The sequence below is a fragment of the Rhyacophila brunnea genome, unplaced genomic scaffold (genome assembly GCF_057557595.1).
Source record: "Rhyacophila brunnea isolate RB1 unplaced genomic scaffold, BYU_Rbru_1.0 scaffold_24, whole genome shotgun sequence".
Lineage (NCBI taxonomy): Eukaryota > Metazoa > Arthropoda > Insecta > Trichoptera > Rhyacophilidae > Rhyacophila > Rhyacophila brunnea.
The window spans coordinates 8639284-8708956 of NW_028232904.1; the positions used below are offsets into that span (position 1 = coordinate 8639284).

At 35.1% G+C, this 69673-nt stretch overlaps 1 protein-coding gene across 1 annotated transcript; it reads left to right on the forward strand.

Moving 5' to 3' along the window:
- The first annotated feature begins 31375 nt into the window (after nt 1-31375).
- On the forward strand, nt 31376-60087 carry Uxs (UDP-xylose synthase). Its single transcript, XM_085951226.1, has 9 exons — nt 31376-31501; nt 47724-48226; nt 50966-51145; nt 53035-53140; nt 54237-54350; nt 55391-55578; nt 56732-56864; nt 57197-57333; nt 58701-60087. Exons 1-9 carry the CDS (start codon nt 31441-31443, stop codon nt 58812-58814), a joined length of 1536 nt encoding a protein of 511 aa, XP_085807352.1. The 5' UTR covers nt 31376-31440; the 3' UTR covers nt 58815-60087.
- The last annotated feature ends 9586 nt before the right edge of the window (nt 60088-69673 follow it).

Consider the following 69673-nt stretch of genomic DNA (forward strand, 5'->3'; position numbering starts at 1 on the left):
TATTTTAATAAAATACACAGGCTGTCGCGAGGAATATGGCTGCTTACAGTGACGTTCCGTGGCGTTAGGCAGATGATGCGTTGTATAGGGGTTGCACCATGACCCTTACAAGGGGGGGCTGACAGGGCTCTTACCTGGGGGCCTGGGCTCAGAAGGGGCCCGACGTGGTGAGTCGACCAGATATGTGAGATAAACACACATCACAAATTTGCTTTAATAGTGAAAAAAGTCGCCTGCGGCGCTATTTTACTTCAATAGTGTTATTATATTAAAATATAATATGGTTGTGTGATACAATTTTTCATTGTGTGTCGATACTCGGCAACTCCATATTTCAAATGGATGTATTAAAAATACATCTTAATTTTACTGAATACACTATTTAGAAAACACTACTGTAAAGCGTCACACCGACTTTACTCTTATCGATAAATAGGGGGGCCCGTCAAAGATCCTAGCCTGGGGGCCCACTTCAGAATGTGGGGGCCATGGGTTGCACACTTGATCGTATTCGAGACGTTTTTCTTCCCTAGATTTTATTGCCAAAAAAAATCCACCAGCGAATTTAGGAAAATCCTCTCCTGTTAAAGTCAAGTACCTACTTTTTTCTTCATCAGTTTATATTTCAGGTGAAAACGGAGTTTTTCTTTTCCCGTTTCGAATTTTCTTTTATTTTTTTCCTAATAACAATTTCTCGAATTCTCGAGATTCTCATTAATAATTTTTCGAGAAATGAGAATTCTTGAAATTTTGGACTATTGATTTCTCGATCACAACCTCTAGTCACTTTACTAGCATGGTCCCGCCTGTGTGCACGAAAGAGAGTTACAAGAGTACCTACTTGAGGTTTGATTTGTGACCATGGCCAGTCGAGACGATTTTCTATGTGCGACCGGGCTTACCAAACATTATCATTGTATGATACATGTTGGTCATAACTAGGGAATCCAATCCCGGGATCCCGAATCCCGGGATCCCGGGATCCCGAGCTATTTTCGATACCTATGAATCCCGGGATTGATAAACATAATCCCGGGATTTCGGGATTGATTTTTTTATCAATTTTTATGGAAAATATAACAGAAAAAATACTTTTAATACAAAATAACTACATTAGAAATAAACTGAGTTTGAATGAAGTTTGATGTGTAGGTTGCCGATTCATTTTATTTTTTTACATAGATTATTAAAAATGAGAAAAATTGGTAAAAAAACAATGCTTCGCACTTTTAACAAAGTAATTCCACCATGATATCATACGTTCTACGGCAGTTTCATATTTGGCTGACTAATTAGATTTATGAAGCGGAAAGGCCATAAGTACGCCATGATTATTTGCTTTACTATTTTAAATCTCGCTGATCTATTCATTATGTCTTTACTAACAAAAATAGCAATCTCATATTGAATTCACATTATTATTTATATTACAATATTATTTACTCCATTAAACTTGTGTATTTCCAAGATTTAACGTATACAATATTAACAATAAATGTCTTAAATAGTATAAATTATACTAGATTTATTTTTGACCGATTTTATCAATGTTATTTGTAAATATAAAAATTTTATATTAACAATGGAAAAAAATCCCAATCCCGGGACCAGTCCCGGGATCCCGGGATTGTCAAATTGTAATCCCGAAATCCCGGGATCAGAATTTTGGCTCGGGATTGGATTCCCTAGTCATAACGCGGACAGACTTAATAAACCAATAAAATTGATAAAGACGCAGAAGAGTAGGTACACGATCTCAAAAAAGTTGATAAGCTGATGAAATGGTTACCTATGAACCGAATAAAAATTTGTCCAACTGATGAAAAAAGTCAACCCAGTCGAATTAACCAGCACAAAGTAACTAAATATAGGTACAAAGATCTACCGAGAGACAAGGATGGATTCATATTGCAAAAAAGAAGGCCGTCGTATCTACAAATCCTCGGAAGACAGCATTCATCACAAACACGCTACTTTACTGCTAAAACATTTTTTTTCCAGTAGGATAAACTAGTAGTGGTACTTTAGAATCTGATTGTAAAAAATAATCTTCACAAAACACATTGATCATTTATCGCGTAATTCAATTTATAGAAGGGGGCCTCCGAGCCTGTCATCCACTCGGGATAAAATCGGTTAGTTGCCAGATACTATGGTATTGTTATGTTTAAAAAAAAATGTGCAATACGAAAATAAGGATGTAAGCTTTAACATTTGTTTCTTAATTTGAAAAACACATTATTTTTTGCCCAGTAATGCCAACCACGAAATTTTAATTATCGATCCATTGTCAGTGAATTTCTTCGAATCATATGACCGCTAAAATTGCACTTTCATCGTGACCAACATTACGGATCAAAACCAAAAAGATTGATATCTCAAGAATCAAAATCTAGCCTATTTCTTTACCTGGTAGATAAAATGAGACCTCCCATAATGAAGTAGATACAATAAAACCTGCAATAGTTTAATTTTTAATAGCATGCTTAACCTAACTTTCCTAGCGTGTCTGGAAAATTATACGTATGCAGTTCGCCGTATCACACTTCAGCATGAAATGTTGTATCGGAAATGTATGGTCGTATACACATTCACTGCTGACCAGTTAATTACTAATTAATTACAACATTTAATTATCATGCTAATAGTATCTAATGGCAATGCCCCAGTCGCGTTGTCAGCGCTAAATGAGTTAATACACATTCACTGCTGACCAGTTGATTACTAATTAATTTTGACATTTAATTAGCATGCTAATAGTATCTAATGGCCATCTAATGGCAACGCCCCAGTGGCGTTGTCAGCGCTAAATGAGTTAAAGACCATCCAACATCTTTGGGTCGTATAGTACCTACTGACATAATCATGTCTAAATAAAACACGGTTGTTGTCGGTTTACAGAAATCCAACGACAAACAAATTTTGAAAATAGACGATATACTGGATTAGGTTTTCATTTTTTCACAGGTTTTCAAACCGTGCTACGGTGAAATGTAATACGTAAAATTGACATCGCTGTAACCATCGCTGACAGCTGGAGTTTACGGAGGAAAATGAAGACGTCTTCTGGAGGCATCCAAAACCCACACTGCGTTGTAATCCCAGTGATAACAGTGGGTTCAAGAGACTGCAATGTTCATATCTTCTTATTCGCTGTCAGGAATATATTAATGAGTGCTGCAAGATGTTCTTCGAATACCTTTTTTTGTTTTGATAAATTAGTTTTCCAGTGTTTATTCACACGCCGCCATACAGTCTGCCTTGTGCGGGACTAAATAAAAAAATAATAATTCATCACAAACACCTTTTTTCGCTAACAATTCCGAAATATAATATTATTAATAACAAGCGCACAAAGGGAGGTTTTAAAAAAATAAAAGAGCATAGACAATGATCTTGGGATAAGGACCATAGATCATTATTTTATATCGCTGGAATGTTGGCTGCAATGGCTGTCATATTATATTGTGAGAAACCGATTCGAATTTCAAATAAAAAAATACATACGATATTGAGAAAGTGTGACGGAATTCGTTGTTGTTGCACATTTTTTACGCATCTGTTTTCGGCAACATAATAATATCTCATCTGGCATAAGGAATGATCTACATAATCTACCTACCTAAAAATATATATAGGTACCTACTACATACCCTCTTGAGACCCGAGATAGAACCAGTCATGAGAAAAAATATTTGTGCATTTTACTGTTCAATAAATATTATTAAGATCACAAAAAAAAAATTTAAATATTTTTTTTACTATATATTAACTAAAATCCACTACGTGCACGTGAGTGCATCTCAGGTCACAATAGAGTACAATATTGGATACAGTACAAACAATGAAATGAAACAAAAACAATGTGATATCCATATAATGATACAATTTTATTAGAAAAATAATACAATAATCATAATAATATAATGGTGATTGGAAAATTATATTTATTTAAATTAAAAATATAGTACATTAACGGTCAAAACCCTAAAATACTACACATTAATTAGCGCACTTCAGGGAATAGGTTTAGGGACAACCATTCTTCGCTGTAGAAGTAGATCTGTGTTTACTCAGTGTGTTATTGAAGCTAATGGTGAAGAGTTTCTTGGATGACCTTGTATCGATGATGATACTGATGGCTAAGTGACTTTCATACCAAATCGTAGGGTTTGCAAGTCTGATTTTCCATGACTATGAAGTATTCCAATCACAGTGAATATTTTCTTTCCTATAAGTTTGCATGTACAATGAGCAAACAATTTCATGTCCATGTCCAACAAGTCCATGTCCACAGTGGTCAAAGATCCTCACAGTTTACATGCTTGATGTCCTGTGAAGGCAAACACACCACTGTGAAGATTAATGCGGCTCATCGACTTGTAATCAGTATTTTACAACAGCTGACTGAGTGATGCATATCGTTCTTCGTCTTCTTTGAATCATAACACGTATTGGCCTGAAATAACGAATCGGTGAGGTTGAAGCTGGTAAAAAAGTCATATGTGTAGACGTACAAGGGCAGTTGTTGTGAAGCCAAAGTAACATCACAGCGTTGCATTGAGATTGTATCGTATCTTCATCAGATAGGTAGGATTCACTTCCCCACATGGAGAATAATTTATAGAGCAATTGGAGTCCAGCACCCAATAAACCATATATGGCCATGAACTGAACTCTTCAGCTCAACATCATTCGTCTTATTAGGCTCAGCGTACTGAAACAATAGAAAATACAATACTATGAATTAATCGATACATTTATTCCTATTTATTAAGTATTCAACACCAGGAATATAAATACTAATGGCCAATAGTATTAATCACTAGGTATATTAAGTATATTAATTATTCTGTCCATCGAATCCTCAATATGGAGATCACAAAGCCCTTTCATCACAAACTGTATCAATTTAATTGGTACTTAATTGATTTTTTAGCAGTGCATGCACTTGCCTAATAAAATGATAAGTTTGATATTTATGACTAAATGATAAAGTAATATAATATGAGCATTGATACCTTATGGTTTCATAAGCCAGGATAGGATCCTGGATTGTGATTTTGAAGGATGTATCTCAGCCTCTAGCAGTGAGTAAAGTTCACTGGTTCTCCAGAATAAAGTCATCATCTGGGCCCAGGAGATGAATGTGAACATCATTACTGTCGTCAGGGTTATATCCTCCACCAACTTCGACATCATTATCATTCAAAATATCACCAATATGCTGGCTATTCAAGGATTCGTCTAAATGTAAACAAAAAACATAACCTCAATAAATCAGATATACTAATGTCAAAATATATCACTCTAGACCTGAGTTACTCATGTGTGTACCGAATTTTGAAACTATGATTATAATATTTTACAAAAGTGTAAAGATAATTTAAAGTATACGGAATATTACTATGATTCATTGTGAAACTAAATACATCATTGGTTTTTAATATAAATAAATATTAATATTTAATTAAAAGCACTTACTTGTCAGAGTTGACTTTTTAGCCGCCATTTTTGTCTTGTGCAAATATCCATAACTTCAAAGTCAAAATAACAATTTATTTTAAAACTACATAGGCTAGTGTTTTGCTCTAGTGGTAGAAAAATATACTATCTATACCACTGTAGTCAAATGCGGTTCAAGTATCCATTCAAATCGTTACTAAAAAATATTTAAATAACGTCCACATATGTGTACCTCAGGACGCAAGAGGCTATATAATACTAAGGAACTTGAAACAATGGGACATGGCTTATCCTCTGGGGGAGATTTTTAAATAGTACCCACAGAAATATTAGATATACTATTATATTTTTAATAGTTACGTATTTATCACAATATACCAGGCGCGCACACAGAAATAATATTTGGGGGGTTGTTTAATTGATTTTTAATGTGGCGGGAGGGGGCAGGTTTAACAAAATCTAGTAGGTGCCACTGACTTCCACATTTACCCCACCCACGGGATACCGCACGATTTGAATCCTGGCAATACACATGTAGCAATCAGCATTACATGGGTGACACACTTATCAAAACAAAACAATGAAGCGAAATAAAATATTATCAGCATTTCCTCAATGATAACTAGATCACTAGAGTAAGTATATTATTATGATTTGTTAATTGCGACAATGTCTCTTGTAATATATGGACTACATTTATATAAATAAGAAGGACAATCCATAAATCCTCACTCACTCATCGAGTCCGTCACGCGGCGCACCACTCTCAAATTGAGTCCGGGCACTCGACATGGTCAACCGTCATTCCACTCAGTCCAGTTTCTCAATTCATTAATATAATCAATCTCTCGATCTCATCAATTTCACCAGTACATCCGTACCCGCGATTATAACGTCACACTATCATCTTTATTATTGTATTTATTTATTCTTGTAACAATAAATAAACTCTCCCCTCACAACATCCAAGCAACAACTACTTTATCTTCACACACCTCATCATTACCAAAGTGGTGACCCCGACGTGATGTATTTGAACACGCAACGAACCGGATGTGAATACAATATGTGTTTGGAGTCAAATTATGGACCTAATAGATTAGGCAAGTGGCTAACATCCATTTCTCGTAAAAATAAAAATTTATTAAAACACAAACCGCCACTCTGTGGAAGCCCATATTATTATGATATTCTTATGATCGGACATGGTTAAATGAAATAATCAAATATTATAAATGAAAAAGACATTAACAAATTTACTAAAAATGCTAAATGGCTTGTGGTAATTATTGTGGAGATAAGAAAACCCAATAACTCCATTCACCACGCCAAAAAACAGCTCAATTTCAAAATAATGTCGGATCGCAATAGCTGCTAAAATGTCATAAAAATAATCCCTTTTTGCTAAAACGCGTCCCTACAATTGAAAGGGGTTGTAAAGAAACAAGGAGGGGGTGGATTTCCACGACGCGCATCATAGATGAACAGTTTTTCCAACAGATTTGATCCCATCGCAGTGAAAGTAAAAACCGTGTCTGGAAAATTGTACGTGTGCAGTTCGCCGTATTCGTTCTCTGCGAACTGTTTGACAGATGGCCGTATAGCATTGAGATTAAATTCATGTTTAAATAAAACATTTAAAAATTCGTAATAAAAACTACCGGGATTCAAGGGAAAGACAGAAAAAATGGGTAGATAAAATATATTCATACCGTACCTATATATAACATCATGAGCATCGGCAGCTTCGAATACCTGGGAGTAGGTACACATCACGGGAGATGAGATTTTACAAAGACAGTTCGCTGTCCGAATGGGAACGGCTTGAGAAAAATTCAACTCGATGCGACTATCGAGGATCTGGAACTAATGATTGTACTCAGTCAAAACCAAATGCCGCCTATACGACGGTTGCATTCTGACGGTTTCTACTTTACGGTAGCAAATCATGAGATTTTACGAAGGCTCAGAGCAGTGACTTTTGTTTGCAACTGATTACTGGGTGTGCGGTTGGTATGACTTTAGGAGTGACGAGGAGATATTAAAACGAACCAAGCAATCACGCTGAGAGTGAAGAGGCGATGTTTTTTTTTCTAGATACCTTTATGGATACCTCGCATTTACTATCGAGGTTTCTTAAGGACTTTGGCATGCAAACTACTTGATGCTAGTGAAGAGGCGACGTTGGACCTGGCTCGGTCACATGCTGCGGATACCAGAAGAGAACCTCAACCTGGCTTGCCTGTTCTTCAAGTCAACCGGATTACGGTATCTGGTATCCTGGAAGGCCGCTAAATACGATCTATAGAGTATATACAGTGGAGCTACGGGTTGCTAGAATGACCTGGAATGACGCGAGAAGACTGGCGAGCGATAGGAATTATTGGAGGCGTCGTGTGGTGTTCATATGGCCCAGCTAAGGAGCGGACATGGCCGAAGAAGAAGAACATATTGAATATATTTTTATAAAATTCTGAATTATTTAAAATTAGGTCAGCAAGTAGGTGTTCGTACCTATAAATGTCAAATTAATGTTCTTATTGAATCTAATAAAATTGAAGAATTATTGTCATCATTGTATTTTTTTGATCTCAATGGTTATCTCTTTCAGATACAACCCCTCACGGTAACCTGTGCTACGATGATCGGCATACCTACAATTTTCATGTAATTTGGCGCAATTTCATTTATAAGCAGAGCGTTGGAGCGGAGCTCGGAGCAGGAGTACGGAGCAGTGGAGCAATGGGGCAATTACCCGGAGCACCGAAAATTTGTAGTGCTCCACTGCCCCGGATGTTTTTTATTATTATTAAATTTTCGTCCTAAAATCCGATGAAAATATTATAGTTGACACTTTGCAACACTGTATTATTTTAAATACGGCAACACTAACAAGTGATAGATAACCTCACATTTTTTTACAGAAGAGACAGTGATAATGAATGAAGATTAATTGTTGTCGACAATTTTGTTTAATCGAATTAATAATGAAAAGGGCGAATAATAAACGTTATTTAAAAACTATAATACCTATTAAAACTTTTTTTTCCCGGAGCGGAGCAGACCCTGGATCGGAGCTGCAGCGGAGCAACTCAAAAAAGGTTCCGCTCCAACCCTCTGTTTATCAGTGTTAGTGTCTATTCGATATTTGCCGTAACGTGTGAAAAAAACTTGATTCAATTTTGGTTAATCAACATTAATTTATCAAATATACTAAGATATAATCTTCAGATCCGCTGTACCGAAACCCATCACAGGCAGGTCGGTGTATGCCGAGGGATTATTATGTATTGTGTTTAACTTTGGGCTATGCGTCTGAATTAAAAGTTTATTAGAATGTAAACCACCCGTTGGATGACGCAAGAGGCCTGCCCAGTGTCACCCCCATCTCCCCTTCTTTAATCAGGGTTGACACAACGGTGATAATCACTAGGTATTATTTTTTTCAGGTGGTGTCATAGTGAACAAAGGCAGAGCAAATCGATGTCAATAATTTAATACGAGATAATCTGTTCGAATAACATATTTTGACTTTCATTGAAGCTTCAAATGTACCAATATGTTCATCATGGGCATTAAATTTATAAAATAAAACAGTACAAAAGTGCACACAAAAGAAAAATACAATTATATTACATTCGGATATATTGTAATATACGTACATATATAATACCTATAACGAAATATAAATTAAGTAGATACCTACATACTTACTTCAATTATAATATAAAAAATGAAAAGTACCTACAATAAAATAAAATCACCATTAGAGTCTGAACAGAGGTATTGAACATGTCAATAGATAAAATAGAAAAATGATTTCGGGAGAATTCACGTGGCCTAGCGCAGGGTACTTCAACCTTTTAACACCCGCGGCCCGGTGAACATATGAGAAATATTTCGCGGACCGGTATTAGCCAGAAATAACAACCATTATAGATAGAATTTTATCTTATGTTTTAAAATTACAACTTTTGGTTAGTGCCACATCTGCTGCTGCTTATTTGTAAGCAAATTTGATATGCATACCTACGTGGTTGCAGTATTGTTTCTGAGAGACGAAGCGCTGCATTAACATCCATTCGATTTCTCTGTTTGGTTTTTATTACTGACGCAGATGAAAAATTCTTTTCACATGAATAGGAAGTCGAAAAAATTACCAATAATCTGATCTTTATAATTCAGAGATGGACATTCTTTATTGAGGGATATCCAAAATTGTATTTTATGTCTGAACACCAGAGTGACATCAGAAGATAGCTCGATCAGCTTTTCGTTCTCACGAGGATCAAGTGCACATGATTTAATATCTTCCAAAAAGGGATTATCAATTCAGAGGTTAGAGATCCGCCTTTACGTAGATCTTAATTAATTTTCGGAGAAATACCTGTTTATTAAAGTTTTCAGCGAACGCTTTTAAATGTTACCAAATGATGTTGAATATGACTTATGCATTACCTGTGTATTTTGTTTTTAAAACTCTATTTTATTGTTTAATTTATACTTTTCTTGTAATATTGTTTTTTTATTTTATTTCTTTTGTTATGAAATTATTTTTTGCTTTGTATTTTCTTCACTAAGTTGATTTACCTGTATTTTTTATTCTAAATGCCATGTTGACAACGTCTTGAATTAATAATTTGGGTACTGTTCGGTTATCAGGAATACAGCGGAAAACACATTTTGAAAATACCCGATATACTGGATTATTTGTTAGTTAGGTTAGGTTAGGTTGGGTTAGGTTAGGTTAGGTTAGGTTTGGTTAGGTTAACCTAACAAATAATTCAGTTTATCGGCTATATTCAAAATGTGTTTTCCGCTGTATTCCTGATAACCGAACAGTACCATAATTTGTTATGTGCTCAATGTGTCTTTTTGAAATAGATAAATTAATTAATTAAAATTAAATAAATTTCTTGCAAGTGGCATCCCTGAAGCCGGCGGCAAGGGACGAATTAATAATGCGTGCTTAATCCAATTTCGGGCAGACGAAATCAAATCAAATGGTGTTAGCTTTGATTAAAATTTGTAAATCGTTTATACAGACGTTAAATAAATATTTATTGTGTTCAAATATAATATATTATATCCACGGGCAAGATCCATATAAGGTATATTGAGGCATACTGACATCGAATAGCTTCACAAGTCTTTTTTTTTTTTTTAAATATTCGATGCATGGCAGAGTTCTTTCGCGAATACCATCTGTAGCGGATCTTGGCATTACGTTTGACAGTAATCTGATCTTTAGTGGCCATATTAAGACATATCATTTGTAAAAAGGCGCTACAAATGTTGGACTTCATCCTACGTACTTTCTGGATGTCTTTTTGGATGTTACTGTATTAAAAAAAACTTTATAATAATTATTACATAGTTCGAAGCCGGCTTGAGAGTTGGGCCATTATTTGGGCTCCTCATCATTTGAAGTACCTACGCCCTTATGGTGGAGCGAGTTTGAAAGAAATGAGACTGTTTTACTTGAGGTTATGTTATATGGAGACTATCTGTGGCTATATCCAACTGGCTTTCTCTTAGGTATGCCTACATACTGTAGTTTAAATGCTAGAAGATATCAATATTTGGCCACGTATTTTTTTCGACGTGGTGTAAATGAGAACTTGGTAGTTTTGACTTGTTTTTACCTGATAACTATCTTAGAAATCGGGAGCATCAGTTGTTTCTTCTCCCAAGGTGCAGAACTAACCTGCCACTGGTGATGCCAATCGGGAGGCCAATAACTTTGTTCAACCAAGTCGCTTCGGATGTTGATATATTCCACCTACGTGAGGATGAGTATAATAGGCGGGCGTTGTTTAATACATTTTTAAAATAGGGTCCATGTTTTATAATTTTTGTACCTATTAACTTTTTATACTGTTTTTGTGATACTGCATAGGAATTATATTTCATTCTTCTTTACACTGTTTTAATCAAGGCCTGAACAAAAACGATGCATGAGTGCGAGTGAGAAAGTATTCGGCACCCTTACAATCTCTGCGACACGTGCTAGAGTAAGATAAAAGGTCTACTAGCTACAAGCCAGTTTCCAAAAGTATCGCCATTAAATCGGGGCGAAACGCTTCACATAGCGTCGACAACTTGCGAGCTCGTGTTGCTAAAATTGATATTTTTTGTGTTAAACATAAAGTCAGTGGTAAATATTTTTGGTTGATTAAGTAGAAAAGATGGTTCTGTGTGTTGTCTTAAAATGTGGTAGCCGTACTGATAAGCAAGAAGATGGTATTACGTTTCATAAGTAAGTTGATACATGTTCGTGATAATTTATTTGTATGTTATTATATATTTTAATACCAGTGACCTAGTGTTTCTTTAAAATAACTTAAATTATAAATATCTTTATCTAATGGTTGCATTTTGACCGCTTAAAAATACTGTATAACGTAAAAAAATAGAAAATTATATTTTAATTCTGAGCGTCTAGTGCGAGCACTTTGGGCGAGCACTAGCGAAGTGGTCTATGGTCTCGAACATTTTTAGACGAATGCGTTCGCTCGCTCACAAACCAAACGCAAGGCACGCGGCTTCATTTAGCAATGCAACGGGTGGCGTCTAGATGTATCTATAGTCTAAGGTTTTAATACTATTTCTTTGTTTTGTTTTTTTTAAATTAATGTCATGTTGTGAACGTCTTAAATTAATAATTTGTATGTTAAAATAAATAAATTTGAATCAGTAGAAGTACACCCTTATCCAGAAAATAGTCTTTTGAAACTGTCTTACTTGGGACTACATGTATAGGTAGAGGAAGGAAAGATTCTTCTGGCATTGGGGCCACGACGAAATCACTTTTGAACGGTGTTAGTGACATTTGAAAGTAATGATACCAACACCTAAATAAGTCGCCTGTAATGCCACAAGAATCTGACACTATTTTACTAGCCGTTATTATTTCTTTTAATATCGCAGGTAGTAGGTAATATATTTTTTAAGCTTTTGAAACTATTTGCATGTGCCCTTGTGTAGGTGAGAATTTTATGTAACATTATTTTCGCCACAGTGTTTCTGTTTCTATTATCATTTTTTTTAATATACCTACGTCAAGGATAATAATATTTTCTTGAAATACGGAAGAGCGGCATTTTTAGTATATTTAAGGGGCAGCATAATATTATGTCCTAGAGACGCCCCTGATTGTGTTTTTACCAAATCAACATATTAAATCAAATCAATCAAAATAAATACATTATTAATTATAAGTAAAAATACAGTGACGTCCCGTGGGGGTAGATGGTACATATGCAGAAAATAGAGACAAAAAATAAAATAAATATATATTTTTAGAGTATATTTTGTAAAAATGCGTTGTGTTTTCGCCTACGGCGCTAATAAACGTTGCCTGTCCATATCTTCAGTCGATGTGGATTTTTAATGGCTATTTGCATTTTATCCTTCCATTGTAGGTAGTTTATGTACCTATAGTTATAATAAAAATTCTGGCAGACATAACTTTTTGGAAAATTATCGAGCGCTCCGGTTAGTAATATTTTATATTTCGAGCACTGATTATCTATCAATGGCATACTATAGTAATACGAATAAATACATAAAGTAATTTAATGTATGGGGTTGATAATATTTTAATAATAAAAATATAAACCTTGCACCCCTCCGTCAGATTGTGGCTGAGAAATTCATTATTACATTTTCCCTTTCATTGTATTATCATGGTTTTAAAACCTTCGTTTGTTTTGTGTTTAAGGGATCATTCTAATCGTATTAAAAAAACTAATAAACGATTTTTCTACTTTCCGGCGTTTGGGGGTGTTACTAGCCGCCAAAATCAACAATTCAGTGGTTGCCAACCGTTGACAATCGGCACAGAACAGATTGCGTGAGAATCTCACTAAACTCGTGTCCGTTAATTAGATTTGTACGCATTCATTTGGCGGTATCACAGTTGGCCGTGAGATGTTGTATCGGAAATAGATGACACGGTTTTTGTCGATTTACGGGAAGCCAGCGGCAAACAAATTTTGAAATATCCGATAATATACTCGATTATTTTTTAGGTTAAGTTTTCATTCTCGAATTCAAGAATTTTGCCAAAATCGGATATGATAATTAGCGTGGTTCCCGCCTGGCTTGCCGTAAACTTGACAACAAGACTTGTTCCGATGACACTATAGCAGTGACGTACCGTGGGGGAGGCAGGTCGTGTGTTGCATAGGGGCGGCACATTATAAAGAGTGGTAAACGAATGAACGGGTACTATTAATATAACAACTTTTGAGAGCAGTAGCTGTTTTATATGAAATAGAGTGTAGAGCATGGTTTCTCAAACTATGGGTCGCGACCCACCAGTGGGTCGCGAGCGAATATTGAGTGGGCCCTCGCCACTGTATACATGAATTAAAAAAAATAGGAAGTGATAAATTTGATTTCATTCAGCTATTTATAATTCCTTAAAATTGAAATAAACTTAAGTTACGGAAAATATTGTGGGGGGGCAGGGGAAAAGTATTGACACGATTAGTGGAATTGCGTAATGAAGTTACAATTTACTTGGAAGGAAAAACTGAATATATTAAACATCTACTGGACGAAGAATTCATTCTCAAGCTCACATATTTGGGGGATATTTTTTTGAAATTAAACAAACTTAATTTGTATTTGCAAGGATCAAACGGATCAGACATTTTTGCAGTTCACGATAAAATTCGAGCGTTCATGAAAAAGCTTATGTTGTGGAAAAGTTGTATTGAGAATGGCAAGTATGATTGTTTTGAAACACTTGAAACTTTTATTATTGAAAACCAAGTGCAGCCTAAGATGAAAGTACTATCTGAAATTTCCAGTCATTTATCACTGTTAATAAATAACTTTGACGACTATTTTGGGGAAGAGATGAAAAAGTTTGATTCGTTGCGTTGGATTTGTAACCCATTTCAAGACGATTTACCAACTAGTATGTCAACAAAAGCAAGTGAAGAACTCATTGATTTATCAGAAGATACGTCACTGAAAAATAGTTTCAATCGTAAACAGTTAACGAAATTCTGGCTCTCAGTTACTGATAATTATCCTTGCCTGTTCGATGAAGCTATGAAAGTCATCCTCCTCTTTACTACCTCATATCTATGTGAGGTCAGATTTTCGGCAATGGTTAACATTAAAACTAAATACAGAAATAAATTGGATATTATATCAAACTCAGTGCGATTAAAAATAACTAAAGTTGATGTTGATGCTAAAACTGTAAAGAAGAAAAATGAGACACAAATACATCCTTACCTTATTTCAAGTCTTTCATTCATATTTGTAATCGTTCCTACTGGCAATTTTTTTAGAAGGTTGCCTCCAAACTTATCAGCGCCAGTAGCGAAGGATGGAGGTAGGCTGTTAATATCCGCCATAGATAGTGCATTAAGTCCTGCCTAAACCAAACTATAATAGATATAAAATATTATTCTATCTATCGAATATCATGTATGATTTAATTACTTACTTACATAATTTTAGATATTTTATAGATAAAGGAGTATTTATTTTTACTATTATCGATTATGGCTTGGTTTCGCTGGGTTTAATTCAATATTAAAAACTAACCAACACCATCTGTAAATTGTAGTTTTATTTGAATGAAAACATTTTTTTTTCAATTAGTGAAAAATATGCGTCTTTTGAAGATTTTTGTATAATCTAGTTTTTATTATATGACTGGTTTCAACTGCTTTCTGACTCCGTTTTAAATCTTCTGATGAATCGATTGCGGTATCTTCATCAAAGATAAGGGCGGTCTTTGATATATCATCTGCTGCCTGGAACATTTCAGTGGAGCTGCACTCATGGACTCATGCCAATTGCGGAGGTTATTAAACTACGAAATGCGGCGTCGTCTTCTGCTATGTAGTTGAAATTCATATTTATTTTTTTATTGAAAGGGCTTCAAAATCAGGCAGTGCTTCGAGCATCTACGCCCCTAAGCTAGGCCCGCCACTGATGCTCAGTAATAAAGCAATAACTGGAACGAGAAATACTTACAAGCTATAGAAATTGTATGAAATAGAAAAATAGTCTAACTAATTGTTGACTACAGCTATGTATAATTTCCAACCTACCCCTAAACGTTGTGACCGGATTAACGCGGGATTAAGTTGTGATTCCATGTTATTGGGTTCGCATCTCCGCGCGTCAAAAACCAACATACAAATCTACACCCCACGAAAACACTCCCTGCTTCCTTTGCCACCATACGTGACACCCACAACCTTCGCCCTGGTCACCCGTCTTTATATGTTGGTAGGTGCCTACATATGAGGGCGTATTCACAAAAAATCGTAGAGGGGCCAATGCTTTATGTGAGGTGAAAGGTGATGCGTAGTTTAGTCATTATAATGGATTACATGTAAAAAGATGGCTTATAGCTTTGAGATAAAATAATTATAAGATAAAAAGAACTTTTATATACAACGTTTTTAAATTTTCTGTTGAATCATATAAACTTGACTTGACTAGCCTAAACGATCAAAAAAATGTATTTGATAGAAATAATACTGAAATGTCACTTTGACATTCATATTGATTTCCATAGTAAAGCACGTATATATTAATAATTTAGTTGCTAGGACCCCAGACCCCTAGCAACCAATAATGGTGTCGAAATAACTTTTCATACAAAACAGAATTAACTGAAAATGAATTCAATTGTACTTCAAGATGGCTAAAAGTATTAAAAAAATGCATTGGCATCGTGTTCTGATATATTCTAAAAGTTTCAAATGTCTAGCTAGTCGGGAAGTTAGCTAAAAATCGATTGCAAGATTTGTACCGGACAAATAAGAATACGAGTTAAGAAAAACGTTGTAAAATAACGCGTTTTTTGTGAAGCATTACAGTAAATCCTACCCACGATGGCCGCGCGGCTTAACCGCGTCGATGGCGTCGTGGGTCCCAGGTTCGAATCCTGGGTCTGACACGTGTCATACGGCATGAAATCCAGAAAACACACAAATATTAACTGATTTATTCAAACCATATAATTATTATGATCCACATTTATAAGCATACCACATAAGCTTGGAGTTTGATAGTTTTGACAGAAAACATAAAGTAGTTAGAGCGTCACCGAGCTAGAGAAAATTATGCAATAGATATTGTATAACGTCGTGTGTCGTGTGTCCCAGGTTCGAATCCTGAGTCTGACAAGTACACACTATATTGTTTTTCAATTTGTGTATGCGTCAGATCAGAGTATGGACCTACTACATGGCCTCCATAAAGGGGGGCCTGACAGGGCTCTAGCCTGGAGGCCCGAGCTCAGGAGGAGCCCGACGTGGCAGATCAACTAGTTAAATGAGATAAACACACCGTAAATTTATAAGCTCTAATAGTAAAAAAAGTCGCCTGCGGCACTATAAGACGAGTAGAATTTTATTTTATAATTATTTTTAGTGTCTCCTGACTAATGAAAATGACTATTTATCCAACATGGCGAAGGGTCAGATGTAACTTGGCTATCACAAAAGAGGGTCACGCTCAGTGCTTCATAATATGATGCAGAGTGCAGACAATTCAAGCTGATTTATTTAAAAATACGAAAAATCGCTAAAAAAAATACACGGAATACTCTTTATTTTACGCGGAACCTTGGAGTTCCACGGAATATCATTTGGGAAACAATACTATAGAAAAGTGGTTCCCAAAGTTGCTGGGCTCCGACCCATCTAACAAAATTTTCCAATCTTGGTACCCACCTCTTAGCTGTCTTAGAGAAAAGAGGGCATACATATTGGTAATGCTCAGATTCCCTAGTGGCGAGTCGTGGAACTACTTAATGCTGTCTTATTTGTTCTAATTGAAATAAATTTATATTTTTTATAAGTGTTACCAATATGAATGAAAGACTGTTGATATTGATATTACTTAAATACCTACACCCACGATAGCCGCGTGGCTTAAGCGCCGGTCTATAGTGTCGAGGGTCCCAGGGTCGAATCCTGGGTCTGGCAAGTACACATATTGTTTTTCAATTTGTGTATGAGTCAGAGTATGGACTTAATAGGTTGGGCAAGTGGCTGACATCCATTTCTCGTAAAAATAAAATCTATTAATACAAACCTTCACTCTGTGGGGGCCCATATGATCCTATTAGGATCGGACATGGTCGAAAGAAGAAACGACCTACACCTGCAAGGTTTTTTTACAAAGTTATTTCAATGGGAAGGATGTATTTGTTTCTTACTTTTCTTCATTACAGTTTTAACATCAACTTCAACTTTAGTTACTTTTAATCGCAGTGAGTTTGATATATCCAATTTATTTCGGTATTTAGCTGAATGAAATATCAAATTTATCACTTCCTATTTTTTTAATTCATGTATACAGTGGCGAGGGCCCACTCAATATTCGCTCGCGACCCATAGTTTGGGAAACCATGCTATAAAACATTACACTGGGGGGGCGCCAAATATCGTGGCCTGGGGGCCCGCTTCAGGATGTGGGGGCCATGACCTACTAGGTTGCGCAAGTCGCTAACATCCATTTATCGTAAAAACAAAATCTATTAATACAGACTTCCACTCTGTGAAGGCCCATAATGATCTTATTAGGATCGGACATGGTCGGGGCAGACAATAATGTTCCAATTCTATTTTATTAAATAAATTAATTATTCTTACATTAGTTGGAAGGCGCGCACACAGAAAAATGGTTTGGGGATCTATTTAAAAAAAAGCACCCATAATATTTATTTAATTATTTTTCAAGCGGTGAGAGGGGCGAAGTTAATAAGATCTAGCAGGTCTCATTGACTTCCACATATGCCCAGCGCTCGAAATGGAAAAGTTCAGATATTAACATGGTTATAAAATTTATAAACATATGTGTGCTAGATTTTTGTTATATGCCATATCTAGCTCAAACGGTCAAATTATTTTGTCCACGAGACGGAGCGATAACTTTACAGAATTCACGAACCGGAACGACGCTCCGGTGCGCTCCGGTCCATTTCGAGCCCTGCATATACCACACTTACTATTTATGGCTTCTCGTCGCTTCAACACCAAACACTGCACTTTTCCAGATACATTCCCCATACCAAGACACTCCACACTTTTATTCTAACGATAAACACCTGGCCGATATAACTAAGGGTGTCCACTTTCGATTTATTGCGACCTGTAGCATCCACAAGTGGTTATCGTGTGCGCGTGGATTAACTGTCATAATTATTAGTATCGTTATAGTGTCCGTTTGTGTCATCCACGCTGTCTTGTTTTTTAGACATGCCGCATCAAAAGCATGCAATTAAGACTATTAAAAATATTTAACATTTTTTTAAATGTCGTTTTAATAAGTTATTTCTCTGAGGGGAGGGACAGTCGTGTCCGGAAATTTGTACCTATGCAGTTCGCCGTATCACACTTCACCGTGAAATGTTGTATCGGAAATATATTACAGTCGTATCGTACTGACATAAAATTCATGTCCAAATAAAACACGGGTCTTGTCGGTTTACGTAAACTTTACAGAGCGGCAAACATATTTTGAAAATAGCCAATATACTGGATTATTTGTTAGGTTAGGTTAGGTTAGGTTTTCATTCTTGAATTATTGAATTCATGTTCATATTATTGAATCTAATAAAATTGGAGACCTATACAGTCATCTCTTTCCGATAGAAAGCTCACGGCGAAATGTTCTACGGTGAAATGTTTTACGTACAATATACATGTAAACAAGGACAATAATATATTGTATTATCCCAGGGCCTCTTTAATCGTAAATTCGGACTAGGCCACAAATCAATCACTGGATACATTTAGATTTATTGGAAATCATTGGGGCTCTATTTTGCATAAAAAATGTCGTCGGTATCCATTTGTTATTCAATATATACATACGATGGTACGACGACTTTCAACATTTACATGATCAGGTAGCGAATTTTATTTTATAGGTACCTAGGGCAGTAATTCTCAACATTTTTTTTTGTTTCACGGCACCCTCACCTGCCTTTCTAATACACGGCAAGTAGGTCCAAACGGTAAATTGAAAAATACTCCAGCGAACAGTAATTCAATGATTCAGTAAGCCGGTTCGCACATCCAAGCTCGACTCATAGCCCGAGACGCATGCGATTTATTGCAAGCAATGCCAGTGATTTTTTTTTCAAACTAAAACGTTTATTCCAGCCATTGGAATATTAAACGAATATATTCGTAACAGAGATAGTTATATCTTGCTGTGCTTTTCTGTCGTGGTACAGTTTTAAATCGAATATCATTAGAATATTGGTCATCTAGTATAATATAACACCATTAATTCCAGCAGTATGTGAAGGTCCATAAATTAACGTGTGCTTTGTGAACAACGATTACGTCAAATCGACGTTTCAGACGAGACGATTTTCTATGTGCAAGCCGGCCAACACTTATTGGCAATTTGTCTTTCAACAGACTAAGGGTCGTATGCATGAGATTACCAAATACTTCATAGGCTATATACTGCTCATTTGTATGCATGAGTGCAAATTTAATTCGTTGTCTAGCGACGTCACGATGTGACGTCATAATGTGTCATGGTGTCCAAATAATTGCAAACTTATAAAATTTCATTCACCGACCATTAATTTAAAATTTTGAAATTGTAAATGTACTCGTATCTGAAAGTGTGCGAACGGTGCCATATAAATTTAATAATTATACATGAATAATTATTATGAACTTTAAATAATTTATCAGTTATTTTATTACATTTATTTTATAATTATTCTACTGTACGAAAGGATCTGAGTATTGCCAGTAAACATTTTCATTTGATGGCAATACATACATATTAATATGACAAACTTCACTTCAATCACTTCTATGAGATGTGAAAACAGAATAAGAATAAATGACAGAAATGCGAATGCGATTTAGATAATAATATGTAATGATATCTGTATAATATTATCATTTATACCAATCACTGTATGACACTATTGATGTTACCAGTGTATTTGAGAATAAAGTTGTACCTTGTTTATTACAGTTATCTTACAATAATTATCTAGGTACTTAGGTAGTAACATAATATTTTGAAGAATGCAGAATGCTTCCAATTGAATATTTTAATGCCAGATACAGCAGTAGGTACATATCTTTGCGATCGTTTAGCGGAGGTATTTTATCGTAATCTTACGTAAATCCATCTTATCTCTCCATGAGAAAAATTTGATTATTAAAAATTTTGTAAGCGAAATACGAGGCATTGTATCAGTTAGGTACTGACATGACCCGGCTCACGGCTAGCTCAATAATGCTACCGGGCCGTCACTGAGGAGACTAGTGATGAACTAGGAGAGGTGGATCTCCTTTGTAGTATCACAACTTTTGAATTCCCGAATAAAACTCTCAGCTGGTGTGGTGCCGAATTTATTCAGGTACTAGAGTTCACGGTCACACAATAAGGTTAACTGTCATTGTTCCCGTAATTAAATCTCATTAAAGTATCAGCAAACTATTTATTTGTTCACTATAGGATCTCTGTGAAATCTTTCACAAGTTCCCAAAAAGTCACACCTAATTCAGAGAATGTATACGCAGATATTCTTTGGATATTTTTAATTCATGAAATATTTTCCCATAAGAAAGAAAATATAAATTATTCTTTGGTCACACAGTATTAGGTTTATAAAAGAATAGAATTATTTTATTGTTGTTTATAAAGTTTATTTATGTTCACAGTGTATTTACAAATATTTATTTGTGTTTACAGACTTGTTTACAAAAGGTTTGCTTAATGTTTACAAATTTATTTACTAAAATTTGTTCTTATGTTTATGAATTTGTTTACTAAAATTTATTTTATGATTATGTTTACTTAATAAAGTTTCAAAAATTTATTTTATAATCCCGAAAAGATTTGTAAAATTTATTATTACAGACTGAGTTTATTAATTTGTTTTTATAAAACAAATCCGATCGCGTAATTTATCCCGATTACGTCACCTCGTATGATGAGTAATGAAAAATAAAATTACTCCGCGTGTACGTCACTACCGGCAGATACGTGCTATTCGCGCTGCGTTTTAGCGGCCGACGTCACTACCGACAGATACGAGATATTCGCGCTACGTTTTGCCCGCCGGAGGGGACTTACTGGTACGTATGTATCGCGAATTTACTGAGAACCATGTCTCCCAACTTAGCAGTGAGGACTGCTGCTTGCTGAAGATCGCTGGTGAAGAGTGTAGAAACTAATGATTTTACGGGAAAAGTGGTCGCCTTTTATACCCTTCGGATAGAGGTTTAACAGGAAACAGTCCGTAAGGGATAGCAGATCTATATCTTTCTCTCACGGGATGAATTTACGTATATCTCCCGTTCCTGGCAACTTTCTAATAGAGATATCTTCTAATTTAGTCGGGTTAAATTTACTCTACTTTATTTTCGCAAAATTAAGACTTAATAGGGGTGTTTCAAGCACCCTCTAGAACATGTCCCTTAAATGCGCAGTTAGGATGACGTAAGCAAAATAGTTGATTTTATATGATTTTTCGTGTTCAAACGAAGGGGAAAGTTTCTAGCTTTCCATCGAGGTATCGGAATAAGTATTCGGGTACTAAATAAGGGAATGGCAGTCTTTAAATTTAAAATGTCAAAATGAAAGGTTGACACCCACGTACTAGTCCTTTCCACCACTCTTGGCCTTTTTAGGCCAATAGAATTTTACTAAGTTTTAATAAAACTGTTTGGAGCCGCAGAAACTTTCTCATTCGATATTTACTTTTCGGACGAATATTATTACGAGAAAATACTATAATATTATACTTAACATTTCAACTTAAATATATAAATGCTTAATCCTAACAAGATGTTATACACGAACAGTTACTAACTTATTTAATCTTGCATAGTGACTTTTATATAGTAATATGGATGTAACCTTGAATCTATTTTTACCTCGCGAGCCAGCACAGCTGGGCCGTAAATTCTAGTCGGACAGAATTCAGTTAAAGTTCAAGGTCACACGCCAATTTGTATTTTTAGTTGCAGTATTTAATTCTTTTATTTACCCAAGATGCGATTAAGATTTATTATTATTTATGGGTAGAAACCCATCTATACCAGAATCTTAAGTTTTTCCAATTGTTACTTTTACAATATTCATTATAGTCAGCAAGTTATAGCATTAACAAAATCTATAATTATAATTACGCGTCTATAAGTATAGGTACGCGTTTACAGTATTTTTATAACGGTAGTTAGCTTCTATTTTGTATTGATAAAATTAGTATTAAAATTCTTTATTCACAATTATACAGTATATAAATTTATAAATATTCAATTTTCTTTTCCAATTTTCATACACTTCCATTATTGCTATAAAAGTTATTGAAGCATGTACTTGCTAAATTTTACGTAAACAATCTCTTCCATAACTTATTTTCTAAGTTTAATGGAGATTTCCCGGAAATTTATATTAAAAAATACATCGCGCTGATATTTCACGACGTGACATTTCGAGGTCTGTGGTCACAGCGTTCCAATTACACTGGAGCACTCTTGATTTTCGGAGGCGAAAAATTTTTTACGTAAAATTTTATTACATTTACAAAGAAAAGGTTAACAACATACATTTTACTTCCTAATACTAAACGATTACGCTAGTGGTTACCTGTTCATGGTCTTTTTGACCATTTCATTCTTGATTCTTCCATAGTTTAGAACCATGGGACTTATATATCCTGTCTGAACCGTGTCGTGAGGTTGTCGCATGGCTATTGAGAAGTAGAATTGACTACAAGGCTAGATTTGTATAGTTATGTCGTTAAACCATACTCTGCCACAAACACTAACTGAAGGTCGGCGTTTTTGTTCGTGTCAGTACCTACTATCTAAATTATAGACTATGGATCAAAATTATACGTATGTTGTAAACAGCATGACTAGGAACAGTTTTTAAAGTTCGCAAATGTTTTACAGAGTCTACAAAATGAACGAGGGCCTTGAGGCCCTCGTTCATTGAGCAAACGTTTGTTGTAATGAATGCATTATTAAAATGACATTTGAAAGTGACAGATGAAGCAGCCATTTTAAATTACGTGTGACGTCAGATTGCTTACGTCACAAACAGTGCTATACGCTATATGGCGGAACATCGGTTAAATAGCTTATAAAGAATTTGGTAATCTCATACATACGGCCCTATAAATACAACCCCATCCTGTTTATTATCTTACTTTGAACTCCATCTTCGAGAGTCTCCTCGGTTTGCCTTTGCTGGTCATTATAGCATGCAAATATTTTTTCTATAATCTAAGCCTGCAGAGTAGATGAAAACCTGGAAAAACCCGTGATATTGGGTCAAGTCGAAAGTTGTGGAGTGCGAAGAAAAGCTTTATCTATGGAAAAGCCCCCCAAGTTGACAGATCAAATCAAGATTGCCACGGGTTTCACATCAAAGAAAGTCCTGACCCCTGCGTAGGTTCTGCTGAATGCCGGAAGGGATGCAGCAAAGCTGTGGAAAAAGCGAAGTTACTAGGCCCCAACGAATGTTTATGGAAATATATCTGTACCCTAGAACTGAACTATATTAAGTGCCATATCCAAAATTTCTCAGTAGAGCCATTTTAAGTTTATTGAAATATATTTTTTCTTCTGTATTAAAGTTTTGGCAAAAGTTTTATAGTTCTTAATTTTTTTGAGAATATATTTGATTATTTTATATACTTATCACAGTATATGTGCATATTTCAGTGTTTTAACTTAGTTATATAGAAAATAAACACTTAATACTATTTAGCTTTAAGAAAAAAATATTATGTTACTTTTAGTACTGCTTCAAATAGTATTATGTGCCATTAACATTCAGTGAAGGGATATATTATGTTGAATAAAGTACACTCAATATTGATTTAAAAATGTATATTAATTAATAATATTACAAAAATAATGTATGTTTTAATAATAATCTCGGACAGTGGGATTGCAAAACTGGAAATTTATTAATATGATCTCGAATATTTTGTTTAATAAATTCTGGTATTTTTGTTGATGGCGGTTGCTTTCCTCTTTTATCGTGTTCAACATTTCCTCCAACAGACTTTTTAGATAGTGCAGTAGTAATAAATGTTTGCGAAATATAAAAAGGTAAATTAAAAATACTTTGCACACTTTAATAGACTGACCATCTAATTCAAAGTAGTATTGACGTGTATGATTTCTTTTATCGATCCTTTTATCATTTGTTATTCTCTTCCTTTTTATCGGTACGGACTTTACATTTATCGCAACAAATTGCCGTTTGTGGTCAATTTTTTTTCACTTTTTCAAAATGCCTTGTGAATTTCATTTCTATGATGAGCTGAAAAATGTATGGAACATTTAAGGCGACATTCTGTCTTGCAGGGTGCAAGAACTCTTTGTGCTGGGATAGTTTGTGTTTTAATCGGACGTTCCTCTCCTGCTGCTACTTTTTGTTTTCTAATATTATTTTTCCAATTTAATGGACTTGTCTTTCTTTTTTTTTCCCTTTCTCACATTCAGTTGTGCTTCGTCCACGATATTAGTCAAATTTTGATTATCTGTATCTGAAATTTCCGAAACTGATACATCTGATTCAGAACCATTCTCGCTTTGATGGTAATCAGGATCGTCAGCTATACAATCTTCATCGATATGTGTAGATGTTTCATGTACAATATTAATGTTATCGCATTGGAGAAGATCTGAAGTCTCTGAAGCGAGAGTGGGTTGTATTGGTGCAACCGATGTTTCCAACACTTCATAGTAAACGATGTTACCACTCTGACCAAATGCATACAGACTATGGCTTATTTCTTGATAACCAGCCACAGTTTTTTCGACATAACGTCGCTATAGGATTTGTTTCCCGAATATCCATTTTTGTCGAAATCGACATTTTAATGCAGTTCAATTTCTTTTATCGAACTCTACCGAAATCATTTATAAAAAAAATATTTTTTTATCTAGGAACAGAGATATTTTTTTGAAAAACCCGAATACGCCATGTTAAGTTACAATTACTCCGTGTTGTTCTCCCGAATGTCCAACTATTCGTACCTGAATATCCAAGTTAATTTCGGTCGAAATAAATCTCTGGCTGAGTTTTTATTTCCCGAATATGACTTTTAGCCAATCAAACCGCGCTGACGCCGTGCATCTCGCTCCCACATTCACGCTGTCTAGCTCTAAAACAATCACGCCCACTTTCATATTTTTCGGCCGTCTGGAATCCTCTTTCAAATTTCGTCTTATTGATATTGTTTTTAAAGTTACTATTGTTTTAATAGTGAATTCATCTAATTTGAAGAGATCGTTTATAGCTGTTACATCACCAGTTTGCCCTGAACTTATAGTAAAGTTATGGAAGTGAGTATTTTAACCTAAATAACTGCATTTTGTTTTGATAAATGACACAAAATCCCAACGGTTATATGAATTCTACAGTATGACCCGGCAACTACTATGACGTAAAAAATAATTATTATTTCAAATTATTATTAATCAAACATTGTTTGTCTTTATTTTACTTTTAATCTAGGTATTTCTATGAAAATAAAGGCGATGCTATGATTTATTTTTGAATGCGCTGATAGTTAATTTAATTTAATATGTATGTTAGTAACTATTTATTTGGTGAATATTATATACTTAGGATATTGGTACCTACCTAATATTAGCAGCCAATGGTAATTAATTTATAGATGCTATTATTTTGTGTTGTCATTCCAATAGTAAATATATAATATTTATTTGGTGGTTTGTAATAAGTTTAATTGTTAATTATAGAAATATATAGGTATAATAATATACAGATATATATACATAGTTTTTTTTTTGTTTTTTTTGAAAAAGTATTAATATAAAATTGTTAGCAAGTACGAGTAAGTACCATCATAAAATATTGGAGAAATCCGTGACGTCAGTTAGTAATTGAAGTAGTAGATACCTACTTTTATTTAATAAACAAAAACCGATCGCCAATAGTCGCTTGATTTTGAAGAATACTGATGAGCAGGTATTAACAGGCCAATAGTTAAAGTTTGTCGTCATAAGTATGTCACCTCGTAGCATAGTGGATAATTCGTGGACTTGGTCGTAAACCCAGGAGATGCAGGGACGATTCCTGCCGGGTGTCTTACTTTTTTCAAAAAGATTTTTTCTATTGGTTTTAATATATTTTCTCAGAAGTGATTTTCAAAATTATGTATGTTCAATAATTAGAATGGTACATTCTTAAATCTTGTGAATTATTCGTTGAATAAAAAAAAAAGATTATTAAAAACTATTTTATTATTTATTACGAAAAAAAACGAAAAAAGCGAATGCCGCATGTTATTATTACCTACGAACTTGGGTTATTACGATCATTAGGTATTTAAATAGTAAAAGTAATCATTACCAATTATCGTGTAAATAAATATAACATTTGAGGTGCGTACTTTTTAACCACTCAGTAATCCGTGGGCCGTGCAGCAATACGCTACGGTCTTAAGTCCCGAACGTCTATATTTTGTCCCGAATATCCATTATTCTGAGAGAGCGCTAAAAATTTCCCGAATATCCACAACGAGTACTTGTAAATAAAACGCATTTTCTGTGCATTTACTGATTTATACCAGTATATTATTCTTGGAATCTATTCTTAGATAATGTTGCAATCATACAGTGTAGAAAGAATGATTGATACATCTACTGATATTTCAATATACGACAATGAAATTTGTTTTTCGTCTCCTGAAAAATTGACATTTGGTCTATTCGGGAAACAAATCCTATAGTGACGATAAATCAAGTCATCTAGGGGTGAATTTATTTGCCTTTCAATTGATGAACTCCCTGCATCTAAAACGAAAATGACCCATTATCAATCTTAAAAAATGAAAATATGAATACTGTATTTTTGTTTCACGGATCTTTTGTCAAACCAAATTAATGGATTTAATACTATGACATTCGGCTAAAACAAAATTAAACAATACTATTTCCAAACTCGAATAATCGAGCTACACTATTATCTTAAATATCAGCCAGGTTTAATGTACAATTTAATAACATTGTTTGATTTCATAAAACTGATTATAAATTCCTACCTTTCGTTTCTGAATCGTTGTTTGACACTGCGGTAGTAATTCATCACAGTCATCAATAATGTTATTGGTTTGTATTTTCACTAAGTCCAGAATACGTTTACTTCTCTCCGATATTATTGTAATTAACTTTACTTATTTGGAATAAATGTTTCAATGCAAAACTGTTTCAAACATTCGCACAAATGAGTTAATACAACAAAAATGTGCGGTCGTCTGTCAAGTGTCAAACATTGTTCGTACTAACTCCGCAAGATAACACTTAATACTGTTTAATTGTATTGGTTGTTTTGACTGAGTGGACTTAATATCAATAAATAATAAAACACCCACAACTAAAGAGTATTAAAAGACTTAAGTATTCTTTGATTCCAAAATCAAGATGGACTTAATATTCTTTAAAACGCAATATCTCAGGAAATAATTGATATAGGAGTTAATACTGTTTACCATGGGAAAGAAGAGGCAAAATCATGAAGTTTAGTGCAATAAAGTGACTTTTGAAAATTTTGGAGTTAATACAGTTCGGTTCTAGGGTACAGATATATATATGGAAAGAAAATCTCTAAAATTATTATACCTACTTACCCGAAGACACATCCACACTCATCAAATTTGACGATCCGTTACCCGCCGCATAGTAAAATGTAGCCATCGCTACGGAAACTATTCTTAATTTAATGTGTCGCCCATTAGCACCGCATGACCTGCCTATAAATAGGCACATAATCTGCCTTAAGATGCTAACAGACCATGCCAGGTGGTTATGGCTCGATAACATTGAGCTACTTTACAAGCTGCTTGCTTGTTGGCGAATTTACAATCTGCTTGTAAACTCGCCCAGTGTCATCATCGAACAAGCCAACAAGGAGATTGTAAACAATCTATAGAGAAAAGTTGACAGCCGGGCTACTTTACACGCTAAACGCTGGCGTGTGGGCCGATATGCGTCAGCGCAGTAGAGCGATAGTGGCGACCTCAAGGTAAAAAAAAACGAACTACCTCCTATAAAAATAGGTACCAAAAATGACGGTTTCAACTTGCTAGCTTGTTGGTTTCTGAGCAAGTGGAAAGTTTTGTGTGTCATCATCACAATCGCACTAGCTGACTCACCCGCCTTTAAATTCGCCGACAAGCAGCTTGTAAAGTAGCTCAATGTCATCGACGCTTTATCAATAAAAATGATAATAGGTAGGCATATCAATAAAACGTTGTCTTTCACTGTCCTCGAGTTAACTGACATTTATTTCAATATGTGAAACGGACATGTGCGGACTTCTCAATTTTAGTCACGCTACACACACGTTACTCTATCTAGTTCTATAGGAAGTATACTATTTTAAACATTGACAACAATATTTATTACAATCATAATGCCATACCTACTAGGTCGTCCACGATTTTCGGTATTTTTGATAAACCCCTCCCACCTATCTTAACACTTTGTCACTTTTTGTCTTTATCCCCCTCTCTAAATTACGTGAACTATTTTAACTCCCTCCACCCATTCGTTGAAAATGACAGATATCGATAGGAACTATGTTGTAGGTATGTAAATATTTTTGTTAGCGCAACGCACATTGAAAATCTGGGATATAATAGTCATAAACACAGAACAGATTGTTCCCTGATAATAAATAAAAACAAGGCGCAAAATGCTACTTTCTTCGGTGCGCATAGGCGAGGCCATGCCAGGTGCGTCACAAGTCAAAATGAATGACGAAGTGCGACATTTCAGGATCGCTGCATTTAATTATGATTTTTTTTGCATGCGACACCAACGGTTTTTTTATAACTAAGGCGTAAAACCCACTTAACGCAGCAAGTGGGGCTCTCGCGCAAAATTTCACAAGTGGCGCGTAAATCATCGAAAATACAACGTAATAAAATACGCCAGCCCACACTGGATTTGACGACGCATTATGCGCGCCCGCCCCATGAGTCATCGTTTTTTGGCTTCTCGGCGATACGAATGAACGAAAATACAACGTAGTCCATTCATTGAACGCGGCGAGCAAAATCACGCTCTGGAAGCGTCGTCGATCGACGGGCGAGAAGCCATTATTTAATAACAGAGAACTCATTGTTTAATTTTATTGCGTGTCCGATATTTCACTCGTAGAATAATGTCATCGTGAATATTAATTACAAGCCCCGAAATAATATAATATTTTTATTGCTTTGTTATGAGAGACGCTGATAATAATAATTATTTTGTGCTTCTTGGGCCCCTTATTACATAGGTGAAGGGTAATGCGCGGGTGGGAGGGGGCCTACTCAGTAGTAAGCGCATCGAGCGCTTTTTTGGTGGGTTTTATGCCTAAGGTTTCAATATGCGGTGTGTGGCGGCACATTTAGTTAGGTGCATCATGGCCCCCACAAGGGGGGGCTGACAGGGCTCTAGCCGGGGGGGCCGGCGAGGCCAGTCAACCAGATAAGTGAGATAAACACACAACACAAATTTGCTTTAATAGTAAAAAAAGTCGCTATTTTCCTTCAATAATGTTATTACTTACTTAAAATTATATGGTTGCACGATAAAATTTTTAATGTGTATCGACACTCTACAACTCCTAAATTCAAATATATGTACTTACCCAAGTATTAAAATATACAACACAAAACACTAAATATACATATTAATTTTACCGCGTACACCATTTAGAAAACGCTACTGTAGAGCATCACACTGCCTTTATCCTTAAAGATATATAGGGGGTCCGCCAAAGATCCCATCATGGGGGTCCGGTTCAGGATGTGGGGGCCATGAGGTGCATATTATGTTTTGCGAATGCTAACAAAATCACATCGACACATTCGACGTGTGGCAGTCGCACGAATTTAAATGTGCGACCTGGAACTAATATTGTAATGCAGGCGCTCCATTGACAAATCAAAAACCCGCGGACAATAAGTCATCAGATTAATTGTTCAAAAGACACTGATAACGGACAGCAACTGAATGAGTAAAATAGTCTTGGCAGTAAACTTAATAATCTAAATATATATCATTATAATTTGTATTATAATGTCTTCCAATGATCCTGAAATAATTATTTAATACAGTTTTATTTGGACGTAGATTTACAGAAAATAGAGAAACGAAAATAACGTGAATATTGCGGTTTTAAAAATGTATTTAATCTCTTTGTGCGGTTTCTTTTAAAAATCAATTTATAATTTCTAGAAAAAATGTAGTACCTATATAGGTAGATCGTTAATTCTCTCATTTTTAGTACCTATATAAAATAATAAAACAATCGATAAAATAAATGAGAGGCATAGGTACGTTTTTTACCGATTAATGATTAATGATTCGGTGAGTAATTAATAGCAAACAAGCTTCAAATTATTATAACAGACCCCGGTCGACGGTGATATCAGCTCATAAAATATTCATGCCTAATAATATGAAAATAAAATATTTAGGAATTGAATGATAAAGCTGAGATAATAATTTGAGGATAAGCGCGGCATAAGCGTTGGAATATCATGCCGTGGGTCCCAGGTTCGAATCCTGGGTCTGGCAAGTACACATATTGTTTTTCAATATGTGTGTGAGTCAGGGTATGGACCTAATAGGTTGAGCAAGTGGCTGACATCCATTTCTCGTAAAAAAAATCTGTTAATACAAACCTCTACTCTGTGGAGGCCCATATGATCCTATTAGGATCGGACATGGTCGAAAAAAAAAATAATAATAATACTATATTGTATGCGTTACATTCTCACCCCAAATTCAGGCCATATATTTAATAAAACCTTCATATAGTGAAATGTTTCCGGATTCGAGTACTGACAACATTTACCGAATTCACTCATTGTCAAGGCAAAACATTCTAATGTCAAAAGTTGAAAATGTCACTTGTTGACGAATCGTCTTTAATATTCAGAAATAAAAGGTGAAAATAATGCTAGCTCGCCTTAAGAAGATGAAGACTATAGTATTTTTTTCGTTTTCAATTATTTTACGTAAGTAAACCTCCGCATTATATTATTTAATTCATAATTTCATTTATAGGCTAATGTTATTTTTGCATTTTTCGCAATTATTTATAAAATAACTTGTTTACTCGCAATATTAGATATATTTCCATAGATTACATTTGCGATTATTTAAAGCTTGTCCCGTCAGCTTCGCTGCAATCTTCATCCAGCGAGGGAAATATAAATTTAGAACATATGCGAGGTTTTATTTTGTTTTGGAATATTTTCTCGTCTGGAATTTAAACTGGATTATGTAAGTCAGCGAGTTATTAAACGATTTAGAAATTAAAATGGTATAAATTTCCACGCATTTAAATTATTCATAGCGCGATGTCGCACCTAACTTCATTAAAATCAAAATATTTCGATATTTTTCTTGTATGGTGTGATGGGCAAACCAGTTTTACTGGAAGCTATTTTTGTATCAACTGTCATTTTAAAATCATCAAATTAAGATTAGTGCATATTTTGATCGCAATTCTTTTTTTGAATTTTATTTTTTATGGCTGTAAAGATAGCTTATTCGTTTCATAAACAATAAAATCGCTTCTAACTATTTTGTTAGGTAGGTATTTAATTTAATAATATTATTGTCAATCGACTTTCTATTTTTTTTTTATGAACCATGATGTCTGTATTTTATTCTTTCCTCATAGTTAGATAAATAAATAATTGTCTAATCTTTTTCTTATACTATTTTTAAATCAATAATCACCGCATGATTATTGATTGAAAAATTAGTTAACAACCAATCCTTATTTTAAAAATGTTTTCAAATTTATCTCATATTGTAGTGTATACATAGGCATTCTCTAAACTTGTTTTTCTCAACCTTTTTATACCTGTGATCCACATAACATAAGAGAAACATTTTGCAGACCGCTAATGCTAAAATAAAAATATTATGGTTCTTGTCGGTTTACAGGAAGCCAGCGGCAAACAAATTTTGAAAATAGAGGATTTACTGGATTATTTGTTAGATTAGATTAGGTTTTCATTCTTGAATTCATGAACTTTGCTGAAATCGGCCATGAAAATTAGCGCAGTTCCCACCTGGCTTCTTGTAAACCGATTTGTACCAATATTATTTATATTTATACAGTATAACGTCTGATCGCAGTTGATTTCGTCATGTAAAACCATTACTTAATCTATTTTAAAAACCACCTGTCCCTATTCAAATACGGCAGTCATTGGTATCTCCCTGTATCCAACGAATTCTGCATCCCATTAGCTCTGTCTAGTCTTTTCCTGTCCTTTCATTCGCTAGAGATGAACGCATCGCAGTGAATGTGTAGCCTGCACATTGCCTGCCTCAAACCGGTTTCAAAATGGCCTGTTTTCAAGATGAAAGTGCCAGCTTTTTTCGGGATTACTGTTCAACATCACGACAATATTGCCAACCGAATGATTCCAGAAAAAATATATAATAGGAAATTATACAATAATTTTACGCTAAATAAGTCAAAAATACTATAATTTTGATGGATTCAAAATGAAAAATGTCAAGTGTACCTACTATAATTTTTATATCTTTCTATGAAAATCAGTATTATAAAAAGATGCTCTGAAACACTGCTTCCTGTGAAAAATTTTAAACTATTTGACGTCCAAGTGTAGGCATTTGGCGCAGTGCATTCCACACATTCAACCTAAAGCATGCGCAAAACTACTCAGTGTTAAAACCCAGCGCTCGAAATGGACCGGAACGCACCGGAGCACAGCTCCTGTTCGTGAAATCTTCGAGACTTCCGTTCTATCTCGTAGAAAAGTTAAACATGGCGCTCCAGTTCGGGAAATATTATGAAAATCATTACCTACATAAATTTACATTTTTTACAACGTTTTTATTAGGTCGTATTCTTATTTGTCCGGTACAAATCTTGCAATCGATTTTTAACTAACTTCCCGACTAGCTAGACATTTGAAACTTTTAGAATATATCAGAACACGATGCTAATGCATTTTTTTAATACTTTTAGCCATCTTTTAAGCAGAATTGAATTCATTTTCAGTTAATTCTGTTTTGAATGGAAAGTTATTTCAGAAAAATCCGTAAAAAGTAAAAGACTATCATTGGTTGCTAAGGGGGTGGTCCTAGCAACAAAATTATTAATATATACATGCGTTACTATGGAAATCAATATGAGTGTCAAAATGACATTTCAGTATTATTTCTATCAAATACAATTTTTTTTGATCGTTTAAGCTAGTCAAGTCAAGTTTATATGATTCAACAGTAAATTTAAAAATGTTGTATATAAAAAGTTCTTTTTATCTTGTAATTATTTTAATAAAGTTTAATAGAAAAACTAGTCGTTTACAGCCAGTTAATTCCTATATCTATAAACAATAATAAGATTTTGTGTTGTTATGTTACAAAGTTTTATTACAAACACACTACTTACATGCGGCAGATAAGGAAGGAAAAATAATAATACTATTTTTAATAGCATGTTTCGAAAAAAACTAGATTTTTAACTTTAAAACTTGATTTTTCTAGACTAATATAAGTAGAGTCTGTATTCTATAAACTGGCGTACACGTCACACGGAAAGCATTGTGCCATCGCGTTCAACTGTTCAAGTTTTGGAGATGGATGGTGAAGCGGGGGGGAAACCGGCTGCTTATAGAAGACAGACTCTTGATGGGTAAGGTATAATAACACAACAAAAAAACTTGCACATTTTAATATTTTTGGAAAATTATCGAGCGCTCCAGTTCATAAACTCTGCTAATTCGAGCACTGTTAAAACCAGAATTAAAAAGTTGAAGTGGAAGACGAAGTGATCAAATGTAGACATGACTATTGAATTACTCAACATTACTCTTTTTGTTAGTTCATGACTGTTCATACGAACCAGGGCAGTCTCCCAATCTTAATTTATTGAACTGTGCCACAATCTTCGTACAAACCGTAGAATTCGGCATTGTATTTTCTCCTCCAATTGTTGCAGTCCCCGATTGGCTCATGGATATGTGGGTCTATTCTATGCTTATCGACCGCTAAAGTGATAAAGTGAAAAATATTATCACACTTAGGGTAGGTTTGTATCAAAATATTAGCACTTATTGTAACAATTACACGAAGCCGGTTTTTATTGTTGCAATAAGTGCTATATTTTAACAGCACCTATCTTGCTGCTGTTAAAATATCGCACTTATTGGAACAATAAAAACCGGCTTCGTGTAATTGTTACAATAAGTGCTAATATTTTGATACAAACCTACCCTAAGTTTGATACTATTTATCAATTTAGTGTTCGATAAGTATAGAATAGACCCAATGGTGGAAAATTTTTTAAGGGATCATACGTTTCACTTACAGGATTCTTAGGCAACGGCAAGCAAATGCTATACAAGATTCTTGTAAGTGTGCTTTTAGTTCGAGATTTTGGATATCAAATTAAATTATCTTTGACTAAACGTGAAATCACGGAATACATTTGGCTATTTCTATTCGACATGACACTCGTTATGCATGGCTTCGCTAGTTTGGACGCGAACGATTTGTTACAGTGGTCTCGAAACCCGGGTGCTATACTAAATATAATATTATGTATTCAAAGAATTTGGAGTCTAGATAGAAGGTGTCTGTTTGGTTGTATTGGTAACAAGTTTGTAATTTTTCTTCTATTGGCAGCATCAAAAAATGGCGGCTTGCGCTCTGGTTGGAAGTCTGTATTTTACCACGTTTTTATTAGCTCGTATTCTTGTTTGTCCAGTACAATTTTTTATAAATCTTGCAATCGATTTTTTTTAACTAACTTCCCGACTAGCTAGACATTTGAAACTTTTATAATATATCAGAACACGATGCCAACGTATACTTTTAATACTTTTAGCCATTTTTAAGCAGAATTGAATTCATTTTCAGTTAATTCTGTTTTGTCGTAAAAAGTAAAACACTATTATTGGTTGCTAAGGGGGTCGTAGCAACTAAATTATTAATATATACGTGCGTTACTATGGAAATCAAAATGACATTTCAGTATTCTATATTTGTTTGTTTTTTATTTACTTCTTCATATCAAGTACAAGTTTGAGCATATTGAGCATAATAATTCAACAGAAAATTTAAAAATGTTGTATATAAAAAGTTCTTTTTATCTCTTAATTATTTACATATTATCTTTCGTACACATTTCTCAATGTTTTACGTGATTATTGATCTTAAAAATAGTAGTCAATGTACAACTTTCAGTTGCATACATAAAATTGACAAGGGTGTATCTTTTCACATATTTAAATATTTAAAATATCAGCTTTGATACGGCAATATGTCAGATGTGTGAAATGTTAAATTGCAGTTGAATTTAACTATACACTATCCGATAGAGGTGGGAAAACTGGTCGATTTTGCAGACCATGTATACTTAGTACCAGTATAAAAAATTACTTAGTATTAAAACTTGTTCAAAAATACTTACTAGTATTTGGAATACTATATAGAGCGTTTGACGTGCGTTTGTGACATAAGTCTCATACTCAACTGGAACTAAAACTTAACTCCATATTAGTATTTGAAATATCGGCTTCAATAGAATCGCTAAAAATACACTGATCTGGGCTTTTCGAAATGGCCCATTTATTATTTTTATTTTTAACACATTTAAAATTTATGAGTTGTTTTTATGTTATGTTATAATATTCTTGTCAAGTAAAATGAATAACAATGATTTTATTTATTTTAAACTGCCGTCACCTCAGTCACCTCACCACATTCCCGAGGGAATTTGCTTCTACAGAAAATTTATGACCTATTGTTCATACACAAGATGATGTCATTCGCATGCATAGACTAATAAATTAAAATATAATTGTATTTAAATGCTATCTTGCTGGCGCGGATTTAATGTCAATAGTATTGAAAGTCTACCAACTAACGAGCAAGATTCGCGATGATATCATCACAAGTTTATTGGGCCACACGTACTGAGTATGGGTAGTTTCATCCGATACTTGTGTACACAAACTGGTGACAGTATTTCCAACGCACCTGTACTATCCGACCATATGAATTTAAGTATTTTGAAATCTGAAATAATACTCCAATGTAATAGTAGTAGTGTGAAGTTCTCTTCAAATGGACCTGCAATGCGAATCCACTTGTAGCTAACTTAATCAGTAGATTATTAAATCTATTTGCAATTAGTAACACAGAAACATTGCGCACAATCAACCGCGACACAAAACTCACTAACAAGTGATAAAAAATAAAAAAAACAGCGAAGTTTTATACAGCGGTGATGCCATCAATAGGTACCTACAAAGTATTTCCCGATACTTTAAAAATAAATCGTGTTGTTGCTGACAAAAGTTGGTAAGTCAATAATTTAGGTATTTAGAGTTAACAACGGATTATGTGTCCACATAATATCTTCTTGGTCGTGCACTCATGGCTGAGGATCGTGACCACATTTAAATTTCGCCATCCTTTGAGCGACTAAGACTTTCCATCCTTCTTGATCTACCACTTTTTTCAGGGCAGAATGGATGGTGCCCTCAGTCAGCTCTTTCACTTGGTCGCTCCATCGCGCAGACGCTCTTCCTCTGCTTCGCCTTCCCTGGAGGCTACCCAAAACTACCAGTCTCTCCAGGTTGTCCGGTCCGCGCCTGACAATATGTCCAAAAAACTGCAGAATTCTTCTCAGACATATCGTCGAGAGCCGTTCCTTTATCTTCAGTCTCTGCATGATTGTCCTGTGCTCCGTCCAAGAAAATCGAAGCATTCGGCGCCAACACCACATCTCAAAGGCATCAATTGCCTTCAGGGTCCAGGACTCGACTCCGTATAGAAATATCGAGAACACTAATGTTTGCACAAGTATCATTTTTGTGGCAATCAAAATTCCCCGATCCTTCCATATAGTGGTAAGGCGTGTCATCGCATTTTTTGCAATCTGTGTGCGCCTTCTTATTTCCGCTATACATAATTATTATATTATTATAAATATGTATGCTAGAAAAAAAATTCAAGATCAACCGAACATACACATAAAGAGCAAAGCATTATGCCTGATTTTAGAGGCCGTGTCAAACTTCAAATTGCAATTATTACTCAATAACATGATTTCGCGGTGTAGTTCATTTTTTTACCGGCAGGTTCGCTATTATTGTTGTACTGCACAGTCGCAGATATTGCACGGTCCGATTGTCACGTGAAACTTCAGAAGCTTCTGAACTTTTTTTGATTCATGCATGCAATCTTGCAATTTGCACGACAATACATATTTACAAATGCATTTTTTTGTTATGGCCGCGATAATACGTAATCTCAGCACTAAATCCATACATGTAAACGGGGTACAATATTGAGATTCGTTCTATATCTGCGCCTGCGCAGTAAAACGATAGTGGCGAACCTGCCGGTAAAACAAACAATCTTCATCGATCTGACTCATTTTGAGGTTAACCGATTTTCACAACCTGTCAAATAGTACTATAAAATGACAACGTCGCGTCTCGCTTACCTACTCTTCAAGAATGAGATTGGCGAGATAGTCAGCACTTTTATGTGTAAACAGTTATTATCGTGATAGTATAAAATACATACTATTGCTGCAAGTAAATCCATGCACGTGTACAGGCGCTATTATATCGTCACTGTTCTAGCAGAAGACACTAATTCTAAAAAATGACATATTGAGTTAGTTATACCAAAATGTTCCTTATTTCAAACTTTACCGACTGGAAACCTTTTTAAGGCCATGCATTAGTTGAGGCACGGTCTAAAAAGATCGTTGCTAGGCGATGCGTGGATTGCGGGTGGCGGGTGAAAATGACGCCTGTCAAACGAAATATTATTTGTCATATAAATCCAACATACGTCCATTTTATGTTCTGTTTATTGTTCTATTAGTAACCATAATAATATATTCATTGACATGTTTTCTTTTTAAAGTAAATGGGTAACGTTTTTAGTCATCTTTACACGATTTTAGAATTAATTGACCCGTCGCCATCACGCAGCAAAGTGACGTGTTCCTGGGTCAACATTCTCTCACTGAATGGCAGCGAGTCCAAAATTTCGTCGCGCGTACAGTTGAAAATTATTTGGCGTTTCACTGATGCGTCACCTTAATAAATAAACAGTCTTTATTTTAAAGTCATCCTTTTTACGATTACTTAATAAACGTAATAAAATAAAAATGATAGACCATTTCAAACATTTTAACAACTTCAAAGTCAAATTACTCAAAACTAGTATTCTCCAGTTAGTGTGTTCTGCCAGAACAGAGACGATATTATATTACTGTCATGTCATTTGAAATTATGTAGCAAGCTCCATACATATTTGAATTGTTAAGTTGTCATTCTGATTTTCTCAGTCACACAATGGCTGCTAACTTTTATGTCATTGTGATTTCTTATTCAAGTGCAGTAATAAACGGTTTATAAACAGTTATTTAAAATACACACTATTGGTGCAAGTAAATCCATGCACATATACAAGCGCTATAAGATTCCATCTATTTATAGTCCAAATTCTTTGATTATAAGTAATTTTATACGCTTTTTACATTTTCTCGACTGAATTCCTATGGGCCTATGTTGTGATCGACCAAAATCTATCCCGCGATCGGCGTATTGGACTTGCCTGCTATAAAACGTTTCAATTGTTATTACTTATCAATGTTTACACTGATAACATCGCTCTGTTATCACAATCTTGATTTTTATTTCGATTTTCTTGAAATTCTTGTGAAAACTCTCCAATGCCAATTGATCTTTGATAAGATTTGGACACTAAAACGATAATATTATTTTTTAGAAGTATACAAAGAATAATTATAATTATATATTTCGCTTGCAGTGAAGTTTATTTTTTCTATTCATTGAGATGTCTTGTGTCATTGAAGGCAGAAGAAAAGAGTTATAATACAATCATCCAGTCACTAGTGCAAGCAAGTCTTACTTCAAGTAGTCCGTAGTCTACTGTCCAGTATCAAAACAGGCAGTGATCTACGACACTCTTGCACTGTAATTCTTCAACATCAATGAACGTATTATAGTTGGCCGAGCTTATGGTAAGAATATCAACTGATATTAGCTTCTAAAAAAACCTGAAATCAATATAAGTAACCTTCGTTTATTGCGACACCGTTCTTTTGAGAATCCGTTACAACGCGATCGATTTTTAACGTGTCCGGACATTTGTTCTTATGCAGTTCGCTGTGGTTACATGTAAATTGTATGTAAAACATTTCACCGTGGTGAGCTTTCTTATCGAAAAGAGATGACCGTATCTTATACAGTCTCTAATTTCATTAGATTCAATATGAACATTTATTAAATTTTAAAATAACTGATTTTGGCAAAATTCAAGAATGAAAACCTAACCTAACAAATAATCCAGTATATTGACTATTTTCAAAATTTGTTTGCCGTGGCTTTGTACAAGTTTACGTATGCAGTACGCCTTATCACACTTCACCGTGAATATATCGGAAATATATGGTCGTATATTTAAGACCGTCCAACCTCTTTGGGTCATATAGTAATGCGATAAAATTCATTTCTAAATAAAACATAGTTCTCGTCAGTTTACAGAAAGCCAGCAGCAAACAAATTTTGAATATTGCCGATATACTGGATTATTTGTTAGGTTAGGTTTCATTCTTGAATTCATGAGTTTTGTCAAAATCAGCTATGAAAATAATTGAATTACTGTTCGTATTGAATCTAATAAAATTGGAGACAGTATAGTATACGGTCATCTCTTTCTCGTAAGAAAACTAACGGCGAACTGTCAAAAAGCGCTATCTTTTAACAGCCCCTCACTTGTCCGTGTTAACTTTGAGAACGAGACAGAGTACGTCAATTTTACATATTGAGAATTGAGATGCAAAATCTGACTGTTTTGAAATTGATTATGTCACGGCCACTGTCTTAATTTATAGTTCCAAATATCGAGTAGCCAGTAGCAATTCTAATGGATTTAAGTTTTGTACTATTCTATTTAATAGTACAAAACTTAAATCCATTAGAATTTTAATTCTAAAATTTCTAAAAATCCGACATGTATACCAACCCAAATTTTCGCCATATTACGAAATGGAGATAGCCGCCGATAACTGCTTTGTGTATCGAATGGCTTCCGTGTTAATTTATACCAATGTAAATAACGGAAACGTACTAAAGTGATAACTGTTATAGACCCGCAGGAATGAAAAATATAAATTATTTAGGTGAACATAATATGACTTCTTCTTCGTCAGGATATCATAACTGAGAATCATGACCCGGATGATGCCTGTGTCAGTTGGAAGACCTGTGACAGTCATGAATTCGTGCAAACATCTGTAGCATTCAATGTTGGCTTTATTATTCGGACGTGATATGTCTAAAAGATTGAAGGCTCATCAGTTTTGTACAAAACCACCACTGATGTAACGTAAAAAGATGGGAATTGTGAAATATTTATAGCCGCCTTCTTTTAATGTACCAATTCAACTAGAGCCTGTATTCTATAAACTGGCGTACACGTCACACGGAAAGCATTGTGCCATCGCGTTCAACTGTTACAAGTTTTCAATGGGAGGGAACGAGATGGATGCTGAAGCGGGGGGGAAACCGGCACGCCCGCTTATAGAAGACAGACTCTATATCATGGGTGGCCAACCCGTGGCCCGCTGGGTGTCAACTTGTGGCCCGTGGAGCAGTGAGAAAATAAAAATAATATCAAATGCTACCGCTAGATGTGCTAATTTCGCAAATTGAGATTCGATATTGGCTCAAGATTTTAAAAAGCACACGGTGCTTTTTTTTTGCATTTGTTACGCCATTCTCTGTAGACGTGAATTTATTACCAGGAAATTTACAAATGGAACATTGTGAACTATGTTGCGATGAACAGTTAAAGAAGAAATTCCATCAGGTTGGTTTGGAAGAGTTTTACAAAACATATTTGGACAAGGAGAAATATCCTGCATTTTACAAACATGCTCTAATGATGACTTGGCTATTTGGAAACACTTACACGTGTGAACAGTTTTTTAGTCGGATGAAGCACATCAAATCCCGTGTGAGAACACGAATCACTGATGTGCATTTGGAAAACTGCGTGTAGGAACAACCTCCCTCGATATCGATGCACTTAGTTCTGCCACACAAAATCAAACTTCTCGCCTAAATTTATTATTTTACTATTGTTTACTATTGTCTCATTTTTAGAATCTGGCCCGGCTGCTGAAAAGGTTGGCCACCCATGCTCTATATTAATAAGGTTGAGGAATGAACATTAAGTGTTGTAGTACAAAAAGGAAATATTGCCAAGTTAAACCCCTGAAAATTGCTTTTTTTTTTACATTTTCCACTACACTCTTGTTGTCTATAACTATAAATTTCAACCTACAACGGTATATAAAAGAAAACATTTCTGTCTCCTGACCAGTGCTACACTGATTCTCTTTCGGTAATTATGTATTTAATTTTGACTTTACTCAGGTTATATAATTGGTAAAAAAGGACAGTGTAGGTATACCGTGTCCGCGATGCATTCATTTATTCAATTAACCACTGATTAAACGTCTTATTAAATTATCTAAAGTTCTAAATTTAAAATTATTCATTGCATGTCAATTAAAAAATATTTTAATGACCATCGGGCAATCGGAATTTAAAATTACCTTACTAATTGAGACTTTCGCGTCAGCTATCAATATATTTTGATATAATATTTATATGGGTTTCACAGTGACGTCCCACGGGGGTAGGCTAGTCATGCTTTGCATTGGGACGGCCTTTATAAAGGGTGCCGAATGGAACTAATACAATAATATTACTAGTTTTGAGAACGGTGGCGGTTTTCCATGAAGCTTACGATGCTGTCGTATCATTAAAGTATATCGTCATCTCGGTTTAATAAAAATAATCGAAGCGTAATAAATTTTGACATATTATTAATTATTGTATTGTAATTCCCACTGTGATACATGTTTTAATGTCGGTGCATCACATATTTTTCATAAGGGTGCCTCCAAACATCCCAGTATCCCAGTGGTGTGTATGTAAATTTAATGATTTTTGGTGTATTTGTCTGTTTATTAATTAATACTATCGACCATTTGTATTTAATTTCTAATCGATTTAAGTTTTGTACTATTTCATTTGAGTCATTTTTTGCGACCGGGGTTTCGCCTTTCGGCATCTTCAGGCACTGTACGCACTCGCCGGTCAGTGTGCATTTACCAATGGTGCCTGAAGATGCCGAAAGGTGAAACCCAGGTCGCAAAAAACGACTCGATTGGAATAGTATAAATCATAAATGCATTAGAATTTTAATAATTAATTATTCAAAAATAAATGATATTCTAAGTACCTAACGAACTTGTGGACAATTTGAAACTAAAAATAATGAACGGGGACCGCATTCTAAGTGTAGCTTGGCTCGGGATTACACTGGGTTTTCAACATTATGTCAATGTCAACATTCTGTGCATCTAAGCCTAAGTCGAAATAAAATATAAATATACATAATTTTGAAAACACTTCTGAGAAAATATATTATAACCAATAGAAAAAATCTTTTTCAAACCTGCATCTCTCGGGTATCGCGCCCACGCACATAGACCACTATGCTAAAGGAGTCATACTTAATTGTGACAAATTTTAACTAATGGCTTATCATACTCTCTGAAGCTTTTTCCAAATTGAGCTACTATTGGCGATCGGCTTTTGTATTTTAAGTCAAAGTAGGTATTACTTTAATTACTAACCGACGTCACGGATCACTCCAAGATTTTTTATTGTAAAAAATGAATAAAAAATATAGTTAGGTAATTAAAAATATAAATATTTACTTAAGGCTATACCTCAGTTGAGGCATGGTCTAAAAAGATCGTGGCTAGGCGATGCGCGGATTGCGGGTCGCGGGTGACGCATGCCGAACAAAATATAATTTGTCATATAAATCCAACATGCGTCCATTTAATGTTCTGTTTATTGTTCTATTAGTAACAATAATAATATCGTCACTGTTCTGGCAGAAAACACTAATTCGAAAAAATTACATATTGAGTTAGTACCAAAATGTTCCTTATTTCAAATTTTACCGTCTGGAAACCTTCTTAATAAATAAACAGTCTTTATTTTAAAGTCATCCTTTTTACGATTACTTAATAAACTCACACGATAGACCATTATTTCTAACATTTTAACAACCTTAAAGTCAAATTACTCAAAACTAGTATTCTCCAGTTAGTGTGTTCTGCCAGAACATAGACGATATATTCATTGACATGTTTTCTTTTTCAAGTAAATGGGTAACGTTTTTAGTCATCTTTACACGATTTAAGAATTAATACCCCCGTCACCATCACGAAACAAATTGACGTATTCATACCTCGACATTCGCTCTCCGAATGCCAGCGAACTAGAAACACTATGGGATAATGTATCCTGTTGTAATAAAAAAAATAAGTATTGTGAATCCTGCTACATATTACAGTTGATACTCTTTGCTCAAGACGAATTTTCTCTTTCATTTTCCAGTCGCAACGGTGCGACGGAGACGCCCGTCCGTCACATATTAATCAACCCGTCTCTCTCACTCACCCTACTAAAATAAATTTTCCAACGAAAGGGAAACTTGATGGAAATATATTGCCGGCTCGGAACCGAAAGGGTCTAACGCGCGTTTGAAATTATTTAGATTTTCTTGTCATTCTTAAAACAACTGGTATTAATTATTGTCATGGCACCCGATGACTGTAGTGAGGTATTAGATACTTTTAAAAAATCACATAAACATATTGTGACCTTATCGAAAAAGCGGGATTTTTAATTCTGGGCTCCCCCGCAAAAAAATCTGTAATTTCCTGATACTTTTATTTGCCATGTTTTTCTTAGCTCGTATTCTTGTTTGTCCAGTGGTTGTTTATCCAGTACAAATCTTGCAATCGATTTTTAACTAATTTCAATTAGTTATTGCTTATAATTACTATTATAAATTTATAAGCGATAATACATATAAGCGATTTCATTCAACATGGTTATTACCCTCCCAATTGGCATCACTAATGGCAGGTTAGTTCTGCACCTTGGGAGAACAAACAACGGATGCCCTCGATTCTTCAGAGACACACAAGCCAACACCACCAATAATGGCAGAGTTCACATTTACGCCGCGTATAAGTCGGAAAAAATATGTAGCTAAATAAAGATCCCTTCTAAATTTTAAGCTACAGTATGTAAGCATACCTAAGAGAACGTCAGTCGAATAGAACCACGGATAATATCCATACAGCCGAAAGTAAAGGAGTCTCAAAAATTTCTTTTGGACTCGCTCCACCATAAGGCCGTACTTCAACTGACGCGGGGGCCCAAACGGAGTCCAAAATTTCGTCACGCCTAAAGTTGAAAATTATTTGCCATTTCACTGAAGTATCGTCTTAATACACTGTTTAAAAAGTCTTGAAATATATTTTTATACAATGTAATCTTTATTATCATAAATAAATAATCAATTATTATCATCCATACAAATCAGATTCTAAAAGTGATAGATAATTAAATTATTTCATAATACTTTCATATATTTCAATTTTAACACAGACTTCATTGCATTCATTGCGTTCATATCTTGTCTTTCCGATAAAACTGTTTTAAATTAACATTAATATAAATTATTCCAGTGAGTATTTATATTTGATATTAATTTTGAATATAACCTTGAAATAATTTTGCATATCGATGGTCTAATGTTATTAACCCGTATATGACGAAAATGACTTTGATGTACTAAAAACAATAAAAATACTGCCCATCGACTGTTAAATTCCCGTATCTGAACATTGAAGGAATGAACCTGTAATAACCCGTATCTTGCCTCTAAGTTGTCAAGCGTGTTGCATGACGTGTGTTGAATTCAGCTTCAAAATGTCACTTTCAAATTATTTAAAAGGTAAAACAGTAAGTAATATAACAAATTTGGGTGTTTATCTTTATATATGTTATGCCGAATGTGCGAAATTGACTATTACATGAAATGGGCAAAATTTTGCCTAAATCATGAAAAATGCAAGCCCGTTGCCTTATTCATGAATTACGCAAAATATCTGCCGAGTGCGTGAATTCGGTAGTAATTTTTCTTCCTAGTTCATGCATTGGGCAAATTAGATAGTAGCGCTACGGTGGTGTTTTTTGCAACTAAACCAAATGTGTCAAATGTCATTGATTATATAAAAATATACCAATCAATAACTACAATGACGTTCATATCCATTTACTATGCCCAAAAAAAATCTAGAACTATAATAATATGATAAGGGAAGTATTTTATTAAAAGGTATTTTCGCGATTTGATTCGTGCTTGGGTATCAATCGTGCAATGGTCGATTGTTTGTTTGTGATAGTATGATTTGATAGTTTGTTGACACTAAACTTGTTAGCTAACCTCAAAATGGACATTCATTTGAATTCAGAATTACAAAACCTAACCTAGCCTAATAATAATAATATTATATTATGTCCAATTATAACTAATAAAACCATCCGTATTAAATTTACTTTTTCTACTGTCATGTTGACAGTTTAAGAATTCCATACCCTGGCGAATTCACGCACTCGGCAGATAATTTACCTAATTCACGAATTAGGCAACGGGCTTGACTATCACATGAATTAAGCAAAATTTTTTCCCATTTCATGTAATAGTCAATTTCGCACATTCGGCGTAACATATATAATTATATCACATTTTATTGGATGTTATCATTGTATTAGGCATTCTGAGCTTTACTTTACCTCTTTTTACGTTACGGGTTATTGGCATGCTATGTTGTATGTAGTTACAACATGTGTGTACTAATAACAGTCAGATACGGGATATTAAATATTTAGTTTTTTTAGCTTCCTGCACAATTTGTTAAAAATCACTTACGGGATGTTAACATTAGGCCATCGATATTTTTTATACATGTTATAATTTGTTTTAAATAATCATTGATGCGGCTAAAATATTAAATCGTTTCACAAAATATTGTAAATCAATAAAAACTTTTAACATTATAACAGTGGCTCATTGATCGGAGAGCATCTCGATTACCACGCGAAAGTTCTCAAGGCGTGAAGACTTATAATTATTATTATATAATTACACACAGTATCTAGCGTTTTCCAGATTTCTTTATAACACTATTGTCGTGTCTTGCTCTAAGATACCCGTCGTGGAGTGATTTCATGATCAAATTTAGAGCAAAAATTTTGATAAAAGGGTGTGGTTCATCTTGTATATAGTAGGCAGTGGCGATGGGTGGAGGTAGGCTGTTAAGATCCGACATAAATACTGCACACTAAACTTTTTCAGTCATACGTATTTGTTTTCATTGAACTATAACTACAAATTTCAGATAGTGTTGTTTAGTTTTTAAATTCAATTAAAACGCAGAAAAATATTTTCTATAAAATATCTAAAATTATGCCATTAATTATACATAATTTTAGATATTTTATAGATAGAAGAATGGTTTGATTTAGGGAACACCATCTGTAATATGTCTTCTCTGTTCTGGCAGAACACACTAACTGGAGAATACTAGTTTTGAGTAATTTGACTTTGAAGTTGTTAAAATGTTTGAAATGGTCTATCATGTGAGTTTATTAAGTAATTGTAAAAAGGATGACTTCAAAATAAAGACTGTTTATTTATTAAGAAGGTTTCCAGACGGTAAAGTTTGAAATGAGGAACATTTTGGTATAACTAACTCAATATGTCATTTTTTCGAATTAGTGTCTTCTGCCAGAACAGTGACGATGTATTCTTAAATCATCGACAACAAATAAGTGTCACTGAAAGAATGTCCACTATTTTTGTCGGATCGCCTATAGCATTACCTAAAGTATTATGGTTTTGTTAAGACAGGGTTTAATTGAATTTTAAAAACTAACAAACACTATCTACACATTGTAATCTTAGTTCAATGAAAACAAATACGTTGGACTGACAAAGTTTCGTGTCCACTATTAATGTCAAATCTTAACAGCCTACCTCCACCTTTCGGCACTGATAGAGACCCCATGTTTGGAGTACCGTACGGCTACTGAATTTACACAAAATTGATTGTGACCGCATTTGCACTGTGTATCAAATTTCAAGTATTTTGGTGAAAATTGACTTTTAAAACCAACCTGAAAACCAGAAAGAATAGGTTATCTTTTTATATTATAGAATAGATATGCAAAATATATTTCTTTTTTGTTACAGTTTTAGCTTTCTACAAAAGTCTAGTCCAAACAGAGGACGCGGCCGTCTTCAACAAAAACATCAAATTAAAGAATTCAAAGCTAAAGACGCATGGCAATGATTTCGCTGATGAGATATACAATGATAATGCCCTTCCGAATTTAATACCGCCCGTCATCGAAAACACGCGTCACTTCCCGCCTATAAAAGAGAAAGAAAAGAAGAAACCTCCGCCGCCTCACAAGTTCGGATTCATCAACGAGAACGAATTCGACACGGACGACCTGATCAAAGACAAAATGGTCGACAAGGAAGACAATGTGATCCCCAACGACGCGAGGGAGCATTTCAAACTTGACGACGTGAAAGGGGTCGCAATGGACGTGGTGGAGATAGGTGACCTGGCCGAGGCCAAGCAGAGAATCCTGGAGCTGGAGGGAAAGCTTCAGAGTCTGGAGTTGAGGATACCAAAGAGATTTCCGGACGTTAAATATCTGGATTACAAAGCTAGGAAGAGAATACTGGTAAGTTATCGTTGTTTCCATAAACCGATAATTCGTCATCTTCAAAATCGCTTATACTTATAATGCGATATGGTAAAACTATCTGTAGAAAATTATGGTTAGTATGAATGAAATATGCAATCGTAAATCCTCATTCCGTGAATAGGGTAGGTACCCCATAACATTTGAAGTTAAGGGGGGACATGCTCAGCTTACGTGTCTTTTGGCATTTCTCGCCATTTCTTTTGGCATTCCCCATTAGTTAAGCTACAACATACGGCCGTAGCCATAAATTGACAAACTATAATTGAAGTAGGGAGTAAAATCATGTTAATGCGCGTGTTTGAACATGTACCTAACCGAAATTTTTTTTTTTTTTTAAACGGTACATGTTCAAACACGCGCGTAAACATCATTTTACTCCCTACTTCAATTATAGTTAGTCAATTTATGGCTACGGCCGTATGTTGTAGCTTAACCACTGGGGAATGCCAATGCGTATTTCAAGAAAACACTACCTTATTCTTAGGTCAATAATTATTATAAAGCAAACATTATTCGTAGGATGTTAATCACACTTGAATGGTCAAAGACATAGCTTATAATTAGTATCTTTAGAATTATCTTCGAATGTGTTAATCTTGCCCATTTTTTGAATAATAAAATGCCTAATTCTTGTCAAATTTGGGATCACAGAGATTATCAATATAATTTTTTATCGTAAATATTTCACTATAATAATGTCGACATAAATTATACTAATGGTTTTATAAATGCGTTTAAAAATTAATAAACGTAAAAAATCTTAACACCACTGCACATGCATGTACTGAAATATCACTATATTCTAAAACATTAGAGCGAGAGGTTTAAAAGAATACTATTTTATGTAATAAAAATACTTTGAAAAGCATGCTTTGAAAATGCAATAAAAGCTCCATTTTGACCTACGCTGAGCATGTCCGCCCTAAAGGTACCTAGTGATACCATCGGAACTCACAATTTATTGCCGCGGCTTGAGATAATGAGTATGTAATATCTTCCAAAACCTGCCAAAAAAAAAAGACAAAATAATATCTAAAACCGTAATACAGTGTTTTTCAAGCGGTCTGCCTCCAATTTTTCTTCCTTGGGAATTGATAGACGTGCAACACCTCCACATATCCTCGTCGAATTCACTTAGATCGCTACTTCCTGCAACTTATGGTGCGTTTCGTCATCGTAATGAACAGCGACGGCATTATGCATACAGTACATACTTTCCCTTTTTGGCATACCTACATAATTATTTGACTGCATCCCTTCGTACCTCTAGGTACATATCTATGACACAACTCTCGCTTCAGTCCTATACAGCGCTATGAAACCGCAGCCATGATATTATGTTGGTTGTAAAATATACACAAATAGAAAACAACGCAGGGAAAAACTACTCAAATTGACTATATAACATTTTTAAGGCAAATAGTTTCCTCAACGGTTCAATGCTTCGCTGCAGGTGGCGAATTTGAAAAAATTCTTTTCATTCTTTCAAAATGTCAACACCTAATTTAGTTGTTGGCTTAAATTCAGCTGGTCAAACAAATGATTTGATTCAATACATTATTAATAGGAACTAACTCTGAATGATAATAAACATAATCGTAATTATTAACATAATGAGAGGAAAACGTGTATGTTTTTTATGAATGCACGCGAATAAATCAATTTTTACGATTATGTATACGTAATGCAAATATTGGTACATTTTTCAAACAAAAGACATAGTAATATAAAAGGTCTATTAATTGTCTTTCTATTTTTATATAGCCATTATGCATCAGAGGACAAAGCATAATGTGACAGGTTTATTGTCTTTCTATACCAGTGGCGAAGGGTGACATTTGGAAAGAGGTAGGCTGTGGAGAAAGCACACTTTTGTCAGGTATACTTATGGGAAATAAGAAGATAATATGATATTACTGTTGATGGATAGGTACACACTAAATCGATGAAATTTCAATAGCTCTCTGATGATATAAAATTGAGGGATGAGTTTGAATTATGTATTTTCCTAAACATTTATCAGCGTAAAATACGCTCAAAATATATTGTCATCTTTGAAAAAATCCGTTATTGTGTATCTGTTCCATAACAATTCACAATTTCACCCGTAACGCTAGATATTTTAAAATACTTGTATATTTAAAACACTGGCAAATGACTTAGGTACAATATCAGATCTCAACTGACATAACTGACTGAATAAATTATGTTTGAGTGCGAAAATTATAAGTTGAAATGTCGCTGCGATATAAATAAAAGGATTGTCAGTATTGTAGTTCTCGAAACGGCCACGCTTCACATTAAAATTGCTGCAGTCTAGTCTATGCAACAAAGAAATGGTGATGTTTTTACATGATCACATGGATGTTGAACGAACTTCCTTCCTACGTATGCAGACCACCACATTTTTGTTTTTTTATCGAAACAGGGCTGGCGGCACCTGTGCGAATTCAATGGAAGCTTTTTTTACTGACAGAAACTTGTAAAAGTTGTACACCCCTTGTGTTCTGTGACAATTAATTCCAAACATAATTGGACGACAACTGTAGTAAAAATCAAACCATTTAAATTTTCAAACAATGTGTATGGAGCGGAGATTGTGTCGCATGTATGGAATGCTCATTTGTTCCAAGCAGTTAGGATGTATCCGGAATTATAATACGCAGTATCTAAATTCTACTATCTATCTTGCAACTCATTGATCGTTGGTTTCAGGTGACGGGAGGCGCAGGCTTTGTGGGCTCCCACCTAGTAGACGTCCTGATGATGCAGGGGCACGAGATAATTGTAGCTGACAACTTCTTCACGGGCCGCAAGAGGAACGTTGAACACTGGCTCGGACACGAGAACTTTGAGCTCATCCATCATGATATCGTCAATCCGCTCTTCATTGAGGTAATGAAAATGCCGAAGACTAGTCCCCAATGTTACCTCTAATTATTGTACTTGCCCCACAGGATGAAATATTTCTGTGCGTCGTATTGTTGAACAAGAACTTCTTGTCCACATGTTAAAACTGTGAACTAACAATGCCCTCCAGTACAGCTAATCGCACTTCTGTTCTCAAATGAGGAACGCCCCCAAATTTATCATTTCATTGTACGCTCCCGTTGTGTACGGATCTATCAATTTACGTAATTTGAAGCTTTTTTAATAAAAATATTTCTAAAACGATCATGAGTGATGTTAGAATTTTTATTAGTAAACTTTTAGTTTATTGCGAAGAAGGAAAAGAGTCGCATCTAAAAGGAGAGATGCATTATTTAAACATGCCTCAAGCACGCGTTGCTGCCGTGACAGGTACGTCACTGGAAGTCTTCTATATACGACTGCAGCGACTTCCCGCTATTGCTGATTTCTTGTTGTCGGACTGTAGTTATATGTGTTTTAAACATGTGTTGCTCTCCAACGACGTGCGACCATCTTTGAAGTGGTAGTGCTACTCCTCAATCTGTTAAATGCTCGAAGCATTGTCACCAAAATCCTGCTAAGCATGATGCAAAATTCGATACAATAACGTTTCGCCATTCTGTGTGAAATGAAAATCCGATGGGTGCCGACTACATTCCTTCACTCACAAACTGACTGCCAGTAACAGTAGCTTTCTGTGGGCGGGAAAAAATTCACACATTTACTATATCGACTTCCCTTTGGGGATTAAGCCGAAACCAACATCCGGTGATCTTATAACTAGGAGTTAACTTAAATGCACACAAATATTAATATTACGTTTTATTTGAATAGTGCTATAAATACGTCCACGATAGGCTTACGAGTCAGCTTATAATGTCGTGGGTCCCAGGTTCGAATCCTGGGTCTGGCAAATACACATTATTTTTCAATTTGTGTTTGGAGTCAGAGTATGGACCTCTAATAGATTGAGCAAATGACTAATCATCATTTATGGCACTACAACCCTTGGCGGGTCTTGGCCGCCTTCATAAACTTCCTCCATCCTGGACGATCCAGCGCACTGACACTATCCAATTGCTTTGACCGAGCTTTTTTAAATCTCTCTTGGCGTAGTCCAGCCATCTCAATTTCGGCCGTCCAGGTCTTCTCTTACCATCGGGGGTTGCATACACATATTGCCTTGCCGGTATATCCTCCTGCATTCTATGCACGTGGCCGATCCAGCGCAGTCTCTGCATTTTCATATGCTATGTGATCTTTTTGCCCCCATAAACTGTGTACAGCTCCTCATTATCTCCAAATACCACTTTCTTGAACAGACCCAAAGATTCTTCTCAAAACTAAACAGACATACTTTTCTCGTAAAAAAATCTGTTAATAAAAACCTACACTCTGTGAAGGCCGATGTGGTCCTTTTAAGATCGGATGTGATCAAAAAAAAAGAATAAAAGTTCAAATTTACACATAAGGTGTGTAACAAACATTTTACCTTATCCCACAGTTCTGACAATGCAAGTTTATGTATTGGACAATGCTATCTAACTCGACGGCTTCAATTAATAAGGAAGGATACCTTGGTAGTCAGATTCAACGTCTTGCTGAGACGTCAGATCAACGTTAACGCTTGCCTAGTTAAATAAATCTACAAACTGTACGCTGTCTGTCATTGTCTTAATAGAAGGTACCCTCCCCTCAACGGAGGAGAACTCCCATGCTTCGTTTGTTGATTAACTCATCGTCGAGGACGAATCTATTGTATCGTTAGTTTGTGACTAATTCTTCCGTTGATGGATTTGAAATCTAATATCGCCAACTCAAAACTATCCAGTTAATAGTGTAGTTTGTTTCTCACGCTGTCATTGTCGTTTCAGGTAGACGAGATATATCACCTGGCGAGCCCAGCGTCTCCTCCGCATTACATGTACAACCCTGTCAAGACCATCAAAACCAACACCGTCGGGACAATAAACATGCTAGGTGAGTTTCCCAGTAAAATCACAAAACTTTGAGGGTAATGTTCCCACGAAAACACACCCGGTCTTAACGGGCGTATCTCGAAACCCTACATTTGCATGTGAAGCATCAGTATTTTTTTATGACCGTGAATGTCTCAGGTGCAGTTGTCCAAGACTGAGGACGCCATGCACTCAAATATGTTTTGACTGAATTTACATGAGTGGCAATGAGAGAGAGTAGCATGTAGCATGAGCATTTACGCAGGGTTTAATTGAATTTTAAAAACTAACCAACACGAAGGTGTGTCTCTACCCCGCCAATACATGTGCATGCAGTTTCTTGTATGAATCATGTTACTAAGCAGCAGTGGCGAGGGGTGGAGGTAGGCTGTAAAGATTCGATATAATTAGTGCACACTAAACATTGTCAGTCATACTTATTTGTTTTCATTGAACTAATAATATGAATTACAGATGGTGTTCGTTAGTTTTTAAAAATCAATTAAACCCTACCTAAACCAAAACATAATAGTTTAGGTATGCTATGGGAGATCTGACAAAAATTATGCACACTTTTTCAGTCATACTTATTTGTTTTCGTTGAATTAAGAATACATATAAATATTACAGATGGTGTTGGTTAGTTTTTAAAATACAATTAAACCCTGCCTAAAACAAACCATAGTAGACAACAGATAAAAAAATGTTCTTATATCTATAAAATATCTAAAATATCTATTAAGGCTTGGTTTACACAGGATTTAATTGAATTTTAAAAACTAACCAACACGATTTGCAATTTGTAGTCTTAGTTTAATGAAAACAAATACCTACCTAAACTACCTAAATAACTACCTCCACCCTTCGCTAAGAAATGGTTATTTTTTCGAACCTTGTTGTCCCAAAATCGCGCTACTTTTGAAATTTGACAATCAAATGGCATGTTTTGGTCAAGTCTTTCAAACACGATTATTATGTTGGTAACAGTGCGTATTGTTATTTTTTTAGTATTTTCCAATCGTTTATATCCGTCTAACAGGCAGTCTGCGCCACTGGTATTTATTGCCGTGCCATTTTAGTACTTACGAGATTTGTTTTGTCAAATTTTGCTTTTATAGGTCTGGCGAAAAGATGCGGTGCGAAGGTCCTAATTGCAAGCACGTCTGAGGTATACGGGGATCCCACGGTCCACCCTCAGCCTGAGACTTACTGGGGGCATGTCAATCCCATAGGTAAGTTACCCTGTTCCGCCTGCTCGTGAAATATTCTCCACTGTATTTATGAAGCAAAATCCTGAGATCTACGGTCAATATAAAGATTGTAGCGCAGTTCAATCAATCTAGATTGGGAGACTACGCTGGCTAGGTTATGTACACCATATAAACGGTAAAGAGAGTAATTTCGAGCAATCCAATAGGGCAAAAGTGCCAATATGTGGCTGCCAATGACTGCCGAATGCTTGGGTCAGGCGGACACACATAAAAATGGTATGGGGGGTACATTTCAAATAAATATCCATTTTAATTTTTTATTAATGATTTTTAAGACAGCTTAACAAAATCGGTGGGGTTAACAAAATGATGACACTGCTTTAGTTTAGTTTCTCGTCGGGTGCATTCCCCATACCCGGACACACAGCACTTTAGTCTAGCAATAAATATCTGGCCTGCAGTCAAAACTACAGGTGCTCACCGATGAGTTATTGTGACTGGTCGGATCGAGCAGTTATCGCATGAACGTGATCTAACAGTTTTAATTATTAGGAACCTTAGTGTCCATTTGTGTCATCCACGTCGTCTTGTCTTTTAGACATGCCGCATCAGAATGCACCAATTTATGAGTTTCAGTGATGTGCCATAAAGAGAAGGAGTATCCGTTGAGAAAACTGTTCCGACAGCCAAACCATTCGTCTCACGATCCTCAGTCATGAGAGCATGACGAAGAAGTAATATTCCATTCACCTAAATAATTTGTATTTTTCGTTCCCGGGTGGGGTACGGACCCGAAAACTGCCCCTCTTGTGTACACGCCTGCTTGAAGTACCGAATTGATTAGTCGCCACTTTGAATAGGGACAAATAGAGACCGTTGTTAGATGAAGCCAGGATCCACCACAGGTAGTCGTGCTTTTGATGGTAATGATGATGGCTGATGAATTTGGTAGCCACTATCAAACTCGAATCTACTCGGCATGCTATGACACATGACCTATAATTATTAACTATCTATAAATAAGTTGAGCAGTTGAATTATTGTTACACTGTGTTTGGCAGGTCCCCGTGCATGCTACGACGAAGGAAAACGCGTGGCGGAGACCCTAGGATACGCGTACGCGAAGCAAGAACGTGTTCAGGTGCGCGTCGCGAGGATCTTCAACACGTACGGGCCGCGGATGCACGCCGGCGATGGCAGAGTCGTCTCCAACTTTGTCATGCAGGCGCTGCAGAATCTCACCATCACTGTATGTCTTCTCAAAACATAACTCCTCTACCATTTTCCTACAGCCGGACCGGTTCTCTGTGCACCTATTCCAGCAGTCAATAACTCTTACATCACTTATCACACTACTATCCTAGTGCATCTGTAATTCCTCGACTGCCGCCCACTGACATTGAAGAGAACTTCACACTTCTACTAAAACTTCTCTTCTTCTTTCACCCTGTCACGACCCAGCATTGGGGCATAGGGCAAACACAAGTTCGCGCCACTTCCCTCGGTCCATCGCCAACTCTTGCGCCTCCCACTATGTCAGCCATGTCAGACTATGTGCACGTAGGTCGCTTTTGTAGCACCGCTGCAGGATGAGGGAGGGGCGCCCATGGCGATGGAACCCTTGAGGCTGTGCCACAAGGGTATGAAGTGTCTCACTCTTCCGGAACACGCATCTTAAGTATTGGCCTATAGCATCGTGGGTCCCAGGTTCGAATCATGGGTCTGGCAAGTACACATATTGTTTTTCAATTTATGTATGAGTCAGAGTATGGACCTAATAGGTCAAGCAAGTGGCTGACATCCGTTTCTCGTACAATTATAAAATCTGTTAATACAAACCTCCACACCGTGGAGGCCCATATGACCATATTAGGATCGGACATGCTCGGAAAAAAAATAAGTGTTGTTTTATAAATCTTTTCTTCTCGTGAAACCAAACCTGTTGGAGCGGGAATACACGAGCAACACCATGTTGCTGCTGCCGGCAGTGGCAACTCGGAAATCTCGGAATACTGGACGCACACACAGCAACACACTGCTGCAAACCCCGGCAGTTGCTGTCGACGCGCTGCCCGGAACCGCCGAGTCGCCGCAGTCAATTTGCTGCCGCGTAAAACATACACTGGCAGCGCTGGCTTCCCGATATAGCAACAGCCTCTCTCTCCGCCTAATCCTGCGCACCGTCATTCCAATCCGATACACACCCGCTGACACATTTGCTGCCAATCACAGCAACATGAGCTGCCGCATTGTTGCGTTGGTCGGCAGCTCGTTTGCTGCCAGCAGCAGCAACACAATGTTGCCCGTATATAACCGATCTTACCTCTGAGTCAAAAAAAAAACAGCTCAAATACTTTATTCAGAAGGTTTTCTTCAAAGTCTTTACAATCTACCTTTTTCAGATTTATGGTAACGGAAAGCAGACCAGATCGTTCCAATACGTGACAGATCTGGTGGACGGATTAGTCTCACTGATGGCGTCCAACTATACGCAGCCCATCAATTTGGGAAACCCTGTGGAACACACTATCGAAGGTTTTTATACAGTCCATTTAGATTTTTTTACATTTCCAATTTTTAATGCTACTGCTTCAAAAATCCAGGAGACCAAACATTCATTCGTTATTATTGTAACTTCATAAAATATCTAATTCATTCAACCGCATGGCAGCTGGTTGTGAATGACAAAAAAACATTTCTTTTTTTGAACGTACATAACTTCAACGTCAATATTAAAAACTGACATCTATTGTGCTGGTTTTTCCCTTTCCTGAACTGAGCCGGAGCATTAGTTTTGCCAAAAATTCTCATGTCAGTCGATTAATTGTGAACGAAATTTAATTATAACTTCATTTTAAAAATTTTAGAGTTTGCGGTGATAATCAAGGACCTGGTGGAGGGCTGCAAGAGCACCATGTCGCAGATGGCCGCCGTGGAAGACGACCCTCAACGGAGGAGACCCGACATCACCAGGGCCAGAACTTATCTCAATTGGGAACCAAAAGTAATGCAATTTCAACATCGTCAATTCTACTAATCAAATTCATTCATTCGCTTGTATGGGAGATCACTATTTGACGGAAGTTATTAGTGAGAAACACTTTTTCTACCGCAATAAATGCCTTCGAATGCAATCAAGTAATGTGTAATTACGTTGTCCGTTATTGGTTCGCTCAAGGACACAGCATATATACAAGGATTTTTCATTAGTCATTCACTCAATCAATGCCCTGGATTCGACACACATTATTCTTTCTTATGCCAGCCGCTATCGAAAGGACAATTTATATATATCAAACATCGTTAGGCAATTATCACTCTATTGACTGAACAGTTTATTGTTGCTGCACTCATACCGATCACAGAATTTCTCCGATACATAATATCGTCACTTCATTACTACAACTAGATAACTTGACATTCACTGTTTTTGAGATAACTATTGAATATGATTCTACATTTATTTGCTTCTCTACAAAATGATAAAACTAGGTAAGTCAAAAGTTAATGGGTACTGTATTAATTTTGTGTTTGAAAATATTAGATAAATTTAAAACCATAAATGCATTAAATAAATAAAATAATATATCTATAATATATTTTCATACAATTGAACATTATTTAATTGTTCCCAATTAGACAAGCACAATTTTCCATTTCTATTTAATGCTTTTCTTGGGTAAAGCCGCGTTGACATGGTCCAAGTACACTTGGACCGAGTGCCATCCAAGTGCATTCGTATGAGACATCTTCATACTAATTTTTCCTATCCAAGCTACTTGGACCGCGTCCTACTCATCCAAGTTAGCTTGGATAGGAATAATTAGTATGAAGCTGTCACTTGGACGGCACTCGATCCAAGTGTACTTGGATCGTACTTGGACCGTGTCAACGCGGCTTAATTCTGGGAAACCTGTACTTTTATCCTCTCATAATTTAGCCGACAGTGGCAAAGGGTGGAGGTAGACTGTGGAGATTCAACATAAATAGTGTTTGCACTTGGTATTGGTTAGTTTTTAAAATTCAATTAAACCCTGCCTTAACCAAACCATAATAGATAGAAGAATATTTTTATCTATTATAGTTTGGTTAGGCAGGGCTTAATTGAAATTTAAAACCAATCAATAGCATAATATGCAAATTGTTTTCTGAAAACCAATAAGTATGACTGACAAAGCGTGCAGGATTTTTGACGGATCTCCACAGCCTACCTCCACCCTTCGCCACCGATAGCCGAGGTACTGTAGTTTTATAGTTTTAATACTCAAAAATTCTCAGTCCTTTCTCATTGTGGGAGGACATTTACATTTGTGACCCATTGGTCTGCTAGCAAAGTGGGTCTGTAACCGATTTTAACATGATTATTTCCAGGTTCCTCTTAAGGACGGCTTGAAGAAGACGATAGACTACTTCAGGAACGAACTCAGCCGGACCAGTCACTCGGAGAGGAACATTTACGTACCAGAAGACTTAAAAACAACATAGAACTGTGTTAATTACAATAGGAGCCTCTCATTACATTTAGCGTTACATTGTGTAAATCTTTTAGCTCGTGAAGGCGTGTCCCCACCTGCGTGTCGCGGGCGCGGAGCGCGGTGGATATGTTGTTATTTGAATTTTACTTCTTAAGTGGTGATGTGCCTTCATGAATTAAAAAAAATCTTTACTATTACTGATATCGACTGATTAATTAAAGTTGCACGATATTTTTATTTTAAAAAACACTCATTTATAAACGAATTGCTGTAAATCAAAAGTGGTCAACTCCGTCAGCGTTGCCAATTCAAGATGCAAGATTATCGAGAAAGTTTGATTAATTTTGTTGGTACGGTAGCAAATAGTAAAGCGGCATTTAGACCAAGCGAGCGAATGTTTGTTCTTCCCCCCTCCAGCGAAATTCTCTTGAGTAAAAGCTTTTTGTTGAGCGAGCATAAGAATTTCGCTGGAGTAGGGAAAGTACAAACATTCGCTCGCTTGGTCTAAATGCGGCTTAATATCTGCATTTTCTTATAAATTTAACCTAACCAATAATGTCCACACTGTTGAAAATTAATACAATTGAAATAGACATAAGGATCTTTGTGAAATATGAGGGTTATCCGTTAAATAAGGTCTACAATTTTTTTTCACAAAGAAAAACATGTTTATTTGCAATAAATTATACATTGTTGGAAAGTCTGGACTTTCTACTATTTTTCCACATAATGCCCGTTGCGATCGATGGATTTTTGCATGCGGTGTAGCATTTTTCGTATACCCGTGTCATAGAGTCATAGAACTCTCCCGCCGCGGCGTGCAGGTAGCGTACAACCTCTTCTTTCAACTCCTCGTCGGTCCTGAAATTTGTCCCACCCAGGTGTGAATTCAATGCAGGAAAGAGATGACAATCAGGCGTTAGGTCCGGGCATTATCTCTTCTGTGTAGCAATCAAGAAATTCGCGGGCCGCTTCAACTCGTTGCCATTGGTGATCTACGGTGAGCATTTTGGAAACCCACCTTGCACACACCTTGTGATAATGCAAATTTTCTGTCAAAATCTTGTCAATAGTGGTCTTACTGACATCAGGAATCAATTTGCACAGCTCCCGAATCGTCACCTGTCGATCTTCAAGCATCACCCTTGAAACTTTTGCAATCGTTTCGTCCGAAACCAATGGCCGTCTGACACGCTGTTCATCATGGACGTCAGTACGTACGTTTTTAAACTCTGTACATTTTTGATGTCCATATATTTCACATAACTGTCGATAAATTTCTAGCACACAAAAAACGAATAACGGAACGTAATTCACACTTGGCGGTAGCGGCGAGTGAAAGCTCCATCGCGAACGGCTACCAAACCAAGACTAAGCGTTGTAGACAGCTCAGAGTGGTGGGGATTTGTAGGTGGGAAACCAAGCTACACGCCAGTGTTACCGGATCTTGCGTTAAAGCGTTCCTCACGACTCCCAACGCCTTGGAGACCTTATTTTACAGACAACCCTCGTACTAAAAAATATATTTTATTTTGGGACGTTTGTAGAAAATTATTTTTAATTTCAAAATGTTTAATGAATGTTCAGTTGGTGCTGAACCACAAATGACAGGGTAGACTTCTTATACTTGTTAGATGGAGCAATTATTATTGTTATTGAAAATGCTGTTAGATAAAAATTGCATTTACTGTCTAGAACTCCTTTATTATGATGAAAATGTACAGTATGAACAGTGTATGTATATATTTTTCTGTTATTTTCTTGTATCTATTGTATTTCAATCCATGAATTGTTAATAATGGTAAAGCAAATTACTTACACCTAAGCCGAACATTTACGCATCTGCAGAGTGTGGTTATAGTAAGCCGGGTCGGACATCTGAACTCGTCTCGACTGAAACAGGTTGAATAAGTCGATGTGATTTTATTAGCATTCACAAAACACATGTAACCTAAGCCGGCTCGCACATGTAAACTCTTCTCGTCTCCAACATGTCTAATTCGACCTTCCCCAAAACCCAAACCCAAAATTTTTGCCTTCTGAGATGTCTGTAGTACCAATACATAATAATCGCTGTTTTGGCATCTGGTAGCGTTTTTATGCAATGATGTTTAATTTTTGTTGATAACGTTGTCATTTCGAGAAGTTGTGCGCGTCACTGCACTGCACATTGATGCGACATTCCTACAATGTTTGATTTATAGCCGTGTCGTAGATCAGACGATTTTCTATGTTAGACCCGGCTATCCAATTTTTTTATGAGGAATAGTTATTACCTATTCACCAAACCCATTGGGTTTCCCTGTTTTCAGTTCCTTTAATGTCTAGGCTTAGATTCTTTAGATCAATACAGATATTAGGCTATTAGTTTCAAAATTGGATATCTCCATTTTTTCGTTGTTGATATTTTTAAGTACTTTTCCATCGTATGTAACTTCATCAACACTATCAAATCTAGCTCTTTTTGTTAGTAAAATAGTATTGAACCAGAGGTTCGTTGCAATGTCAGTCATATTAATTGGCCGCCATTTTTTAATTTTTTAATTATTATTCAACTTACTATTCAACACCCACGGTGGCCGCGTGGCTTAAGCGTTGGACTATCTCGCCGTGGGTCCCTGGTTCGAATCCTGGGTCTGGCAAGTACACATATTGTTTTTCAATTTGTGTGTGAGTCAGGGTATGGACCTAATAGGTTGAGCAAGTGGCTGACATCCATTTCTCGTAAAAAACAAAATCTGTTAATACAAACCTCTGCTCTGTGGAGGCCCATGTGATTCTATTAGGATCAGACATGGTCGGAAAAAAAATTATTTAACTAATTTTAAAAATGTCTTTCTAATAGTTTTAATATGCTTTGTGTCTCTGTATTTCACCATTCGCTTATTTCGAATTATTTAATAATATGTTCTATTTGTCACCCTAAATGTAGTCAGGTATTTTTTTTTGTAATTATCTCGAAATAAATATTCGTGGAGGTAACCAACTTTGAAACTAATAACTTCATAATATAATGCAGCATCCAATGACCCAGACTTTTGTCTCGATAGCAGAAGAGATGCTTTATTTTTTCGAAAGTCCTTCTTGCCAACTCGAATCTGATCTTAATCTCATGGTCTGGTCTTCCTGTAGATGGCAACCAAAGTCTACCCTCTTTACCATCTTGGTTACATGTAAATTGTAGGTATTAAATTTCACCGTGAGCTATCCTACCGGAAAGAGATGGTGTATAGCATTGAAATTAAAAAGAAGTATGCGTTGTTCATTATTAGATTTAACGAGAATGTTAATTTTATAGCTGACTTACTAACCTACTTTAAAATCATTCAGAATTTTACATAAATATATCGTCTCTGTTCTGGCAGAACAGACTAAATGGAGAATACTAGTTTTGAGTAATTTGACTTTGAAGTTGTTAAAATGTTTGAAATAATGGTCTATCATGTGAGTTTATTAAGTAATCGTAAAAAGGATTACTTTAAAATAAAGACTGTTTATTTATTAAGAAGGTTTCCAGACCGTAAAGTTTGAAATAAGTAATATTTTGGTACTAACTCAATATGTCATTTTTTTGAATTAGTGTTTTCTGCCAGAACAGTGACGATATATAATATGATTATATTTCTTATTTACCTACCTACCGATATTCTTCTGTCTTTCCCTTGTATTTTCATTGTTTTTATTACGTATTTTACAACGTTTTTATTGGGTCGTATTCCTATTTGTCCGGTGGTGGTTTGTCCGGTACAAATCTTGCAATCGATTTTTAACTAACTTCCCGACTAGCTAGACATTTGAAACTTTTAGAATATATCAGAACACGATGCCAATGCATTTTTTTTAATACTTTTAGCCATTTTTAAGTAGAATTAAATTCATTTTCAGTTAATTCTGTTTTGTATTAAAAGTTATTTCGGAAGAAATCCGTAATCCAATCCACTATTATTGGTTGCTAGGGTCCTAACAACTAAATTATTAATAGGTATATACGTGTGTTACTATGGAAATCAATATGAGTGTCAAAATGACATTTCAGTATTATTTCTATCAAATACAGTTTTTTTTTGATCGTTTAAGCCAGTCAAGTCAAGTTTATATAATTCAACAGAACATTTAAAAACGTTGTATATAAAAAGTTCTTTTTATCTTGTAATTATTATGAATTTAATCTCAATGCTATTTTATGGCCATCTGTTTCTGGTACGACAACCCACCGTGAACTGTAATACGACCAACTTCATATGAGTCACCTAGAGTCATAACCTACATATTATCTTTTTGAGTTAAAGACACCAAGTGATCATAAAGGCATTAAATCTATGTAATGAAAAATAGTTGGGTATCAAAAGTCAGTTTAAACTATGTGAAAATCGTTGACAAAGTTGACTGTTGGTGTCATAACTCATATTTTTCAATGAATAATGTGAGTTCTGTCACCAAGGCCTTTCTAACCAATCAGGTAATCTCTATTTCTCATAGTGTGCTGTGTGTCTGCAGTAGAGATGGGAAAACTGGTCGATTTTGAAGACTAAGTATACTTACTACCAGTATAAAAAAATACTTAGTATATAAACTTGTTCCAAAATACTTACTAGTATTTGTAATACTATATAGATTGTTTGGCGTGCGTATGCGACAAAAGTTTCATACTCAACTGAAACTAATACCAACGCCATATTATTAGTATTTTAAAATACGTATCGGCTCAGGGAACTCAGACGGTGTTATCGGCTTAAATATAATCGCTAAAAATACGCTGAGCTCCGCTTGTCGAAAAATTATAAAATTTTAAATTTATGAGTTGTTTTTCTGTTAGGTTACAATATTATTGTTAACAAAAATGAATAACAGTGTTTTTTTTTTAATTTTAAACATGTTTTGAGCGGTATATAACAAGCCTAAGCCTGTGCGTCATCTCACCACTGTGCTGCGACACAAAATTTATGACCTATTATTATTCATACATTCGAACGCAATAGACTAATAAATTTAAATATACCTATATTCAAGTGCTATTTCGTTTGTGCGCATTTAATGTCAATAATGTTGAAAGTCTACCAACTGGCGAATGCACAGAACAGCGTTTTTTGGATTAAGTTTATTGGGCAACAAATACTTAGTATGGGTAGTTTCATCAGAAACTTGAGTACACAAACTGGTGACAGTATTTCCAACTCACCTCTACTGTACGACAACATTATTTCGGCGACAACAGGAAGTCGCTCTTATCGCGTATAGAATATTTCACAGTGTTGTCATTTTTTGAGAAAACATATCCCGCGAAATTAGGTTTTAAGTTTATATCAATTCTATTCTCAGTAAGTTTATAAGTACATTAATTTATAAGTCTAATTATTGTTCAATAAATATCAATAGAATTTTTTTTTTTCAAATAATTTCACCTCTTAATTATTACTATTATATTAGGTTAATTAATACAGCGTAATTATTGAATTTGTAAGGAAATGTATCATTGAACCCACATTAACTGATAATATTGCTGCAGGTATTTATTAATTAAATAACTAGAACACAAATTATGAGTAAAAAAGTAGAAGTGAAAGATATAACATATTCAATATTATATTGATGACCCAATCACATGTTTTATAATTTACAAATGATGTCTTTATATCGTATTTTTAGTAAAATTGTTGTAGAAACACATACTGTGAAAATAATTTTCTATAAATTAAATTATATCCACCTTACATAAATTTTAAAACAATATGTACCTACTTATCGGTTTAAAAATTAGGAAAATAATTAGGAAAAAATAGGACAATTCATTAACTAACTAATGATCATTTATACTTAATTATTATACGTCTAAAAATATTAATAAAATAGATTACGATACACATAACTTTATAATATACAAACATAATTTCCAGTATTTGGGGAAATATTTCTAGTATTACAACACTGAATTTTGACATACCTGACATGACAGGAACCCGTAAAATGGGCTTGTTGAAAGTATTGTATAAGCTCGCCTTTTAAATACGACTCTTTTTCTTCTTCGCAATAAATCAAAAGTTTACTGATAATAATTCGAATATCATTTTGTATTGTTTTAGACATCTTTTGAATATAAAAAGCTTCAAATTACGTAAATTGATAGATGCGTCCAATACGAAGTGTCAAAAATGTAATGAAAAATTTGGGGGCGTTCCTAATTTGAAACCGGAAATTCGATTAGGTGTACGTAGTTCACAGATTTGCCACGTAGCCAAGATGAAGTTGCCGGACAATAGTCTGCAGCATTAGGAGTAGGTATTATATATATTTTTTTTAAAATAATGTAAATCGACTCACTCATTGATATTCAAGGGAGTTCAATACTTTTCTTCTAATTACAAAAAACAGTGCTCTGGTGGTTTTTTGCGATTATCTCAAAGCTCGATTTTTGGAATTTATGAAGGTTATGACTCTTGGCAACTAGCCCTCAATCTACAGGTGGACATTTTCATCTTTCTGTTTACTAGCAATCATTTGTTCACATTTACATATTTGAATTAAAATACCATATATGGCCTATGCATATTTATAGTAATCTGTAAATATTACATATTATAGCAAATAATGTTCTTATAGATATTAATAGTTAAAATAAATTGTTCTTATAAAAGTTACTGTCAATCAGTGGCGAAAGGTGCAGTTAGGCTGTGGAGATCCGACATAAATCGTGCACACTAAACTTTGTCAGTCAAACGTATTTTGTGAGATACCCCTACGATTTACTGCTGACAGTACGTATTATCGCTGCCATAACAAGAAAATGTGCGTGTAAACATGTATTACTATCCTGCAGTTGCAAGATTGCATGCATGAATCAAAAAAGTTCGGAAACTGCTGAATTTTCATGCGGCAGTTGGGTTTTTTCGATCTGTGCCTGTGCAGTAGAACGATAGTGGCGAACCTGCTGACAAAAAAATGAATTACACCCCGGAAGGACTCATTTTGAGGTTAACGCATATTTACGACCTGTCAAATAGTACCATAAAATGACAGCATCGCGTCTCGCTTACGCTTAAAGAATGAGATTGGAGAGACAGTTAGCACTTTTACGTGTTAACAGTTATTGTCACGATAGTTTAAAATACGCACTATTGCTGCCAGTAAATCCATGCACGTGTATAGGCGCTATAATACTACAAGGTTCTAAGTGTTCATCCTTGAGAAAACAAACCCGACAATGAAGTTTTAGTCTAAGCTGTCTCATTGTTACTTTTGTTTAGTCAAGGACAAACACTTAGAAGCTTGTAGTTCCCCACTCGCGAGATAGTGTTAGCTAGTTTTTAAAATTCAATTAAACCTTGCGTAAACCAAGCCATAGTAGATATAGTCAAAAAATATTTGTCTATCTATAAAATTGTCATTAAATCATACATAATTTTAGATATTTTATAGATTATAATATTTTTAATCTATTATATTTTGGTTAGGCAGGGCTTAATGAGTTTAGAAAAAACAATATAATGTAATATGTATTCTTAATCCAATGAAAACAAATAATTATGAATGAAAAAGTGTGCACAATTTTGTCGTATCGCCCAAAATATTCCAAAACCATAATTGATTTTTAAAAACTAAACAAACCAAACAAATTGTAGTCTTAGTTCAATAAAAACAAATATGTAAGACTAACAAAGTTTAATGTGCACTATTTATGGCGTATCTTAACAACCACCACCCTTCGCTACTGGACTACATAATATCGTCACTGTTCTGGCAGAAGACATTAATTCGAAAAAATGACATATTGAGCTAGTTATACCAAAATGTTCCTTATTTCAAACTTTACCGTCTGGAAACCTTCTTAATAAAAAAACAGTCTTTATTTTAAAGTCATCCTTTTTACGATTACTTAATAAACTCACATGATAGACCATTTCAAACATTTTAACAACTCCAAAATCAAATTACTCAAAACTAGTATTCTCCAGTTAGTGTGTTCTGCCAGAACAGAGACGATATGTGCATTGATTACATTTTTTATTGCCAACAGATGGCGTTCAGAACAAATTTTGATCTAATTAATCTTTAAACAAAATTGTAAGTAAATCTATCGATTTCTCTTATAATTTAGATCAGTCATGGGTAACCTGTGGCACTCAGTCAGTTATCGTGTATGTTTTTCATTGTAAAACTAACATAATTTTTCAACAAATATGCCTTGGGCCACACTAAAGGTCGATTCACATTACAGCGCGCGCCCTCAAATAAAGCATGGCCCGATCAACCTTAAATCTGGCCCAAGGACGGAAAAATTCCGATCTAGATGTAAAGATATTATCTCTTGATTCTGTTTTATATTGATGTACGTGTCATATGAAATGAGTGTGTACTAACTGTGTTATTTATTTATATATTATTTTTTTATATTTCTATACTTAAGGTGTTTGTGTGCTGCCAAAAGTTTGTAAGTCGATAATTTAGGTATTTAGAGTTAACAACGGAGTATATGTCTATTTATAAATATGTATGCTAGAAAAAAAAATTCAAGGTCATCCGATATATACTGTCCGCCAATAAGAAATCGGCGATAACAGGAAGTCGCTGTAGTCGCATATAGAAGACTTCTCAGTGACGTACTTGTCATGTTGAAAACCCATGTTTAAATAATGTATCGGCTCTCTTTTTAGATGCGACTCTTTTCTTCTTCGCAATAAACCAAACGTTTACTAATAATAATTCTAACATCACTCCTGATCGTTTTAGACATATTTTTATTATAAAAAGCTTCAAAGTACGTAAACTGATAGATTCGTACACGACGGGAGCGTAAAATAAAATGATAAATTTGAGGGCGTTCCTCATTTGAAAACGGAAGTGGGATTAGTTACACTGTAGAGGATTGTTAGTTCACAGTTTTAACACGTGGTCAAGAAGTTTTTGTTCGACAATAGAACATGCACATGAAGCACAAAGTATAAAGCATTATACCTGATTTTATAAGGCATGTCAAACTTTCAAATTGCAATTGTTCCATAACATGATTTCGAGACTTACCAACTTTTGGCAGTAGATTTATTATAATAATACGTTCATGTATTGTAATTTAAGGATAGCCAATCCATTACCTAATACTCTAAAACCTGTCATCATCCAATATGCGATAGGGGACTGGAAAGAGATTCATTGTTTCATAGAGTAGGTAAAAGTTTTAATTTTTTTTTTCTCGACCATGACCAGAAATTCGAGTTGCTGTGATAATTCCTCAATTGTTTGCCAACGATCTGATTCAATTTGCGATTTAAGCATGTCCTTGAATGTGGATCATTCTTACTTAGGGGCACTTTTAAAATCAATAAATAGTCAAACTCGGTTATTACGATCACGGATATAGCGAGATCTCGGATGTAATGAGGAAACATTCGTTGATATTTTAGTTTATGATTTTCTCCATATTCACTGTTATAACGAGCAACTTATCGGGTATACCGAGCTAAAATATCGTCAAAAATTTTTTTAAAACTGTTAATGTATCGATCGTTTAAAAACATTTCGACCCTAAGCAATAAAATCCGACCGGACAAGATGCCGCCGGGATCGCATTAGGTTTATGACACTAGTTAAGTGTCTTAAGTACCTACCTAATTGGTGTTTTCGCTGACAATATTGAAAAAGTATCCACGCTTTTAAGTATAAGTAAAAAATCCAAGGTTTGTGAAGTCAGTAGGTACCTACCAGCGTTCATTACAAAAAAACACTTTTTTTGTAGTTTATGAATGCCATGCTTCTTTCGGGGATTTTTATGATGGCTTTCAGATTTTTTATTTTCGACTTTTTGTGTTATGTAACCGCTCATTTAAAAATACCTATTCTCTGATATAACGAATAATGCTAATAACGAGCAAATTCAGTCGGTCCCATCTTCCTCGTAATAACCAAGTTCGACTGTAGCTCGATATATCTGATCTGATCATTTATATCTGCTGATTGTTGACACTTTCGTATACAGCATTCAAGACCTGATCGAAAATCGAAGTGTCTTTTCGGACAATATTTTTACCATTTACAATGATAAAATAAAACGTGTCCGGAAACTTGTACATACACAGTTCGCCGTATCACACTTTACCGTGAAATTTTGTACCAGAAATATATGGCCGTATATTAAAGATCATCCAACCTCTTTGGGTCGTATATTACTGACATAAAATTCATGTTTAATAAAACACGGTTCTCCTCGGTTTCCAGGAAACCAGCAGCAATCAAATTTTGAAAATAGCCAATATATTGGATTATTTGTTAGGTTAGGTTTGGTTTTCATTTTTGAATTCATGAATTTTGCCAAAATCGGCTGTGAAAATTGAAGTTCATATTGAATCTAATAAAATTGTAGACCGTATAATATAATACGGTCATCTCTTTCCGATAAGAAAGCTCACGGCGAACTGTGCCACGGTGAAATGTTTTACATACAATTTACATGTATCCAAAATATAAAGCACAAAAAATTAAATTGATGTTTAATTTCCTAAATGTTTACTCTATCACATAATATCGTCGCCCCAAAAGCAAAAGGGTACTTGTGCGTAAATTGAGTTTTGAGAAAAATGCATTTTAAGTGTTTTTGGAGTGAGAAAAAATCGTGGAGAAGTTATTACTTAATATTTTGAAATGAAATTTCGAACACATGTGACCTAATTACTCGAGATTGAAATGCAATTTTTATTTTTTTTATAATTTGTCAATTTTTGATTTTTACGAGGTTTTAAGTTACATGTTACCTTTTTCCTATGTGCATTTATGAATAGCTTTATCTTCATCTTTTGATTTGCGAGCGTCCACGTTTTTGTGATCTTCCAAAATATTTATTTGGGCCTCTTTGTCCGCTGCCAACATGTTTTTAAATTTTTC

Excerpts from the sequence above, each read along its gene's own strand:
- Uxs (XM_085951226.1), top strand. The coding sequence starts at position 31,441 with ATGCTAGCTCGCCTTAAGAAGATGAAGACTATAGTATTTTTTTCGTTT. Across the intron at positions 31,502-47,723 it reads TTCGTTTTCAATTATTTTAC|TTTTAGCTTTCTACAAAAGT; the intron begins GTAAGTAAACCT and ends TTTTTGTTACAG. Across the intron at positions 51,146-53,034 it reads TCAATCCGCTCTTCATTGAG|GTAGACGAGATATATCACCT; the intron begins GTAATGAAAATG and ends TTGTCGTTTCAG.